The sequence below is a fragment of the Dasypus novemcinctus genome, chromosome 19 (assembly GCF_030445035.2).
Source record: "Dasypus novemcinctus isolate mDasNov1 chromosome 19, mDasNov1.1.hap2, whole genome shotgun sequence".
Taxonomy (NCBI): domain Eukaryota; kingdom Metazoa; phylum Chordata; class Mammalia; order Cingulata; family Dasypodidae; genus Dasypus; species Dasypus novemcinctus.
The window spans coordinates 84,633,753-84,705,841 of NC_080691.1; the positions used below are offsets into that span (position 1 = coordinate 84,633,753).

Genomic DNA, 72,089 nt, shown 5'->3' on the forward strand with positions numbered 1-72,089 from the left:
AACTTCTCTAATTTAAAAATTATCATCATTTTTAAAAACCCATTATGCTAAGCAAAAGAAACCAGAAAAAAAGACCCTTAGTCCCAATTTTTCAATAGAAATCCAGCAGAATCACTATATTTATTTTTTTTAATTAATTAATTAATTTCTCTCCCCTTTCCCCCCACCCCGGTTGTCTGTTCTCTGTGTCTATTTGCTGTGTCTTCTTTGTCTGCTTCTGTTGTTATCAGCAGCACGGGAATCTGTGTTTCTCTTTGTTGCGTCATCTTGTTGTGTCAGCTCTCCGTGTGTGCGGCGCCATTCCTGGGCAGGCTGCGCTTTCTTTCAAGCTGGGCGGCTCTCCTTATGGGTGCACTCCTTGTGCGTGGGGCTCCCCTATGCGGGGGACACCCGTGTGGCAGGGCACTCCTTGCACGCATCAGCACTGTGCATGGGCCAGCTCCACACGGGTCAAGGAGGCCCGGGGTTTGAACCGCGGACCTCCCATGTGGTAGGCGGACGCCCTAACCACTGGGCCAAGTCCGCTGCCCTACCATACGTTTATGTATAATGTAAAGGAGGGAAATTCCAAGATGTTTTATGGTTTTAAAACCAGGCAGGAAATTCTTGTAATTCTCAATCTAAAAGAATTTAATGCAGGGACACAAAAATAGATACTTATACACAAATGTTCATAGCAGTGTTATTCACAATAGCCAGAACATGGAAACAACCCAATTGTTCATCATCAAAATGTGGTTTATCCATACAAGGGAATATGATTCAGCCATAAAAAGGAATGGAATTCAAATACATGCTACCACGTGGACGAACCTAGACAACATTATGCTAAGTAAAATAAGCCACACAAAAGGACAGATGTGGTATGATCCCGCTTATACGAAATGCCTAGAATAAGCAAATTTGTGGACACAGAAAGTATATTACAGGTTATCAGGAGCTGGGGGAGGGGACGTTACTGCTTAATGGGCACAGAGTTTCCATTTGGGGTGATAAAAAGGTTTCAGTAATGTATGATGGTGACGGTAACACAATTTTGTGAATTTAATTAATGCCCCTATATTGTACACTTAAAATCGGTAAAAATGGCAAATTTTATGTTATTTATATATGTTCTCATGACAAAATTATTAAAGAATGGGGAAACACCCCATTCAGAAAGCTGATGTCAGCTATTATTTTGTCTGTAAATAAATTGTGTGGCATAACAACTAGTCAAAACTGAATATTTCTAGGGAAACAGATGTGGTTCAAGTGATAGAGCTTCAGCCTACCATAAGGGAGGACCTGGGCTTGATCCCTGGAGACTCCTGGTAAAAAAGAAGAGTAAGCGTGCCCGCACAGCAAGCCAGTGCCTGCGCAAGTGCCCGCGTGGGGAGCCAGTGCCTGCGCGAGTGAGTCACGCAGCAAGATGATGATGCATCAAAAGAGAGACAAGGGGAGAGTCAAGGTGAAGCACAGCAGAGACCAGGACCTGAGGTGGCGCAGCTGACAGGGAGCCTCTCTCCACATCAGAGGTTTCCAGGATGGAATCCCCGTGAATCCTAGAGAGAAATGAGAAGAGAAGACAACACAGACAGCAGGAACAGCAGAGTGGGAGGAGGGAAGGGGGGAAATAAATGAACACATAAATCTTAAAAAAACAAAAACAAAAAACCCAAACTGAATACTTCTAGATTTGAGTGGTCACATTTCATTTATCACTGCAATTTGCGATCAGGTTTTTTTTCCTCCCTCATTTTGCTTTCAATGCGAGTCCACAGAACCAGCAATGAGCTCCAAGGTTTTCCACCAGTGCTCTGGGCCCGTCCTCTGCCCCCCTTCACCCTCCCCTCCTGGCAATCACTCCGTCACAAAGGCCGCGGGACTCCCCTGTGAGAAACTCTCTGCCCCCGTAACTCCCATTTCTCTCGACTCCTTCCCCGCACGCTGGGCTCCACCTCTTTTGCTTCTTCATTTCGGATCAAAGCCTCTGGTTGCCTTTTTCGGGGTGTCCTCCCTGTACGATCTTTTCTTTGTCGTTTTCTCTATAGGACCTTTACTATCGGTGTCTCTGTTTTTTCACTGTCTCGTTTGGCACCTACATTCTTCCCACCGGAGTACAGCTTCCGTTGGCATTGGCCTCTGGCCTGCTTGGCACCCTGCGGGTCCTGGGACCGACGGCTTCGGCTGCAGACTTGTGAGAAATGCGGAACCGCTCCAGAGAGGCTGGATTAACGTGGATTTGGACGATATCCTGGGGTAACTCATCAGCCCTTGGACTCAGCCTGCCCCGCTCTAAACCCCTCAGCGGCTTCCCCCTGGCCCCAGAAGAGCCCAGAAGAATGGGACGCCTTGACGAGGCAGGGAGAGTCGAGGGTATTTCAGGGATTTAATGCCAGCTCTACGCCCAGCTAGACTAAAGGAATAAAAGCACTGCGTTGGAGGAACTGCTGTGCGGGAAGGTGGAATTTCAAACAAATTGTCCTGGACCGACTGACACTGACATAAAAAATACAAGTTGATTTTCTCCATAGGCAAAAATGACTTCCAGGTGGCGCTGCTTTCTCATTATCAAAGGGAAGGAGACTGTATGTCAGTGACCTTGGTTTAGCAAAGATTTCTCAAACAGGGCACAGGAAAAGGGAAGGCTATCCAACGACCACGTTGTAAATGATTTATGTACTTTGAGCCTGACTGTTACGTTACAAAGTGTCCTTCTTTCTACTCATTTCTTCCTCCCTGCCATATGGGAGGACCTGGGCTCATTAAAATGAAGTTTCTTGTTCTTCCCACCTGCAATAGTTACACACACTTTCCTCATTCAACCTTGGATGACCTTTAATTAGAAAAACATATTTTGTAGGCATTTCAAAAGCATTACACGCGATTGTTTCACCACTAAATCTAAGTTTTACTCCTTCCATGTTCAAAATCATTTCCCATCTATGGTGACTGCCTTGTGGTGGCACATTTCATAGCCTCAGGCCAGAACCCTTTCCAAAGTCACTGTTTTGATGGATGAGGCACTCCTCCAGGCAGGGAGTCTGCCGGGCTGAGCTGCCAGGCTCTGTTCAAGGAATCTGATTTGTCCCTTACCTCCGGCCTCCTCGTTTGCCCGTTTTCCGGGTTTGCTGCTCTGACCTTGGAAAATTCTTCAACTTTCTTGAAGACTTGGTTCACCTACTATGCCCCGTGGTTTAGTCGTTGGTCACGCATCACCCAGTCCCCTCCAGAACACCTGTCTAAGCCATCCACCAACACCCGGGTAAGAGCTCATCTAGCAATCCTCCTGCCCTCCTAGTGGAAACTAGGAGAGCCACGTCCCCTGCAGACCAGATGACCGAGGCTCGGACACATCACGACCGACACCACCAGCAGGAGTGCACGCATCTTACAGACCGGGAGATCCCCGAAACGTGCCTTCCACTGAACACTTCCTCTGAAATACAAGGAGATAATTTCAACGAATTCTGTTTCGTTCTTTAGCTACTGACATTTGCAGTGGGGAAAATCTTACTTTTGGTATGGACAGCAAAATAAATTACCAGAACTCCTGCCTTTGATAGGCAAAATGATTTTTTTCTAGAGTGAGAGATGTGTGTGAATTTAAAAAAAAAGAGGAGAACTTGAGCTTCTGGAGACATAGTGGATCAGGTCAGCTCAAGTGTCTTCCCACAGGAAAAAGAACCTAGATTCAACATACATCACCATTTCTCTTGTATTTCTGGGCCTACGTGGAGTAAGGAAAATGGTGCAGAGAAGCCCCACACTGTGCACGCCTGCAGAAGTCGGACGTTCCCTGAGAGCTGAACCAGTACCGCCTCTGAGACAGAAGACCAAACAGGGTGCCCCGCAGGACACGGGGAGGCCTGGATTCCAAAACCCACTGCAAACACTGTCTTCCCAGGTTGGCCCTCCCTCACTGGTTGGGAAGACTCAAACCAGGTTTTCTTTGTGGGGAAAGAAATTATCCTAAGTTTGGGCTCTGGTTTTCCCCTAATTATAACCCACCAAATACCAGCTCCCAATCAAGGTTTACCAAACACTTTAAGACCTGAGCTACCTGAATGCAGGTCCCCAGGACAGAAACAGGCAATAAGGACTTGAGGCCTTGCCACGGTCAAGGAATGAAAGTTAAATAGACCCTGAGAAGATTTTAAGGAAAAGGAATTCCAAATTTGAGCAGTCAAAACTAGCACGAGGCAACTACTGGCATGGCGGAAATAGTCTGTATTTTCATCGTGGTGGTGGCTACATGCATATATACATTTGTCAAAACTCAAACCAGAGTTTAAAATAGGGAAGGTCTATTGTATATAAATTATATCTCGATATACCTGACTTAAAAATGAGCAGTACAGAGAGAGAGAAGAGCAAAAGGATCCAACACAATTCACAAAGAGACACTGAGAACTTAAAAAAGCAAACAAACATATAACTGTGGAGAAAATCACTGACACAACTCAGATGAAGAGGGAATTAATGAACTGAGGGTTCGATATGAGTGAAAGAGACAGGATGGATGAGATTTTAAAACAAAGATAAGGGAAGCAGTTGTGGCTCAACTGATAGAGCTCCCGCCTATCACATAGGAGGTCCAGGGTTCAAACCCCAGGCCTCCTTGATCCGTGTGGAGCTGGCCCATGTGCAGTGCTGATGTGCGCAAGGAGTGCCCTGCCACGCAGGGGTGTCCCCCATGTAGGGGAGCCCCATGTGCAAGGAGTGTGCCTGTTGGAAACTGAGGCATAGTGGTCTCGCAAAGGGAGCTGTGCTGTTTCCATGGCTATGCTTTTAACATAGGAATGCAGCAATTAAACCTTTCGAGTCAACAGGATAGAGCTGTCCAGGGCAGGGAGAAATATGAGCCAACACACTTTGTAGTTTGAAAGGAATACTGAATCTTTGTAGTCTGAGATAAGTTATTTAATTTACGAGTCTTGTTAATGTGTAGTTACATTGCTTGTTATCTCATAGTTTGAGTATATATAATGCCACATGTAGAAAACAAAGTTGTCTGAGGAGTCATTACTCGCAGACCCCCTGATCCCAGCTCGTTAGTTCTTTCTCTTTGTTTCCTCCCCTCTTTTCTCTTTCTTTCATTCCCGATACCCTTCGGGTCCAAATCTCCAACATCTGGTGCGCAACGTGGGGCCCGAAGAAGTCAGTGAGTCTTCCAAATCAGCATCAGGAACCGCGGAAAAGACCTCGTCGAGGGTCGTGTGACGTCCAAAGCAGTGTGACTCGAGTCTTCAAGATTAAGTAAGTAACATTTTTGCAAAGTCATCAGGGTAACGGGTAATCGAATTGGACGTGTGGAAGAACATTCGCAAGTGTTAAGAACCTTGTTGAAAGCTAGTGGGGTGCCTGTGAAAAGTTGTGAGTTAATAGAACTGTTTGCTTTAATACAAAAGCATTGTAGCTGGTTTCAGCCTCAGGGGTGTAATGTCTTGAATTCAAAACAGTGGAAAGTGTAAAGAAAGCTTTAGAAGAGCATATCAGAAAGGGGAATCCATTCCTTTATCTGCGAGGGCTTTGTGCCAGCAAATTGCTGCCGCCTTAGATCCTTTACAATCAGAGGAAGATGAGGAAGAAGAAATTATTACATTTTCAAAACCCATAGACAGAAAATGGAGGGCCATTTGAAAGAACTAAATTCTGAGCCAAAAGGCAGAGGAGAATCTCCTGGCTTTATGCCTAATCCTAGTACTAATCCTTTTATAGATAAGAAGACAACTGTCTGCTCTAATGAAATATCCAATCTCCATATATCTCTCCAGGCGCTTATCCTAGTTTATATCCAGTTCAACCTACTGCGCCTGATGAGCCGCCGCTTGTGGTTGCCCCAACCTTAGCATCTGAATTTTTTTCAGATATGGCAGATGCTTTACCCTGTGTTAAAAAGATAAGTTGTGGGAAGCGGACTTGGCCCAGTGGTTAGGGCGTCTGTCTACCACATGGGAGGTCCGCGGTTCAAACCCCAGGCCTCCTTGACCCATGTGGAGCTGGCCCATGTGCAGCGCTGATGCGCGCAAGGAGTGCCCTGCCACGCAGGGGTGTCCCTGCATAGGGGAGCCCCACACGCAAGGAGTGTGCCCCGTAAGGAGAGCCACACAGCGCGAAAGAAAGTGCAGCCTACCCAGGAATGGTGCTGCACCCACGGAGAGCTGACACAGCAAGATGATGCAACCAAAAGAAACACAGATTCCCGTGCCACTGATAAGGACAGAAGTGGTCACAGAAGAACACACAGCAAATGGGCACAGAGAGCAGACAACTGGGGGGGTGGGGGGTGAAGGGGAGAGAAATAAATTTTAAAATAAATAAATAAATCTTTTTAAAAAATGCACGGTAAAGTATCACAGGTAGCAAGTACATTCAGAAAATAGAATAATTGACTTTCATACCAATAGAGGGAGCTAGCAAAAGAAAGCTATATCCAAAAAGAGACAAGAAAACAGAAAATAGTCACCTCAGTATCCGCTGCACACGATCAAAGCAGCATTTTCCCTCACTTACCAATGACAGTTATATTTTCATGCTTCCAAGGGATAGCTGAGCATCCAGTTAGAATGATCTCTAGGGCACTTTGCCAAGGTGTAAAGTCTTGAATCACAAGAGATTCCCTGTCCAGCGAACATTTCCTCACCCATCCCTACTGCAGCACCAACAAAGCCATACCTCAGCCATGCTCTCCTGTGCTTGCTCACATCTACCAGATACTGGCGCTCCACTGTACGATCTGTTTTCTCCATTAGCTGGCCAACCAGTTCCAGGCCTGTCCTGCTGAGGCGGGTCCCTTTGCAGTGATGGTCAGCAAGGGTGTGAGGACAGATCTCCATCAGGAAAAGCATTGCCTTGTAGAGCACCTGCCTTAGCAGGGGACTTCAGTCAGGGGATGCTGTCCTCTCCTGTGGAGGGTGTATCAGTCAGCCAAAGGGGTGCTGATGCAAAACACCAGAAATCGGTTGGTTTTTATCAAGGGTATTTATTTAGGGTAGGAGCTTACAGATACCAGGCCATAAAGCATAAGTTCCTTCCCTCACCGAAGTCTACTTGGAGCAAGATGACTGCCAATGTTGGTGATGGTTCAGGCTTCCTGGGTTCCTCCATTCCTGGGGCTTTCTTTCCTCTGGCTTCAAGGTTCCTTCCTTCCTGGGGCTGGCTTCTCTCTCCTCTGCATGCTGACTTCCCAGGGCTCCAGTTTAAGTCTTCAGCATCAAACTCCAAAATCAAAACTCCAACATTAAAAGTCCTCAACTCTGTTCTTTGCTATGCCCTTCATCTGTGACTCCCACCCACCAAGGAGCGCAGATGCAACGCCCTAATCATAAGTCAATCATGGCCAGGTACAGATCAGATCACAAGCATAATCCAATATTTCTTCCTAGAATTCATCAATTCTATCAAACTGCTACAGAGGGTGAGCCATTTCTTCCTGCTCAGAGACCTTGTGAGCATCTGCCAAAATATCCCCATCCCAACGCTCAGGCTCCCGTCTTCCCTGGGTGACCCCTCACGTTACACAGGAGACCTCCAAATTGAGCTTTCTCTTTAGTCCTGTGCCTCACGCAGTCAAGTCCTCGGCCTGATTTTTCCCCAGCTGCAGAAGGGGGGCTCTTTAAACACTGCTGAGGAACCCACCTGACATCACACTAGGTCACCTGTTGGCAAGTGGCTGACATGAGGGTCTCCTGTCACCGATTCATCAAAAGAGCAAAGCAGTAAGCGCCCACTTCCAGACTTCTTATAATTACTCTAACCTCCATATTTCTCAAAGTCCTGGGACATTTCAGGAGTTGGTTTCACTCTTTCCCCCTCTTATCATGCCACCACACATGCCAGGTTAAAAATATTTGTAAGGTTACAACGTTTGGGGAGTGACGACACTCCACTTGGACTCACTGCCAGGATTCTGGTTACCCCCTAGCTGGTGAGTCATCAACATCCAGAAGCTCATCTGTAGTGTCTGCCCCCCGAGACCACATTTGCTTCCATCTCTGTGAGATCAAGTTCCCCCAGAAGTGGATCCTAAGGAGGAATTCTGGGCAGGCAGTTGACGAAGGAACTTCTCCCAAATGACTTGGTGAGGGACAAGCGTGACACAGATGTAGAAGTCAAGCAATTGTGTGATTTTAGGCAAAGGCCCACCAGGGAACTCTGGATGATAAATTAAGTGCCAAAGATTTTCCCACCCCAAGCAAGGCAAGTGATCTGGATTTCAGAACACTACAGCAAATAGCTACTGGCCAAGAGCCTCTTTGGAGGGCAGGTAAATGAGCAGGCACTTCTGGATCCTTCCACATGTGAGTGAAGGGCTCCACTAGGCTTCAGAGTCCACTAAAGAAGAGGTGTATGTGCAGGCTGTGGGAAACATCCCACGCTCCTGAGCAAGGGGTGCACGTGGATCGAGAAAGGATCCGGGGTCTCAGCAGAGCAGCAGCAGGGAGCTCTACCTCCCACTTTTGGGAAGTGCACGAGGAAGCAGTGAGAAGCCGGCTATTCTTGGCTGGCTTCACGACCCCACCTATCTACACCCATGAGGAGGGGCAGTTGAGGCACAGGTTTGCACACATGGAGTCCAGTCTACATCCTACCTATGGAAATCACTGAGGACGGAAAGGAGAGCTATGCTGGCTTGGAGCCAACAGGCGTGTGTGGGGCCTCCCCGGGGGTATACCAGATGCCTCACCTCTTTCTCTGATGCTATGTGTATAAAATTGGGTACTAAATCTGACTTCCACGAGTTTTCTTAGTTTTAGAATTTTCTACATAGTGCCTACTGCAAGTCTGCCAAATAAACTTCAGAAGTGACAGCTTCTACTATTATTAAAATGTCTGTGGATATAAGCAAAACTCTATTTCCCTGTGCTTAATTTTCTGCATCTGTAGGATACCAAAGATGGTAGGGAAGGGAGTGTGTGAGACGATGGGTGTGAAGTCTCACTGAAATGTCTGCAATACTAGAAAGATATAAGTTAACACTGGGAAACGTTTGGCTTCCTTTGGGCTTTAAGAAAAATATTTTGCTTTTTTTTTTTTTACTTCCCTAAAAGGCGTTGAAGTCAAGCCCTTTGCAAATGAAACCGATCAAACCCAAAATGGCTATATACGCTGTTTTTGTCCACAGAGTGTATTTGCTCTGGAAACAAGGGATAGATATAGATCTCCATCTCTCTGCACTAAGATCCCCATTTAACAGCGGAAGAAACCAAGGCGCAAGTAGGTGATGGAAGAACACACCGATTCCAACGGAGGCACCTCTAACTACATTCCTCAGTCCTCTCCACAGAGCCAAGAGCTGCGTGTTTTTATTTTGGGCAGCCCTGAAAGTAATTCAGAAAAATGTAGTGCAGACCAGGTGCTCCGACAGAACCTTTCTCAGCACCACGTGTACAGTGACACTCCTAACACCAGACACTCAAGATTAGATCGTAAGTCTGTGAGCCTCTGCAGCAACAACCACCTTTTTTATGTTGACAGGTGGCTGATTAAGGAGGGGAAACAGGTTTTTTCTTTCTACTTTTTATTATGAAATATGAACTTACCAAACATTTACAATAAAAAGAACTGCAACATACCCTCCCGCACCCTCAGATACCCAGATTTACTTTTTTTTGCCACATTTTCAGAACCATCCTATCTAGTCATATATTTATCAATCCATTTTCTGAACACTTGTAAGTAGACTGTGTACATAATGCTCCTTGAACACTTAACACTGCCATCTACACTTCTTAAGAACAAGGGTATTCACTTATGTAACTGCCTTAAGTACAGTTATGAAGTTTAAGCAATATTATTATTGAATTAATGAAAACGCTTTAATAATGGTTGGTGTGATGAATGCACAACTATGTGATTATACCAAATACCACTGATTGTACACTTTGGATAAATTGTATGCTTTATTAACAGGTAACAATAAAATTGATGTTAAAAAAATAGGGTGGGTTTGGGGAAAAATACACCAAATGTAAGATGTGGACTATAGTTAGTAATATTTTGAAGATGCTTTTGCATAGTTTGTAATAAATGTATCACAACAATGCAAGATGTTGGTGGAGGGGTGATGTATGGGACCCCTGTGTGATGTTATGCATGTTTATTTCATAAGTTGACAACTTTTACTATACATTGTTTATGTATATTCATGTACGATGTACTTCAATAAAATATATTTTAAAAAGCTACCTTGGGAAGCAGACTTGGCCCAGTGGATAGGGCGTCTGTCTACCACATGGGAGGTCCGTGGTTCAAACCCCGGGCCTACTTGACCCGTGTGCAGCTGGCCCATGCGCAGTGCCGATGCATGCAAGGAGTGCCCTGCCACGCAGGGGTGTCCCCACGTAGGGGAGCCCCACGCGCAAGGAGTGCGCCCTGTAAGGAGAGCCACCCAGTGCAAAAGTAAGTTCAGCCTGCCCAAGAATGGCACCGCACACACGGAGAGCTGACACAACAAGATGATGCAACAAAAAGAAACACAGATTCCCGTGCCGCTGACAACAACAGAGGCAGACAAAGAAGAACACACAGCCAATAGACATAGAGAACAGACAACGGGGGGCGGGGGAAGGGGGAGAAATAAAAAATAAATCTTTAAAAAAAAAAGCTACCTCAAATAAATGAAAGAAATCAGACACCAAGTATTACATATTATTTGATTCCATTTAAACAAATTGTAAATATAAATCAATTTATAAAGATGGAGTTAGATTAGTGGATATGTAAGCTCGGGAAGGCTAGAAGGATTGAGAAGTGACTGCTAAGGGGAGTGGAGTTTGTCTTTTTGGAGTAATTAAATTGTCCTAAGATTTGTTGTGGTAATGAATACACAACAGTGATTATAATAAAAGCCATAGATTGTAATCATTGGATCGTATGGTATGTGAATATATCTCAATAAACCTGCTTTTAAAAAAGTTTAAGCAATATAACATTGATATAAAGCTCAGAGTCTATATTCCAAATTTTTCATGTCCCAATTATGTCCCTTTGAGCCTTTTCTCCTTCCCTGCTAGATCCCATCCAGGATCATGTATTGCATTTAATTCCCATTATCTCTTTAGTTGCTCTTTTTTTTAAATGTAGGAACTTATCTACAATATAAACTTTCTAACTCTCAAGCATACCATTCACTGGGATTAATCATATTCACAATATTGTGGTACCCTCACCATCTTCCATTAGTAAAACTTTACCATCTGTCCAAACAGAAACCCTACACCACTATGCATTATCTCCCCACTCCCCATGCCCTGCCCCCCACCCCCGGCAACTTGTACTTTTTTTAAGATTTCTCCCCCCACCCCACCCTTACTGTCTACTCTCTGTGTCCATTCGCTGTGTGTTCTTCTGTGTCTGCTTGTCTTCTCTTTAGGTTGTCTGGTGAGCTAAGCTTAGCACCTTCCAGTGTGGGAAAAGAGGTGCTCAATCTCTTGCACCACCTCAGCCCACCCCTAGCACCTTCTGGCATGGGAAAAGAGGTGCTCAATTGCTTGCGCCACCTGAGCCCACTGGTCTGCTTCGTCTCTTATTGTTTCTCCTCTGACTCTTTTTGTTGCGTCATCTTGCTGCACCAGCTCTCCATTCAGGCCAGCAATCCCGCATGGACCAGAATCTGTGTGGGCCACCTCACTGTGCAGGCCAGCTTCCTTCACCAGGAAGCCCCGGGAATCGAACCCTAGACCTCCCATATGGTAGGCGGGAGCCCAAACACTTGAGCCACATCCACTTCGCAAACTGTACTCTTAATTTGTTTCAATGAACTTGCATATTCTTCCATATTTTTTTGTCATTACCATGAGCTTAAATTTAACATCCCAAATCTATAACAATACCCTTTGCTCTAATACTAACAACTTCAATAGTATACAAAAACTATGTAACTATATCCCCCAGTCCCCACACCTTTAGGTAGTTCTTCTACCTACGGAAAGGTGTAAACAAATTACACATTATACGTTGAGTCCAAAACCACTTGAGTTTTTATATTTTATGCATTGCCTTATAGATCTGGTAAGAAGTAAAAAGTGGCTTTACAAACCAAAAATATACTACTACTGGCATTTATATTTACCCATGTCATTACCCTCAGCAGACATCTTTATTTCTTATGTGGCTTTCATCTTGTCTGGAGTCCCTTCCATTCAACCTGTAGAAATCTCCTTAGCATCTCTTGCAGGGCCCATCTATTGGTGATGAAGTCACTCAGATTTTGTTTATCAGGGAATGTCTTAACCTCGCTCTCATTTTTATAGACAGTTTTGCCAGATATAGAATTCTTGGTTGGTAACTTTTTTGCTTCCAGCATTTGAAATATGTCATCCCATTGCCTTCTTACCTTCACAGTTTCCATGAGAAATTTGTACTTAATCTTACTGAGACTTCCTTGTACATGGCAAGTTGCTTCTCTCTTTTGGCTTTCAGAATTCTTTATCTTTGGCATGTGACAGTCTCATTATAATATGTCATGGTGTGGGTTTAGGTTTATCCCGTCTGGAATTGGTTGTTTCTTGGATATGCATATTCATGTGTTTCATTAAATTTGGGAAGTTTTCAGGCATTATTTCTTGAATACTTTTTCCACCTCCTTCTATTTCTTTCTGGGACTTCCACAATGTGTATATTGGTACACTTGGTGCCCCACACTTTCCTTGGGCTCTGTTCATTTTTATTCATTCTTTCTTTTTTTTTTTTTTTTAAAGATTTATTTATTTATTTAATTCCTCCCCCTCCCCTGGTTGTCTGTTCTTGGTGTCTATTTGCTGCGTCTTGTTTCTTTGTCCGCTTCTGTTGTCGTCAGCGGCACGGGAAGTGTGGGCGGCGCCATTCCTGGGCAGGCTGCACTTTCTTTTCACGCTGGGCGGCTTCCTCACGGGCGCACTCCTTGCATGTGGGGCTCCCCCACGCGGGGGACACCCTTGCGTGGCAAGGCACTCCTTGCGCGCATCAGCACTGCGCATGGCCAGCTCCACACGGGTCAAGGAGGCCCGGGGTTTGAACCGCGGACCTCCCATATGGTAGACGGACGCCCTAACCACTGGGCCAAAGTCCGTTTCCCTCTTTCTTCTTTCTCCTCCTCAGACAGGTTTCATTTTCTCATCTTCACTGGTGCTTTTTTCTGTGGCCTCCAATCTGCTGTTGAGCCCCTCTAGAAAATTCTAAATTTCTACTATTGTGGCCTTCAGCTGTTTGGTTCCTTTTCATAATTTCCATCTCTCTATAGTGATGATTCTCCTCATTGATGATTTCCAGTGCTTTAATCTTCTCCTTTGCCTGGACCATCACTTCCTGTTTCTTTATTTAGTAAACTTTTGTTGAAACCTGGACACTCTGACATCTAATTTGTTATTGCTGGAATTTGGACACTGCAGCATCTATTCCTTAAGCTGATGTCCAGCTAGTGTCATAACCAAATTATAATGGAATGCCAAGAGCTAAGGAAAAAGTATCTTCCCCGGTCTTTGCAGATGAACCTGTGAACTCTGCTGAGTGCTCTCTCCTCAGGGCTTACCCATACAGTAGTTTGTGAGACCATAGGTCCAGGCCAAAGCCCGAGGGCCCCTCTAGTCCTTTCTGTGCATGCATCTTGTCTTGGGCATGCATGTCCTAGGAATTACCCCGTTTACAGGGTTCTAAATGTCCCCTCTTGCCTAGAAAAGTTGCCTCATGGTTCTGGGCACTCTACCTTAGGCCCCTCCAGCCGTCAATCCCCTTTCCCAGGCAGCACCTCCTGGCTGCTCTCCAACATCATTCTTAGGAGAGTTCTGTACACTGCCTTCTACACACAGGACAAGTTCTGGGATGGCAAGTCCTCAGTCCACACGAGACTGGGCCAGACATACATACTCACACTATGTGCATGAGGATTACTCTGCTCCCTTTGGAACTGGGGCCAGTGACTCACACTGGGAGCATGGGTGGCTCTGCAAGCCTGTGAGGAGTGGGGCAGGGGCCAGCGAAGACCCCACTGAGATCGTACTGCTTTTACGTGGCCTTCTTTTTCAGCACTCGCCCTGTTACTACAGTCCTGTAACTGTTTTCTGGAGCTCCTAGAAAGGTATTTCTGTATTTGCTGGTTGTTCAAAGCTTCCAGGGGGAAGCAGAGCCATGATGCATACCACTCCATCTTATTTTATTCAGGGTGGGGTCCCAGGAATGTATTCTTTGCTACCATAATATATGTATGCCACCCTGAAAGAAAAAAAGTCCTTCTGGTCCTTTGGGGATCATTGAAAACAATAGTTTCCTTTAGCAGAGCATAAAATTTTCTTTTGGTGGATGTCAAATCCCTTTCTCCACTGGACTGGGATGTAACTCAAATGGCACTCTCTGGTGTTCAGCTCTATTGTTTTCTGGACAATCCCATCTCATTATCTAGATCGCTTCTTGCTTTTACCCGGAGATCTCATTGGGGTCCACAGCTGTCACCAAAGTCATGGGGAAAGACACATGATGGAGTAGAACTGAGTGGACGACAATCCTTCCCCAAACCAGGGGAAACTGTCCGTACTTCTGGGGCACAAACTTGGGAGACTGCATATGCACCAAAATCATGTCAAGTACATGTGAAATTTACAATTCTCTCAGAAAATCTCTAAATACAAATGCACTGGGACACAAAGCAATAGTGGGGTCTCTGGTCCCTGAAATTCAGGTCGAAACTCCTAAGTGCACATCATGTGCCCTCCTGACCAGGGCTGGAACAGTAACACTGCGTAAAGGCACCATCTTTATTTTTTTCTGGGGGAAACATCATCATCTAAATACGAATGCCAGACCCTGTCTGACTGCCTCCTCACAAATCACAATCACCCTGCGGCAGTTTGAGATTTAGGAATCCCCAAAAGAGAGATTATGTTTATAAACGAATCCATTCCTCTAGGTGTGTGATACCCTTTGAAGGCATTAGATTCAGCTGACATGTTTTGATTAAATTACCCATTAAGATCAGGGCTTTGAGGGAAGCGGATCTGGCTCAAGTGATAGGGTTTCCACCTAACATATGGGAGAACCCTAGTTCAATCCCTGGGGCCTCCTGGTGAAAAGAAGAGAAAGAGAGTCTGCACGGCGAGCCAGTGCCTGTGCAAGTGAGTCACACAGCAAGATGATGACGCAAAAAAAGAGAGATGAGGGAAGAGTCAAGGTGAAGTGCAGCAGAAAGCAGGGCCTGAGGTGGCACAGCTAACAGGGAACTTCTCTCCACATCAGAGGCCCCCAGGATCGAATCCCAGTGTATCCTAGAAGAGAAAAAATGAGAAGACAAAAAGAGAAAGATCACATAGCAAATGGATACAAACAGCAAAAACAGCAGGGCAGGGGGAGGGAGAGGAGGAGGGGGGAAATAAAATAAATCTTGAAAAAAAACACTAGGGCTTTGATTTGGCCTCATCAGTAGAGGTGGCTCAGGGCTGGGTCCCCACCCCTTGGTGGTCTGATGTAAAAGGGCACTCACGCAAGAAGACAAGGGAAGAGGGAGAGCTCCACAGACACAGAAGAGGAGAGAAGTTGGTCATTTCAGTTCTGCCACATGACAGAAAGGAGAAGGCTCAAACAGCTGAAGCCCTAGAAAGAGACGAGCCCTATGCCAGCCTACAGCTGAGAACGGAAGAAGCTGGGCCCATGGAGCCCTAAGGGGAAGAAGGAGACCCAGCAGAGCTCGCCCGCCATCCTGCTTCAACTCGTGGCAACAGACTGTGGTGAGAAAGCAGCCTTGAGTCGGGCTCTTTAGGGCCTTGTAACTGAAAGCTCCTACCCCCAAATAAATACCCTTTACAAAAGCCAATGGATTTCTGGTACTTGCATCAGCACCCCTTTGACAAATACACACCCTTAAGCAATTCTAAATAAAGTGTTTCCTTAAGATCTATTTGATGGTGGAGGTACAAAGGAATAATTACATGATCTTTTCTCACTGGGGCTCCTACCCCCACCCTATCAAGAAAATACTCCCACCTTATCAAGAAAATATCAACCACACTTCTGCCTTCCTGAGATCCTGTGTCATGCTGGCTTCCTTCATAAGTAGTTTTTCTTATAAACCATATTTTGCCTACCTCTCTTTTCCATAAATATGAGTACCCAAAGGAAGCCTCCCGTCCCCCCGTCCCCCCCCCCCCCCGGCCTCTACACTGAACTGAGAAGAGTTCTGAGTTTTGATCAATTTTGAGCCTTGACTCCTTGGCATGTGGAGATGCTCAAAGATTTGCACTGAGCTGAGAGCACATTTGAATCCTAATCTTTTTTTTTTTTAATTAAGTGCATTCAAATGTTCACAGTTTTTTTTTTAAAGATTTATTTATTTCTCTCCTCATCCCCGCTCTCCCCACCAGTTGTCTGCTCTGTGTCCATTCACTGCGTGTTCTTCTGTGTCCGCTGGGATTCCTGTCCGTGGCAACCGGAATCTGAATCTCTTTTTGTTGTGTCATCTTTCCAGGTCAGCTCTCCATGTGTGCCTCCTAGGCAGGCTTTCCTTTTCTCGCGCTGGGCGGCTCTCCTTACGGGACGCACTTCTTGCGCGTGGGGCTCCCCTGTGCGGGGGACACCCCTGCGTGGCAGGGCACTCCTTGCACGCATCAGCACTGCGCATGGGCCAGCTCCACACGGGTCAAGGAGGCCCGGGGTTTGAACCGCGGACCTCCCGTGTGGTAGACGGACACCCTAACCACTGGGCCAAGTCTGCTTCCCTGAATCCTAATCTTAACTTTGTCACTTTCTAACCTTGGAACTTGGGCAACCAGCCTAACTATAACTCTGTTCTCTAACAATAAAAGTACCTACCATAGAAAGTTTGTTGAGGATTGACTAAACTAATGTACACTGAGTTAATTCATGTAAAACATTAAACAAAGACCAATCCACAGGAAGCAATATTTAAGTTTGTACATAGTAAGAAAGAGAAAAGCAGCTGGATTGAGAAAACCAGAAGATGAGTGGGCACTAAAAGCTACATAATTCACAGAACTCCACAGTCAGAGATGCCACTCTGGGACTGTGACGAATCAGGACAAACATAAGACCGCTCCCTAATCATGTCTGATCAGACTAACAAGAATACTGTCTAATCCAGAAAATGATCTGATCAAACATGAATAAATGCCATTTACAATTACATGAATAACACACAAAAGGAGTAAAGTTGGATTCTGGTTCTTTTTTCTGGCAAATAACTGCTACCTTCTACCCAGATGGGTAGACTGGGCAGAAAACAGCTTCCTGTCATCAAGGTATTTTGTTAAAAATGTGTATTTTACACATAGTTCAAACCTTATAGGAAGTCTTTTCATAGTGTGAAGTTTCCACCCCTGCAGTGAATCAGAAAACACTTCATTTGACTGAAGGTAAATTCTGGGTAATCTGTGCCTTTAGGGAATTTAAATAAGTAATATTTCCATTTTTATTATTTTGCTTAAATTATCTTAACAGTGGGGATAGGCTGGGTATATAATGATAGAAAAATTCACCTGAAACTGCTTAACTGTTTATAAACCTATTAATACTGCCTCAGAATATATAAAGAAATGTAGATAAAAATGAAAGGATTATTTAACAGCCCATAACCACAATGGGATAATTTAACAAAAATGCTCATTAACTGAAAGATAAAGAAATTAATATTTCTAAACACAAAATGTGAAAACATAGTTAATAGGCTTTTCTAAAAAATATGTACAAACCACGTTTAATAACAAAAAAAGACATCTTTTGAACCACAAGGAAGTATAATAAAAGAAAACATGCTGGGGTTTATCATTACAGATGGCATTGGCTATAATAAAAAACTCCCCAATCATCCCCCAAATAGACGCAAAGTGCTTATTTACGTCATGGAAGAATTAAAGGCTCAGCGCAGCCCTTAACAGTGCACCCAGGAAACAACTTCTCCTGTTTCTGGCTGATACTGTATTTCTCGAGGTGGAGTCACAAAACAGAGCTACTGTAAGAGGAGCATGCTACTCACTATAGAAATTTACACACATGGGAAGAGCAAGAAATAGAGGAAGCCAGAGGCTCCAAAAGGGATAGAGGTACGTGCGCCTGAAGGACTGGCCTGGTTGGACAGCAATAAGCGGGCAGGAAAATCTACAAAGCTGAGCGAGTCTCACCACCAGAGAGGGCCCAGGAGGGGAGCGGTAAGAGAGCTGTCGGCGGGCACTTCACCTCTGACGAACCTGGATGTTTACTTTGGGGCAAATGTTAACTGATGGCTCCAGGAGCCGGGAAATTAAGCAGAAAGCTGGAGCCACCAAGCCCTCCGCATCGGTCTCCCTTACTGCCTACTAAATTAAGAGCATTGCCTTCTTCACTTCCAGCCAGTTGTGACAGGAAACCATGCAAGGGTAAAGGTTCTGAAAAACAGTCCTCACCTCGACCCAAGTTGACTTAACACAACCTAACTGAACCACCTTCACCTCAAACTTTTATCTTTATGTTACAGAAATTTGTAACAAAAGTTATGCCAAATTTCCTAAGAATTAATGCAAAGAACAAAGTGCAAAACATAAAAATAACAAGATACAAGTGTCTGCTTTCAAGATTTTTGCACGATTACTAATTTCTGCCAGAAAAAAGTGGGATACAGTCTCAAATACTAATATGGGGCAAAGACAGCATTCAATAATAAAGACTAAAAATTTCAAAAGATCTAGATTCCCCTGGTAAGAAAGAATTGAAAGGTAGATATTGGGTCAACAAACTATCAGTATCTGCCAGAAAAGAAAACTCTACTGCCTCCAAAGTGCATTATCATCGTGACCATAACTTACTGAAAACAGAAATCAATTTAAAAATTATCTAATATTACACCGGTTGCATACTAAAAAAAATATTATTCAAACAGCAGAGTTCAAAAGTAGCTTTTAATGTCCATGAGGCATTTATTACATAAATGCGTAACAACTGAAACACTAAGCAGCACAACTTTTGTGGGCTAAAGGTGCACTAAGAGGAATAACTGTCATCGTAAATGGGGGCAACAGAAAGAACTGGAACTTAATGAGCTGGGGAGTCCCTTAGAGGATGATGCACTTGAAATACTCCACACCTTTCATAAGACTTCTCTCCTGGCGTGGATTTTCTTGTGTTCAGTAAGGGAGGTATTCCGTGTGAAGGCTTTCCCGCACTGCTCACACTCGTAGGGCTTCTCTCCAGTGTGAGTTCTCATGTGGGTCCTAACAGAGGAGGCACAGCTGAAGACTTTCTCACACTGCTTACACACATAGTGCTTTTCACCAGTGTGCGCTCCCACGTGCCCTCGGAAGTACGAGGAGCAGCTGAAGGCCTTCCCACATTCCTTGCATTTGTACGGCTTCTCTCCAGTGTGAGTCCTCACGTGTCTCCGAAAGGCTGAGGAACAGCTGAAGGCTCTCCCGCACTCCTTGCACTCGTAGGGCTTCTCCCCGGTGTGAGTCCTCATGTGCAGCTTGAGGACCGAGGACCAGTTGAAAGCCTTCCCACAATTCCTACATTCGTAAGGCTTCTCTCCAGTGTGAGTCCTCATGTGTGCTTTAATGTGTGAAGAGCATCTGTAGGCTTTCCCACATTCCACACATTTATAGGGTTTCTCTCCGGTGTGTGTTCTTGCGTGTTTAATAAGAGATGAAGAATAAAGGAAGGCTTTCCCGCATTCCTTACATTCATAGGATTTCTCTGCACTGTGAATCTTCATATGTCTTCTCAGGGATGCAGAAAGAGAGTAGGGTTTCCCACATTCCTTACACTCGAAGAGTTTCTCTCCACTGTGAGTTTCCCCATGTGTATGAAGGTCTGAGTGAGGACTGAAGGCTTTCACACGTTCATTGCCTTCATGAACCTTCTCTCCAGTGTGTATCCTTACATGAATTCTAAGCTGGTAGGAATTAGTGCAGGCTTTACCACATTCATCACATGTGTAAGGTTTCTCTCCAGCGTGAGCTTTCGCATGTGCCGCAAAGGATGGGGAACAACTGCAGGCCTTCCCACATTCCCTGCAGTGGTGGGATGCGTGCACAGGCTGCCATCCAGCGTGAGTGGTAAGGGCTGAATGATCCATGCAGGCTTCTCCACACCGGCCGCTGTCAGAGGATTTTACTTCAGCAGGATTTCTCTTATGCACAGGAAGGTCTTCAATCTGGCTCAAAGCTTCTCCACATTCAATACTATCATTATCTTCATAGAGGCTCTCCACCAAATGACCTCTGTTAAAAATTTAAAAAAAGTAACTGCATTATAATGATAAGTAATTTCTATCTTAATAACATTGATATTTATAAAGACTATTATTAAATTTTCATCCTTTTCAATGAATGTGCATGTATTCTCCCCAACAGAATTGTTTCACAGTAGAATGCTGATTGCTCTGGCAAAGGACCCTATCATAGGCATCATTTTCAAAGCATTCTTACCTACATACGGGCTTTCTTAACAACTTTCTAATTATACTTCAGATACAACAGCTACACAACATTTATGGAAATACTGTCTTGTGTATGTTCTCTAGAAATACACAATTTAGTAGTTCATATACATGTATTTGTATAAATATACAGATATACATTTATACACACACACAGTGACAGCTCCTAAGACTCTCATAGAAATAACACTTTCTCTCATGGAGATGCCACTCACCTCGAATGCCCCTCCTGGTTCTTGTGACAATCTCTGCTGTAATGTGATTCCCAGTGTTCTCCTAAAATGCAGAAGCAGGAAGAATTCTTTGTGATTCTGACTATTTACTGTTCACTGGGTATTTCTGCCCAAATATATACAGTGTAGAATCAATCCATTGGTTTTAAGTTGAATGCAACAATCTGAATCAGCTGGTAAGAAAATTTAACTTTTCTGGAAAGGAAATGATGCAATGAAGGAAAGGAAATATGTAGGAAATACGGATTTCTTTACAAGCTGTCAAATTTGTTAACAATTTTTATAAAGAAGGCACTAGTGAGCAAAGAAAGACCTTGGGGAGGGTCAAGTTGGTAGGCAATACTCCCATGAAAACTGAGACAGAGGGTGACATAAAAAGAGTGCTATCAGGGAAAAGACTCTATGGTAGATTGAATCACAACCTCCTCTTCCCAAAAGCCGCACTGAAATTTTAATCTGCATTCCTGTGGGTGTGAACCTATTTGTCAATAAAACCTTTTTAGATGTTATTAGAAGGTGTGGCCAAATTGAATCAGGGTGGGCCTTAATCCCTATGACTGGAAGCCTTTTACAAAGTGAGGAAATTCAGACAAAATCAGTTAAAAATCAGAAACCAAGGAGAGAGGCGGCCACATGAAGACAGAGGCAGAGACGGGAATAATGCATCTCCAAGGAGCCCCAAGGAGTGCCAGCAGCCAGCACCCAAATGTGAAAGTCCCTGGGAGAAAGCAAGCCTTGCTGGCATCTTGGTTTGAGACTACTTCTAGCCTCAAAATCACGAGCCAATAAATTAATGTTCGCCCCAAATCAGTCTATGGTGTTTGGGTCAGTGCAGCTTGGCAAATTAAGACATTGCACAAGGCCAAAATACTAGTGCTGTAAGAGGAAGACTGGGAGATATTTCTCTGAGGACAAGACAACTGTGGGAGGATGAATGGAAAGTAATAAAAATAAAAGAAGCTAAGAAAAGAGACAAAATTCATCCTCCTCAGATGAAAAGATGAATTTGTTCTTCTAACTGATATTTTGAAATGTAATGCCCCAAAACGAAATGTGTCTGTTCCAATGACATGCAATAACTTAAGGAAACCAAAAGTCTTAATCAAGAGGAAAATGAAAGTTCTGTTTCATACATACACAGAAACTGTGAGAATATAAGCTCCATGAAGAAGGTGACAGTACCTGTTTTCTCTAGCAATGAAGTCCCATTCTTCACCCAAATTCTGGAACAAGGTCAGCGAAGGAATGAGTGAAGCCACCCTTACCTACTGAAGTCAGGTGCCGGAAGGTTTCCAGCATCACGTCTCTGTAGAGGCTCCTCTGGGCACAACTCAGCAGAGCCCACTCCTCCACGGTGAAGTCCACAGCCACATCCTCAAAAGTCACAGAGTCCTGAAATGCCCAACAGATTCTGGTTCAGTGAGTTTCCATCGCACCCTGTGTGTTCAGAGGGAGGGCAAGGCTGGCAACACTTAGGAACTGAGACTCAACTGAGCAAGTTCATACATAGTTTTGTGATCTCAAACATGCAGCGGGGAAAATGTCTCACTGGAAAACAAAAATCTACAACCTCCTACAGCCAATATCCAATTTAAGAACGTGAAAAGGTAAGACTGTCCCCACTGACATCCAGAAGAAAAATTTACAGTACACCCTATCTTACACTGGACTGGAGAAATGCAAATGAGATATAATGGTTTGGCAGGGGGGCGAAAAAATGAAATGCCCTCATATATAAGGCTTTGTACATACAAATTCAGACTCAACAACTAAATTATTAAAAGTTTTAAAAAAATCAATTCATTTTTATTGTAACTTACAAAAACTGTATTTCAATAGACACCATTTTAAGTAGCATTGACGATCGAATGCAGGGCCGGGCCTCGCTGGTGGCAGAGGCAGGGGCTGGGGTGGTGGCTGCTGTGGCAGTCACCAGGCAGCCAGACCAGGGGCAGTCGCTGCGGCCTGGAGGCCCGAGGTGTGGAGCTACGATGAGGCCGCAGGGAGAGCCCGAGTCCCGGGTTGTGCGCCCTGCCAAGGCGCAGGCCGGCCCGCCGTGGGGCCCCTGCTCTGGAGTGGGACCTTGTGCCTGGCACAGCTCCTCCCCGGGCCAGCAGAGCCTACGAGCCCTCGGCACTCTGGACGGGAAGGGCCTGGTCCAGTTCCAAGGTCGCAACCACAGCCTAAGTTCTTTCCAAAGAAAATCTGTTGGTGAGGGGGAGAGGTGTGAACAGCTAGAACAATACAGACATCTCTAGTCCAGGCAGTCAATAAAGCCGATAGCCCCCTTCCTGAGGGAGAGACGCGCCCCTGCGCTACCTCGTAAACCGCCTTTAGGAACGCAGGAACAGCTGCGGAAACTCAAGGCTGAAGTGAGCAGGGAGCAAGGAGAAGCTGAGGAGAAACTTGCTGGAACTGACTGAATAACACATATGCTCGGAGTGACAAAAACGTACGTTAAATGCAACGATGAGTATAAACCCACATATAAAGAATTCCCTTAGAGAATGATACTTTGTTGGACTACAGCAGTATGCAGAAGCTGGGAGCAAGGCTGAGACTTGTGTCTGGCCTACTTAACCAAGGAAAAGTCGAAGCATTTGAAAACACGTGGAGGGTCTGCAAAGGATGCACTATTCTGACCTACGCAGAACTGGACGACCCCCTCGAAGATCCTGCAACAGCTGAGGTCATAAAATGGGATGTGTTTTTAAAACCCTTTGGGGGAGAGCACACTGGCCACAAGGGTAAGAAGATAAGTGATTGTGTGGCACATTTGTTGCAGTTGATGAGCACGCATTGAAGCACTGCTACTGACCACGGACTATAGTTTACATTACAGTTTGCACTTTGCACTTCAGTTTTATAGGTTTTGACAAGGTGTATGCAGCCTGTGTCCATACAGGACAATTCCAATGTCCCCAAAGTACCCCGTTGTACCTGTTCTTCCCTCTCCTCCCCCCCGCCAGGGCCTCTAGGGACCACTGCCTTTGTATCAGCGATACAAGTTCTTCCGCTGCTAGAATAATCATTAGGTCTACTTACGCCCTGTGATGGTGAGGCTAATGTGTCAACTTGGCCAGGTAATGGTGCCCAGCTGTTTGGTCTAGCAAGTACTGGGCTAACTGTAACACAAAGACATTCCATGGACTTTAATCATCAGTGAGTTGATTGCATAGATGGCTGGTTACATCGATGGAAACTGCCATCAACAATAAGTGACGTCTTATCCAATCAACTGAAGGCTTTAAAAGGGAAAGAGATTTCAGTGGAGAATTTCCAGCTCTACTTTAGACAGCCAATGTCTCCTGGGAACTCATCAAGGACCTTCATTAGAGCCCCTGGTTTGCAGCCTGCCTGTGGAATTTGGACTTATAAATACCCATGGTCACATGAGAATTTTATAAAATCTCATATTCTTTACAGGTATCTCCTCTTGGCTGTTTCCCTAGAGAACCCTAATACAAGTCCCTGGCTGCATTCACCCCTTGTGTTTGTTCATTCCTCAGTCTTGAGGATTTTGGGATGGTGGTTCCCACTCTTTCTGTTGGGGGGGTGGGGGGTGGCTTGGGTCCCAAGGGGCAGACGGATGGAACTGTCTTGCTTGTGCTTGTAGATACTCTCTGATTTTGGGGATGGGCATTGTTCATCATCATATTTTTGCTGGTTGTCCTGGGCGAGTCCAGTGAATTGGGGAGTAGGTGTTGTGGCTCTGCTGAGATTCAGGGCTCAACTGGCATGTGAGCAGACCAAAGAGTTAAGTCTCTGGGACATGTATTTGGCAAATATAGGGTTAACTGAAGGTTGGGGGGGAGCAGGAGTCCTGTGCCGGGAAAGCGTGAATGAGTCTGGCTCTGCTGCGTTGGGGAACATATATTCCTAAACGGGGACCACTGACAGGGTGCTGAATTCCGGAGACTGTCTGCCCTGCCTGCAGTGACTAGACGTCGCTAGAGCCCTCAGGAGCTTGTTTGAGGCACTGTTTACCATGGCAGTCAATGAGATCCTGCTGGGACGAGTGTGAGCATAACCTCTGGAATGACCTCCCAACTCACTTTGGGGTCTCTCAGCCTTTTTAAACTCATCAATTGTTTCCCCCTTTTGGTCGAGGTCTTTTTACATATGCACTGCTGGTTGGTGCCTGGTGATGGTCCCTCGGTGCCTGGGAGGATCATCTCTGGTGTTGTGTCCCGCACCAGGGGGAAGGTAGTGCATTAAATGCTGAGTTTGGCTTAGAGAGAGACCACATTTGAGCAACATGGAGGCTTTCAGGAGGTAACTCTTAGGCACTGTATAATACTAGGCTAAGTTTCCATTTTTCGAAAAAAGATTCATTAGTGCAATCATCAATGTCAAGGGCCTGGTGTAAGGTCTGTTCTTTGCCAGGCACTGCCCATGTACTCAGGGGATTCTTGCTGCTCTGAGAATGTAGTAGGACTCAGCAGGGGGATTCAGTATTCTTTGGTTATTGTGTGGGTCTCTACCCATCAGACAATGCTCCATGACCATGTGAACGTATTCACATGCCAAAGGCATGCCCCAGGGGCACCCCTTCCCACAAATCCCCTCATCACCAACGCCCTGCTCCAGAGATTCTCCTCTGCCACAGTTGTGACCCTTCTGCAATCCAAAACCTCCCCAGAAACAGAGCTAAAAATATGAGAAAATAGCAAATAAAACACACACACACAAATAAAAGTAAAAAGGATAAAAATTCAAAAAGTATAATAGACCAAATGTACAGTAATGTATCTAACAAGGGTTGTACAAAATACCTATGAAAGAAAGTGAAGTGTAATTGAAAGAAATTAAGAAAGATCTAAATTAATGGAGAAGTGGGGAATGGGTGTAGTGCAGTAGTTGAGTGCCTGTTTCCCATGTAAAAATAAAAGATCCTGGGTTCAATCCCCAGTACCTTCTTAAAAAAACAATAATAGTACATGAAGAGGGAGATGGCTGTGGCTCAGGTCACTGGGCTCCCGTCTACCATATGGGAGGCCCCAGGTTTAATTTCTGGGGCCTCCTGGTGGAGACGAGCTGGCTTGTACCACTGCAGAGCTGACGGCAGGCAGCGAGTGCAAACAACAAGGGGAGGGGATGAAATAAGAGTAAATAAATCTTTAAAATGAGAATAGTGCATGAAGGAAATCAGTGGAGACACACGCTAAATAAGTTCATGGACTGGAAGGCTCAGTGCTGTAAGGGTGTAAATTCAACCTCAAACTCATCTACAGATTCAATGTAGCCCCAAATAATTAATTTTGGAGCTTGACTTGCTGATTCTAGTATGGGTTTTACATAAAGGAAATTCAAATCCATGAACCATGGGATCAAAGTGTTTACAGGATGCATCAGGGATGCAAGAAGGTGACAGACTTGGCCCAGTGGTCAGGGCGTCCGCCTACCACATGGGAGGTCCAGGGTTCAAGCCCCGGGCCTCCCTGACCCGTATGGAGCTGGCCCACGCGCAGTGCTGATGCGCGCAAGGAGTGCCGTGCCACATGTCCCCGCATAGGGGAGCCCCACGCACAAGGAGTGCACCCCGTAAGGAGAGCCCCCCATTGCAAAAGAAAGTTCAGCCTGCCCAGGAATGGCGCCACACACACAGAGAGCTGACACAACAAGATGATGCAACAAAAAGAAACACAGATTCCCGTGCCGCTAACAACAACAGAAACGGACAAAGAAGAACACGCAGCAAATAGACACAGAGAACAGACAACTGAGGTGGAGGGGGGGAAGGGGAGAGAAATAAATAAATAAAATAAATCTTAAAAAAAAAAGGGGGGGGTGCAAGAAGCTCTTCTACATGACTGTGATATAGCAGCAAGAAATAAAAGGATTTCTTCAAGGGAATTTAGGAGCCAGGAATGGTACCCATCCCCCAGCTCCAGCCTGGATAAAACCTGGATAAAACCCATGGCTCCCTGTGGCCAACTGGGAGGGGAACGGACATCCTCCTTCCTGGGAGGAGGAAGGGTGCAGTGGATAGCAGGGAGTTGTTTCTCCTCAGTGAGTTTGGCCAGTAGAGCCCATTGTGAATCTCAGCTCTGGCCAGACCAGAATCAGCACCAGCAAGTGAAGACTGAGAAACCTCAGTGGAAAGATCTGCTGAAGAGCACCATCTGCTGGCAGGCTGGGAAACTACAAGAAGTAAAAAACCTTTGGAGTCTCTCATGTCCAAGTACTTCTGGATCTGGTCTGTACCCCATTAGTGGGTTGCTGGCCCTGTTTTGATAACTTAAGCTGGGCAATCTTAAAAACTTAGAATAAGGTGAACCAAAAATTAAGTAAGAGCCATGAAATAAAATCACTAGGCAAAAGAGAAACTGACCATCAAAGTAAATTTGCCAACATAGATGCTTAAACATCAGCAAAAAATTACAAGTCATACTAAGAAACAGGAAGATATGGCCCAGCCAAAAGATCAAATAAAAAACCCTTAAAAGACACAGGATTTAAGACAACTAACTAATCAATGATGTTCACACAAATCTCCTAAATCAGTTCAAGGAGTTGAAGGAAAATACGGCTAAAGAGGTAAAGAATATTAATAAGACACTGGATGAGCATTAAGAACAAAATGAAAGCCTGCAAAGAAATGTAACAGTTTATGGGAATGAAAGACAAAATGGATGAGATTAAAAATATATTAGGGAGGGGAGCAGATGTAGCTCAAGCGGTTGAGTGAAAAAGCATTTCTCATTGGGGAGTAGATGTAGCTCAGTTGTTGAGCACCCACTTCCCATGTATGAAGTCCTGGGTTCAATCTCCCGTATCTCCTCAAAAAAAATAAATTAGAGGCATATAACAGCTGATATGAATTGTTGGAGGACAGAATTAGTAAACTGGAGGAGAGAGCATCTCAAACTGCAAAGACAGGAGAAGAGAAAGAGAAATGAATAGGAAAAAATGGAACAGGGTCTCAGGTAATTAAATGAGAATGAGAAACACACAAACATACGTGTTATAGGTGTCCCAGAAGGAGAAGAGAATGGAAAGGAGGCAGAAAAAATTTTGAGGAAATAAAGATGAGAAACTTCCCAGCCCTTATGAAAGACAAATATCAATATTCAAGAAGGATAATGCACCCTAAACAGAATAAATCTAAATAGACTTACTCCAAGACACCTACAATTCAGAATATAAAATGCCAAAGATAGAGGATCCTGAAAACAGCGAGAGAGAAGAAATGCATCACATGCAAGGGAAGTTCAATAAGACTAAGTACATATCTCTCATCAGAAACCATGGAGGCAAGAAGGCAGTGGTATGATATATTTAAGATACTCAAAGAGAAAAACTGCCAGTCAAGAATTCTTTATCTGGCAAAACTGTCCTTCAGAAGTAAGGGTGAATATAAAGTCTTCATAGACAAACAAAAGAGACTTGGAGAAGAGTGTAGAAATGAAGACTTAGTGAGGGTAACTTAAAATAGTAAGATATGACAATGGAAAGTCAAAGCATAAAACAGACAAAAAAAGTAATAGTTTTACAGTAACAGCACTGAATATCAATGGATTGAACTCCCCAATCAAAAGACATAGACTGATAGAATGGATATAAAATATGAGCCATTTATATGCTGTCTACAAGACACTCACCTTAAATGCAAGGATAAGATCAGGCTGAAAGTGAAAGGTTGAAAAAAGATATTCCATGCAAATAGTACCCAAAAATGATCTAGAGCAGAAATACTAATATCAGACAAATGCAAAACTGTTATAAGAGATGAAGAAAGATTATATATTAAAGAGGCAATTCATCAAGAAGAAATGACAATCATAAATATTTGTGGACCTAACCTGGGTGCCCCAAAATACATGAGACACACACTAGCAAAACTGAAGGGAGAAATAGACATCTCTATGATAATAGTTAGAGACTTCAATACACCACTGCCAGCACGGACAGAACATCTGGACAAAGGATAAATATGGAAACAGAGCACTTGAATAATATAATAAATGAACTAGACCAGCATTATACCCCAAAACAGCAGGATATACATTTTTCTCAAGTGCTCATGGATCTTTCTCCACAATAGACCATATGATGAGTCACAAGACAGAACTCAATAAATTGAAAATGAATGAAATTATACAATGCAATTTTTCTGATCACAGTGGAATGAAACTAGAAACCAGTAACAGGCAGAAAAAGGGAAAATTCACAAAACAACACACTCTTAAATAATCAGTGGGTCGAAGAAGAAATTGCAAGATTAAATCAATAAATATCTTGAGACAAAAATGAAAACACAACATACAAAACTTATGGGATGCAGTGAAGGTAGTACTGAGAGGGAAATTTATAGCCCTCAATGCCTATATTAAAAAGATCAAAGATCTAACTGAACCCCTAGAAGAATTAGAAAAAGAAGAGCAAACTAATCCCAAAGCAAGCAGAATAACAAAGATCAAACAAAATTTGATCAAGTACTATATTATATAAGTCTAATGAAGAATACAGAATAACCATAATGTAAAACTTTTTTAAACTTTATTGGAAGAAATCTGTGTCATCAAACTCTCAGCTCTCCCAAAATAGACATATAGTTTTATAAATTTCCATTCAATCATCAACCATATTTTTCAGGACTTTTGTAGAAAATTTACCTCTACTAACCTCAAAGGAAGAACAAAGGATCAAAAGAAGCCAAAGAACAAGGTGGGGTCTTACCTAACAACCTCAGGGCCTTGAACATTAGAAAAACTGAGGAAGCCTGTTATCAGTAGAGGGGTAAAGAGAGCCCTGGGGAGGCCGCCAGGCCTGGAGCAGCCCAGTGTGAAGGAGATGTGACTAACGACACGGAGGCAGCGCAGAGTAGTGGCAAAGCCGACGAGCACCCCAACACATGGGACAAGGACAAACCGTCATTGCGGAGGGAAAAACTGGTTGTTTCCCATCTATTTCATGAACAAGAATCAATTTAGTGTAGATTTAAATGTTAAAAGCCAATCCAAAACCACTAGAATGGGTAGCATTGAAGAAATGGGAAATAACTGTTGGAGAGGATGTGGAGAAATAGGAACCCTGGTACACTGCTGATGGGACTGTAAAATGGTGGCGCTTCTGTGAAAAACAGTTTGGAGGTTCCTCACAAAGTTCAATATAAAATTACCACATGGTCTGACAATCCCAGTTCTAGGTATAGACCCCAAAGAACTAAAAGCCGGGACTCAGACAGATATTGCATACTGATGTTCATCGTGGCATTTTTTGCCAAAAGGTGGAAGCAACTCAAGTGTCCCTCAATGAATGAATGCAAAAACAAAATGTGGTCCATTCATACAACAGAGCATTATTCAACCATAAAAAGAAATGAAGTTCTGATACACACTGTGGCAGTTTGGTACTATTTATGAATTCAGAAAGAGATATTATGTTTATAAACTGGTCTCCTCCTCTGGGTGTGATACCTTTTGATTGTATTAAATTCAGAGATTTCACTTTTACTTGATTAAATTAAGATCAGGGAGAAGTAGATGTAGCTTAGGCAGCTGAGCTCCCGCCTACCACACGGGAGGTCTGGGCTCGGTTCCCACCGCCTCCTGAAGAAGATGGGCTGGCACACTGGCCTGACACGGCGAGCTGACGCAACAAGATGACACAGTGAGATAGGTTCCTGGTGCTTCCTAAAAAGAGAAAACAAGCACACAACAAACAGACAGAGCAAATGCAAACGACAAAGGGGTGGGAGAAATAAATAAATCCTTTTAAAAAAATTAAGATTAGGGCCTTGATTCAACCACATCAGGACGACATTGTGTCACTGCCCCCTTGGTGGACAGACACACACAGAAAAAGGCAAGGCAAGGGAAGAGGCAGCTCCTGAGACACAGCAGAGGACCCAGGAAGAGATGAGCTTGACAGTCTACAGCTGCAGCTGAGCCTGGAGAGAAAGAGCCCCAGGGAGAGTGAGGAGCCTTATGCCAGCCCACAGCTGAGACTGAAGAAGCTGGGACCACGGAGCCTTAAGACGAAGGGTGAACTCTCAGAGACCAGCAGCCATCTTGCTCCAACACACGGCAACAGACTTCGGTGAGGGAAGTAACTTACTTTTCATGGCCTTGTGACTGTAAGCTTCCACCCCAAATAAATGCTCTTTATAAAAGCCAACAGATATCTGGTACCTCTGGCTGACTAATATACGCATTAAAATACAGAATGACCTTGAAGGTATCATATTGAGTGAAATAAGCCAGATAAAAAAGGACAAGTTTTGTATGATCTCACTTGTATTAAATAATGAGAATATGAAAATTCAGAGTCCGAAAGTAGAGCACCAGTTACCAGGGGCAGAGGGGGAGGGAAAGAGTGGGAGTCAGCAGGGGCAGGTGGAATGGGGAATTAATGTTTAACTGGTACAGACTTTCTGTTTGGGGTAATAGAACTTCTGGTATTAAAGGGGTGTTGGTAACACAACACTGTAAATGTTTTTAACACCAGTGAATTGTATATTTGAAAGTGGTTAAAATGGGAAATTTTAGGTTGTATATAAGTTACTAGAATAAAAATTTTTAAATCTCATAAAACTGTACAACGCAGAAGTGAACCCTAATGTAAACTACAGACTATAGTTAACAGTATAATTATAATAACATTGTTTATTATGTAACAAAGGCGCCACACTAATGCAAGGTATTAAAAATAGGGAAAAAAAGGGATGGGGCATATGGGCATTCTGTACTTTCTGCATGAATTTTCTGTATACCTACAACCTCTCCAATTTAAAAAAAAAAAACACAGCTTTAGAAGTTATAGGTAAATGTGTTCATGGCATAAAAACAGTGAGAATTTTATTATGTAAGAAAAAAGATGCATAAAGGAAGAGATTAACAAATTCAATTATGTTAAAAATCAAGGGAGTGAAAAGGTAAAAACAACAAACTGAGAGAAAAAAACCTCCAATACATACAAATATAAAAGAATTTTAGTGTGCAGAGAAAAAAATGAAGAGACAAATGAAGGAAAAAACTGGGAAAATGACTGTAGCAGTTTGATATAGTTATGAATTCCAAAAACTGATCCTGGATTATGTTAGTAAACTGGTCTGTACCTGGGCGTGATTAAGTTATGATTAGGGCTTGATTGGGCCACATCAGTAGGGCATTGAGCCCCCGCCCCTGGTGGGTGGGGACTCACAGATAAAAGGCGTGGCACAGGACAGAGCTGGAGCTTTTCTTCTGTTTGTTTGTTTTTTAAAGATTTTTTTATTTATTTAGCCCCCCCACCCCCAGTTGTCTGCTCTCTGTGTCCATTTCCTCTGTGTTCTTCTGTGACTGCTTCTATCCTTATCAGAGGCACCCGGAATCTGTGTTTCTTTTTGTTGTGTCATCTTGCTGTGTTACTCTCCTTGTGTGCGGCGCCATTCTTGGGCAGGCTGTGCTTTCTTTTGCGCTGGGCAGCTCTCCTTACGGGGCGCACTCCTTGCATGTGGTGCTCCCCTACGCAGGGGACACCCCTGCATGACATGGCACTTCTTGTGCACATCAGCACTGCGCATGGGCCAGCTCCACACGGGTCAAGAAGGCCTGGGGTTTGAACCGCGGACATCCCATGTGGTAGGCAGACGCCCTATCCATTGGGTCAAGTCTGCTTCCCATGAGTTGGAGCTTTCTGATGTTGGAGTTTTAATGTTGGAGTTTGATGCTGAAGTCTTAAACTGGAGATCCAAGAAGTAAGCACACACAGCAAAGAGAAGCCAGCCCCGGGAAGAGAGCAACCCTCACAGATGTCGGCAGCCACCTTGCTCCACAACGTGAAAAGAGACTTTGGTGAGGTAAGTAACTTGCACTTTATCTGTATGCTCCTACCCCAAATAAATACCCTTATGAGAGCCTATGGACTTCTGGTATTTTGCACAGCACCCCTTTGGCTGAGTAATACAATGACCAAAACATATTTCACAATAGATAGAAGACCGCATTATGAAAAGCCAGTCAACCTCATCGGTAATGACCAAATAGCAAAAAAAAATCTCAAGCAGAACCACTTCACATCCATCAGAAGAACAAAAATCAGTAAATTCAATTATCCCAAATGCTGAAGTCATCAAACAGTTATACACAGGTGTTGGGAGGGTTAATACTCTCCACTGGCATTTTCATAGTACTCTCAGCTTGGTCAGAACCTACAACCCAGCAATTTTTATCCAGTGTGCATTGAATTATGGTAGATTTTCACTTGGAGATTAAAATAAGAATGATAACTAGACAACCTCGATGAAATGGACAAATTCCTAGAAATGCACAATCAACCTACACGGAGGCTTCAAGAACAAACCAATCGCATTTAAGGAGATTGAATCAGTCATCAGAAATTTCCCAGTAAAGTCCAGGACCAGATGGCTTCACAGGTAAACTCTACCAAGCATTCTGAAAAGAATTAACACCAATCCTGTTTAAACTCTTCCAAAAAACTGAAGAGAAGAGAAAATTACCCAACACATTTTAGGAAGCCAACATTACCCTAATACCAAAACCAGATAAATACACTACAAGAAAAGAAAACTACAGATCTCGCGAATGAACATAGATGCAAAAATTTCCAAGAAAATACTTGCAAATCAAATCCAACAGCATATCAAAAGACTTACATATCAGGACCAAGTGGGATTTATTCCTGGTATGCAAGGCTGGTTCAGAATAAGAAAATCAATCAACGTAATACACCACATTAACAAACTGAAGGAAAAAAAACAGATGATCATCTCAATCAACGCGGAAAAGGCATTTGACAAAACCCAGCATTCTTTTTTTATAAAAACACTTCAAAAGATAGAAATAGAAGGGAAATTCTTCAAGATGATGAAAGGCATGTATGAAAAACCCAGAGCCAACATCTCATTCAATGGGGAAAGGTTGAAAGCTTTCCCACTAAGACTGGGAACAAGACAACAATGTCTACCGCCACCACTGTTATTCAACATTGTACTATAAGTTATAGCTGGGGCAAACAGACAAGAAAAAAAATTAAATACTACTGAACAGGAAAAAAGGAAGTAAAACTCTCACTGCTTGAGGATGACATGATCCTGTACTTAAAAAAATCCTGAAATATCGATGACAAAGCTACTTCAGCTAATAAATGAGTTCAGCAAAGTGGCAGGATACACGATCAACACACAAAAATCAGTAACATTTTTGTACACTAGTACTGAACAATCTGAGGAGGAAAATGGGGAATATTCCATGGTCAATAGCAACAAAAAAAAACCCAAATACCTAGGAATTCATTTAACCAAAGACCTATATGCAGAAAACTACAAAACACTGCTAAGAGAAATTTACAAAGACCTAAACAAATGGAAAGACATTCAGTGTTCATGGAATGGAAGAAAAAATATCATGAATATGTCAATCTTACCCAAACTGATTTATAGATTCAATACAATATTAATCAAAATCCCAAGAGCTCACTTTACAGAATTAGAAAAGGCAATTACCAAATTCATTTGGAAGGGAAAGTGCACCGGAATAGCCAAAAGCATTCTAAAAAAGACAAAGGACATAGGAGGAATTTCACTGCCTGACCTTTAAACATTACAAAGTTAGAGAGGTCAAAACAGCATGGTACTGGCATAAAGAGACACATAAATCAGTGGAACAGAAGTAAGAACCCAGAAATAAACCTTCATCTATACAGTCAACTAGTTTTTGACAAGCCTACCAAGTCAATGTTAACTGGACAAAACAGTCTTTTCAACAAATGGTGCTTGTACAACTCGATAACAATAACCAAAAGAATGAAAGAGGGAGGGTAAAGGGAAGACAAATAAATGAAATAAATCTTAAAAAAAAAAAAAAAAAAAGAATGCAAGAGGACCTCTATCTCACTCCTTATACAAGAATCAACTCAAAATGGATCAAAGATCTAAATATAAAAGCCAGGACCATAAAACTAGTAGAAGAAAATGTAGGGAAACATCTTCAAGACCTTGTAGTAGGTGGTGGTTTATTGGACCTTGTGTACCCAAAGCACACAAAACAAAAGAAAATAGAGATAAATGGAACCTCCTCAAAATTAAACACTTACTCACCTCCCAGGAATTTGTCAAAAGGGTAAAAAGGCAGCCCACACAACAGGAGAAAATATTTGGAAATCCCATGTCAGATAAGGGTTTAATAACCAGGATATTAAAGAGATGTTACAACTCAACAATAAAAAGACAAAACGACCCAATTTAAAAATTGGCAAAAGACTCAAGCAGACATTTGTCCAAAGAAGAAATACAAATGGCAAAAGAACACACGAAGAAATGCTCAACATCACTAACCATTAGGGAAATGCCAATCAAAACTACAATGAGATGTCATTTCACAACCAGCAGAATGGCCACTATTAAAAAAGAGAACTACAAGCATTGGACAGGATGTGAAGAGATAGGAACACTTATTCACTATTGGTGGGACTGTAGAATGGTACAGCCACTGTGGAGGACTGTCTGGCAATTCCTAAAGAAGTCAAATATAGAGTTGACACGTGACCCTGCGATACCACTACTGGGTATGTACCCAGAAGAATTGAGAGCAGTGACACGACCGGACATCTGCACACCAATGTTCATAGTGACATTACTCATAATTGTCAAAATTTGGAAACAAACCAAATGTCCATCAACAGATGAATGGATAAACAAACTGTAGTCTAGTCACATGATGGAGTATTATTCAGCTGTAAGAAGAAATGAAATCATAAAGCATATGACAACATGGATGAACCTGGAAGGCATTATATTGAACAAAGCAAGCCAAACACAAAAGGACAAATACTGTATGACTGTGTTACTATGAACCAAATATATTGTGCAACATATTGTATGATTGGGGGGGGGGGGAAGTATATATATCCAGTACATTTAAAAGAGAAATGTATCTTTTTATTAAAAAAAAAAAAGAAAAGAATGATAGAGTTTTTCATAAGAGCAAAATAAACTTTAAACAACCCAACATATTAAGAACTGGAAGGGGGAAGCGGACTTAGCCCTGTGGTTAAGGTGTCCGTCTACCACATGGGAGGTCCATGGTTCAAACCCCGGGCCTCTTTGACCCATGTGGAGCTGGCCCACACGCAGTGCTGATGCGCGCAAGGAGTGCCTTGCCACACAGGGGTGACCCCCTGTAGGGGAGCCCCACATGCAAGGAGTGCGCCCCGTAAGGAGAGCCGCCCAGCACGAAAGAAAGTGCAGCCTGCCCAGGAATGGCACCACACACACGGAGAGCTGACACAACAAGATGATACAACAAAAAGAAACACAGATTCCCAAGCCGCTGACAACAGAAGCGGACAAAGAAGAAGACGCAGCAAATAGACACAGAGAACAGATAATTGGGGCGGGGGACAGGAAGGGGAGAGAAATAAATAAATCTTTAAAAAAAAAAAAAGAACTGGAAGGGATGAAAACACTGGATGGCCTGCAGCCTTACACAGGAGCAAGTGTTAAAACATACAGGGGCAAAGAAACCACAGAAAAGCCATTCTGGCGTAATCCCATTAACATTCATTTTGAAAGTTCATAAGAGTCAAAACTAAACAGGACAAGGCTTAGGGATAAAGAACAGTGGGCAGGGAGTGGGTGTAGCTCAGTGGTTGAGTACCTGCTTCCCAAGTATCTCCTTTGGAAAAAAAAAAAGTATAGTAGATAAAAGTAGAAAGAATAACAAAGAATCAGAATAATGGTCACCCCTAAGGCAAGACAAAGACAGGTTCAGGGTGGGGAAATCAGGAGACTCTAGTGACAATGGTTCAAGGCCCATTTATCAATCTTCATGGTGATTTGACATGATTATATTGTTACTATCCATAAAACAAGAAAATATTTTATGCATTCTTTAGTGAATATATTTCACAATGAAAAATTTAAAGTACAATAAAAATTTAAATCTGTAAAGGAACATTTTGCTCTAGTTATTTTACCATTCAACCAGAAGATCTCAGTTTTGATTCAGTCTTAGTTTAGAAAAGCCTTTCAAGCTTTTATACATCTGGACTACTGAAATTGTCTTTACATTCCATGGAGCAAGAATGGAGACAAGCCTAGTATTTAAAGAGAATCAGACACATCGATTATATCATCCTGTGCATCTTTATTAAAACTGAGGATGCTATGTATTATTAATATGTAAAGACCTGTAGTACTTATCAATAGAACAAATTAGCAAAGTGTATTACACCATTTTATCTTTTCTATAGCAAAGACGGGGAAGAAAAATATGTATTTGTCATCTCTTATTATTATATAAAGGAAACACTGTCAGAATGCACAAGGAGTTATTAAAACTGTTTGCCTGAAGGTAGCTTGGGCAAGAGGATTGGAAGAGACTAGAATATGCTGACTTATTCTTTCAAAGTCATGCAAAATATTTTTTTTAGACTGTAAATGAATTATTTACTTAAAACAAATTTATATAGCATACTTTATTTTTATAAATCTTTATTTAAAATTAGAAATCACTTTTCAATGCAAGAGGCCATTCCAAGATTTAATCTGATAAACATGAGTGTTTATGAAAGTACAAACCATAATAAAGAGAAAATTTTCAAGTCTCTGGAAACAAAACGACAAGTGTTCAGTTTACACTTCCACTCTATTTCAAAGCGGAGAGTACTTTCAGGAATAAGCAGCACATTTAATGCATTAGGGCTGGGGCCCACTTTGTTCAATGTATTAGCATTTTCAAGGATTCACAGAACCTTTTAGTAGTTTCCATTTTATCAGTTAAAACAGAAATCCAACTGCGTTAGGAATAGTAGGGGCTTTCAAGTTTCAAAATTCTCCAGGGAGACACACATCCCAAAACTGATCTTAAAAATGTAAAACCTGAGAACTGTGTACACCCACTCAAATCTTGAATTCTCTCACCAAAAGGACCCAAACTTTTTGATTCCAGAATCCTCTAGTCTTAGATCTTGTCTCTTAATTAACTTAGATTTTCACCCCAGATGATAAAAATCTTACATACTCAGACAATGGAATAAAATTACCAAATGCTTGGGGAAACTGGGTTATATGGCCGCAAAAAAGGAATCAAAATGAAAGAAAAGCAAATATCTGAATCGGCTCAGTCAGCCTCCTTCACGTCCAGCTGGCAAGGAAAACCGGAACACTGAGCGGTGAACACATCCTCAGCCTCGTCCAGCCTCACCACTGAGCCGCCACACAGAGGGCGGGTCAGCCTTGTAATGCGCAGCGGGGAACGCCGACAGCCACCAGCATGAACTGCAGGAGCTCCACACATCTTCCTGTCCCCCCAGCGCACGGAAAGGAGTCGATTCACATGCATGCGGAAACTCACCAAAGGCCAGCTCAGGGTTCTGACCCAAATGAACTCTTAAACCAGAAACCTTTTCTCAGGAGACAGAACCCAAAGGAGGATCTCAAGCCCTGACCTTCAGGCTTTCTCAGTTAGCATGAATTACAACTTCTGACTCTGGATGCAAAATCCAAAACCCCCTGTTCCAGAAACAGCCCTAAGACACTGGCAACCTCAGAGAGGACATCACCCCAACACATCCGGGCAGGACCACCAGTGCTCCCAGGCTCCGTGGTTTCTCTAAGGATACGGGCACCTTCTGCCGCTAGTAGGAGCTGAGTGGAGCCCCAAGAACCAGCCCGCCTCCATTTACCTCCATCTGCAGGCTCAAAGCTTGAGGTCACTGAACTCCGGCCTCTGCTCCCCAGCTAAGGTTATTCCCTTGCTTTGAATTAACACTGACATTTTAAGTAAGACAAACCCAGTGGCTGAAAAACCCTGTAAAATCACTCAAATTCAGTGTTTACGTAGAAAGGAGGGAAGAAAAATCACTCAACAAGAAAAGCACAACTATCTATCCCTCTCAGGCAATAAAGATGTGAGTTATTATTTCCAAAGTTAAATTTTTGGAAACGATCGTATTAGAACACTTCTAAGCCTTGCAGTCTCACGGCACAGGATTGGGCATTCCTCTCCAACGTCTGTCTGGATGAAGAAACAGAACAGAATAATCCATTGACACAAATTCTCCACCCTGCAAAGGAGAATAACTGATATTTGGGTGAATCTTCGAAATGCACATTTTAGACTCTTTTTATGGAGTTGTAGTCATTTTTTTGCAGTCATAATGGAAGAGAGATCTTCTCCTATTTCCCTGGGATGCTTTTCCCCAGTAGAATTCTCAAGGTCAGACTCTGGAATTCTATGTTAACAGCCAGAAGAAAACTGATCAGAGAACTAACTACACATGCTCCAGGGAAGAAAAAGATAAAGAATTTTTAACAAGTGCTATTTAAAGCTGGAGCATTTTAATACTTTTAATGAAATTTACCTCTTTCTTGCCCCTTTGGAAATACTTGGTCTTATCCTTCAAACACTATTAATTAAATGTATTTTATGTTTGCTGAAAAACAGGTCAGATAAGTGAATCTTTCCAAGGTGACACTCCCAGGAGGGGCAGGCTGAACTGGACGATGGGCAGATGTGACCCAAGTATGGGGTCCAGGTCAGCTCATCCTACCCGGGGGACGTTTCCTGCCTCCACCTGTTCACCGAGTGCTCGCTGACCAGCTTCCCAGCTGACACTGCATTGTGCTCTCCGACGTAGGCCTGAGGGCATTTTGCTTGTCAGGTTTGGTGCCACCTCGCTCAGGTGGGTTTTCCTTGTCCTTTGAGTTAGTTTTTTCCCCGTCCCGTGTCTGTGAAAACCCAGAGGGCAGGAGGCATTTCTGACCTCTCCCCTCAAAACCAGTATCTGGGTAGTGAGAAAAGGCTGACCACCCAAGTGTCTCCAAGGAAACAAAACTGAGATTAGTTTCCTGTGAATGTCCTAATGAAGTGTTGTGGAATAAAAAGCACTACCTTGCAAAATATCTAACAAATCACTCCTGCCCCTGCTTCTCTGGATCGGCCTGTGAGGGCATGGTCTTGCAGGAGAATATCAAAGAAATAACCCCTGCCCCTGTTTCTGTAAATCAGCCTGGGAAAACATGGCCTAGTAGAAAGATATCAAACGAGTGACTTCACCCCTGCTTCTGTAAATCAGCCTGCAACCTTGCAGCTGCATTCTGCCTCTGTAACACCCCTGCCTGCAAAATTTCACCTAGCAACGCGTTAGCCAATGAGCAAAAGTTACGCTGATCCACCTGAACTCCTATATAAACCTATGAAAACTGAAAAACAGGGCTCAGAATTTGGAAATTGACTCTCCTCTGGGCCCGCGCGTAATAAAACTGTTCATCCTCCTTTCTGGAGTGCCAGCTCGGAGTTTCTATGGTTCAGAACTCCTGGCTTTGCTGTAACAGAAGTACTACAGACAGAAATTACTGCCTCACAGATCTGGGGGCTAGAAGACTGAAGCCAAGGTGTCAGCACAGCCACGTCCCCCAGGAGCCCGCGGGGAGGAGCCTTCTTTCCCTCCTCCAGTTGCTGGTGGTTGCTTGGCGCTCCCTGGCATCCTTGGCTCGTAGGTGCTTCACTCCAGTCCCTGCTCTGTCACCACAAGGCCCTCTCCCTTGTTTTGTTTCCTCTTCTTAGGAAGACCCAGGCAGACTGGATTAGGCCCCCTGAATTCAGTGTGACCTCATCCTGAAAACATCTGCAAAGACCCTCTTCCCAAATAAGATCACACTCATAGGTACAGGTGCTGGGACTTCAACATATCTTTGGGGGGGGGAGTGATACAATTCAATCCATAACACTGGGGAGGAAAAACCCTCCGCAGAGACCCAAAATGTTGCTTTTTTAGATAACAGAACATATAGGTAAATCCTCCCAGCCCTAGGACAGCCAAGCAGCTTTCTCCAAGTTCCCAACCCTACGGGACTGACATCCTCTTGAATTTCCACAAAAGATGGCAGCTGTAGGGCAGCCTGGGTCATCCCCAAGAAGTTCTGAGATCCAGAACAGGAAGAGGTAGGAGGGCAGGATAAGGATACTGATCAACCAATAAGTTTTCAAAGAGGACCCTCAACCCAAAGAGGTTTCACTAGGATGTGTGTGCCTATGGAAGATACTGAGGAAACATCTAAGGATTTTATACAGCAGGGCTTCGGGTGGTATTCTCTGCTTTCCTCTCACGTACAATGTTCACAGAAAACAAGCCTTAAAAACAGTCACCCATGACGCTGGGCAAAATGGTAATTCAAACACTGCAGTCTGTGAAATGCCCAGTACGGGGGGTACAAAGAGTTGATGGTAAGAATGTGCTCTGGAGTATAGTTGGCGTTTGGGGATGTGGGAAGGGAACTGGGATTATAGGAAATTTAACGCCAGCCCTAAGCTGAGCTAAAACGGGGAGGGCAGGGTCGTGGCGTTTGGACCTGCTCCCCAAACATCTGACAAAGTCGGGAAAACCGGGTCAGAGGGGAGGACCTGGGGTCCACAGCCCTCCCTGCCGGGTTCGCCCAGCCGGCTCCGCGGGGAGGTCCTCGGCGCATCTCCACCCTGCACCCCGCAGCCCTAGCCGGGGTCCCCCCGGGAGCCCCGGCCTCACCCCGCTGCGTGGGCGGGCCCCGCACAGGACTCCCGGGGCCGCCGCGGCCCACCCAGCGCGCCCGGGGGCTGAGCCCGAGCCTCGGGGCCGGAGACCCGGAGACGAGCGCGGAGGAGGCCCGGGGACGGCCGCACGGCTGGCTTCAGCCGCCCCCGGCCTTCTCCGGGCGGCCCCCACCGCGTCTGGGGCCCCGGCCCGCGTACTCACCATCTCCGACCTCCCGGGGACTCCCTGCCGTCCTCCCGCGGCCCCCGAGGCCGGCCCAGGTGCTAGAGCGACGGGGGCGGGTCACCTGGGGCCGCGCGGGGCGGGGGAGATGCGCGCGCAGCGCGGCCGGAAGCAGCGGAACGTCCGTGCGTAGCTGATTGGACTTACTTCCGGCACCGCCCCCGGCTCCACTGAATGGCTAGCGTTCCCGGCACCGCCCCTGGCGATCCTGATTGGACATCACTCCCCGTGCCCCCTGACATGAGTGACAGGTGGGACGGGCGCCTTCTGGTCTACCCCAGGACCGACGCGTTGGGCCAGAAGTCGCCCAGAGACCGGCGGTGCCCACCGTTCTCATCCTGGACGCGGCCCTAGGGGTGCGCAGGGAATTCCAGACTTGGCGTCCTGATCTTAGAGGGGCGCCCGGGCCTGGCGGAACTGGAGGCCTGAAGTCCTCCAGGGGGCTTCAAAAATAAATGAGCACCAGTGGAAATGGAAGAGAATGCTTTTACGGATTACTGGCATGGTAGAAGGTCTAAGTTTAGAAATTTCTTCATAGTAGAAGCTACAGCTTGGGCATTTTTCTTTCCCCGGACCTTGCAAGAGATGCTCATTGACTATTGACAGTAAATTGAGCACAGCCAGACCCCGATGCCAAGTCAGTTGATTAGAATTCAACATTTCTCAATTGCCAGAAATAGCACCTGTGTACAGCAGGGGACACATATGGAGAGGTGAAGAATTTTCTGTTTGTCTGGTTTTTGTTTGTGATATAATGAAAATGCTCTAATGATGGGGGGGGGCGGAATTCAACATTTATAAAAGTTTAGTCTGAGAACTGAACATTCTACTTCAGCTGAAGCATAGCGTGCCCATATAATTTACCGTCCAAACTGGGGTACCCATGAGGAGATGGGGTGCTATGGAACTTAATGGTGGGACAACAGGCTTAAACAAGAACTGTCCGCAGAAAGCCAGGAAATATGGTCAAACTGAAGGGAAGCCACTTTTTACTTCGTAGGAGGGCCTGTTTGGGGACCAGGTGCTTCTCAAGCAATTGCCATCAACAGGAGCCTCCCTTGATACCATTCCATGGTTGTCTCTTTACTCTAAGTTTTACTTTCAGTGGGCTCCTGGTAGTATTTTTCTTACAGTGGTGCTTTAGAAGACCACTGACTCTGACTTAATTCTTTAGTTATTATTGTGCTGTTCGAAAGACTTTTTTGTTGTTGATTCCCTTGTCTCTTTGCTTGTTTATTTTTGCTTGTTGCCCCTTTTTTGTTTTTGCTCATTGTCTGCTCTTTGTTTGTTCCTTTTCTTTAGGAGGCCGTGGGAACTGAACCCGGGACTTCCCATGTGTGGGAGGAAGGCGCTCAACTGCTTGAGCCACATCCACTCCCCTCAAAAGATTTTTAAATTACCTTTTTTCTACTATTTTTGATCATGGTCTTACCTGTACATTGTGGTAAAGATTCAAAATACCCCAAGCTCCTGCCTTGTGATGTCAGTATATTGTATATTTATCCTCTTATAAACCAAATCTTTACCATTTATTGTCTCTTTTTGCACTCTATAATCATGTCTGTAAAAAGGCTAAGGGGACGGGAAGCGGACTTGGACCAGTGGTTAGGGCATCTGTCTACCACATGGGAGGTCCTCAGTTCAAACCCCGGGCCTCCCTGACCCCTGTGGAGCTGGCCCATGCACAGTGCTGATGCATGCAAGGAGTGCCCTGCCATGCAGGGGTGTCCCCTGCATAGGGGAGCCCCACGCACAAGGAGTGCGCCCCATAAGGAGAGCCGCCCAGCGCAAAAGAAAGTGCAGCCTGCCTAAGAATGGTGCCGCCCACACGGAGAGCTGACACAAGATGATGCAATAAAAAGAAACACGGATTCCCGTGCCGCTGACGACAACAGAAGCGGACAAAGAAGAAGACGCAGCAAATAGACACAGAGAACAGACAACTGGGGCAGAGGGGTGGAGGGGAAGGGGAAATAAATAAATCTTTAAAAAAAAAGGCTAAGGGGAGCAGATGTAGCTAAGTGGTTGTGTGCCTGCTTGTCATATACAAGGTTCAATCCTTAGTACTTCCTAAAAACAACAAAAACAAACAAATGAAAAAACCAACTCTCATTGGGGAGCAGATGTAGCTCAATGGTTGAGCATCTGCTGCCCATGTGTGAGGTCCTGGGTTCAATCCCTGGTACAAGCTGAAAAAAAAATGTTAAAAGGAAAATTGCACAAACATGACCAGACATTCTTGTCTTCTCCCTAATATGAATGACTACTGCGTCACTGCTTAGTGGTTTTAGCTCCACACCATTCTTCTGCCTTCTAGAGAAAAACTAGTAAGATTCCCAATAACTGACTCGAGAAAAACTAGTAAGATTCCCAATAACTGAATTATGTTCAGATTCTGAGAGCATCCAGTCCAGAAGAGAGTTCTTGAATGTTTTTTGAAATCACTTAACCAATCTGATGAGTCCTATTGAACACCTTCTCACTGATGCATCCTACATTCACTCATGGTATTTGTTTGTTTGTTTTTTAATTGGATGTTTGCTCTTTTATTGTTAAGTTGTATGATCTATATTTTTATTTTTTCATTTTTTTAAAAATGTTACATTCAAAAAATATGAGGTCCCCATATACTCCCCAACCCCCTCACCCCACTCCTCCCACATTAACAACCTCTTTCATCATCGCGGCACATTCATTGCATTGGATGAATACATTTTGGAGCACGGCTACACCACATGGATAGTGGTTTACATTGTAGTTTACACTCTCCCCCTGTCCACCCAGTGAGCCATGGCAGGACATAAAATGTCCAGCATCTGTCCCTGCAGCACCACCCAGGACAACTCCAAGTCCTGAAAATGCCCCTGTCATATCTCTTCTTCCCTCTCCCTACTGTCAGCAGCTACTGTGGCCACTTTCTCCACATCAATGCTACAATTTTTTCCATTACTAATCACAATATTTCCATAGTAGAATTATCAGTAAGTCCACTCTTATTGATACTCCATTCCTCCAGCCTGTGGACCCTGGGATAGTTATGTCCACTCCCCCTCTATATCAAGAGGGGGCTTAGATTCCACATGGATGATGGATGCAATTCTCCTGCTTGCAGTTGTAAGCACTCTTGGCTCCCTGGTGTGGTAGTTAACCTTCCTCACTTCCCTGTTAGCTGGCCAGGGTAAGTCCAATGAACCAGAGGGTGGGAGTTGCAAGTATGCTGAGGCTCAGGACCTGGCTGTCACATGGACAGTCCAGAGATTCAGGTCTCCTGAGTATACACCAACCCCAGTGCCAACCACAGGTCCAGGGAAAGTAGCAGAAGAGGCATGTGTAGAAAGGTCATATCTTCCAACTCCATCACACTCAGGAACACAAACTCCAAAGTAGGGCCATCTGACATGGCACTGAACTCCAGAGCCATCTGCCATGACTGTAGAACCTGTAGGTCTCTGTAGCCCTCAGGGGAACCAGTATCTGGGCTTCTATCCACTTTGGCTGTCTCTGGGACCCTGCTGAGACATGTGTAAGCATTAACCCTCTAATGACCTCCTGACTCTTCTTCGGAGACTCATAGCCATATAAACTCATTTGTCCTTTCCATTTCCCCCTTTTATCCAAAGTCATAAAGCAGTTTTTAACACCTGATATCAAATGTAGGCTGAGATATTCTGCTGGTCTGAGTTGACCCTTTTATTCACGGTCTATTTCTAGTTACATCATCAGCTGGTGCTTGGTAGTAAACTCTAGGTGTCAGGTAAGCTTATCCCTGGGAGTCATATCCCATGCTGGGGGAAAGGCAATGCTTTTACATGCTGAGTTTGGCTTAGAGAATGGCCACATTTGAGCAACATGGAGGTCTCAGGAGGTAACTCTTAGGCACTCTGCAGCTCTAGTCCTAGTTCATGGTATTTGGATAACCACATTGATAGAACTCAATTACCCAACTCTCTTCCACTAGGTGTGATTCTGGTGGTCTTTGGATAGAGGGCATTGACAAAACCATTATTTAAGGTTTTACTACTATGAATGAATAGTAATTTATTTTTCTAACAGAAAATTAACTATAAAAGAAAAAAAAAGGATATTTATCAGAAATAAAAATGTGTAAACTTGCATGCATCTGGTGATATTTGACTCAGAATAATTGACAAAATTATAAAGTTTATTTAACAACTCATAAGGAAAAAGAAAATAATACTTTTTATCATACAACCTATTAGTAAGCAAGGTTAATAGGATATTTCCCAGATCTACTGAAGCATTTGTTTGACAAAAAATGCACATTGCTTTTGTTTTTTTGTTGTTGTTTTTCACTAGAGCAGTTGTAGGTTTACAAAGTCATGCAGAAATTAGAAAATTCCCATATACCCCCACCCCCACACAGAACTTTCCCCATTATTAATACTTTGCATTGGTATTGTACCTTTGTTACTATTGATGAACCAGTATGATGATTATATTATTCATTGTAGTTTACATTAGCTTTCATACTCAGTGTTGTACAGTCCTATGTATTTTTATCCTGGTAACATACATACATGTAAAATTTCCCTTTTTAATTTTAAATTTCCCATTTTAACCCCTTCCAAGTATACATTTCAGTGATGTTTATTATAGTCAAAGTGTATGCTACCATCACCACCATCCATTACAAAAATTTCCAACACCCCAAACAGAAATTCTGTGTATATTAAGCAATAACTTCCCATTCTCCACCCCCATCTCTAGTAACCTATATTCTAATTTCTGACTCTATCAATTTGCATATTTTAATTTCATATTAGTGAGATCATGCAATGTTTGTCTTTTCATGTCTGGCTTACTTCACTCAACATGATGTCCTCAAGATTCATCCACATTGTAGCACACATCAGAACTGCATTCCTTTTTATGGCTGAACAATACCCACTGTGTGTATTTTTTTATCCATTCATACCTTGATGAATGGTGGGTTGCTTCCACCTTTTGACAATTGTGAATAATGCCATTATGAACATCAGTGTACAATATCTGTTCAGGTCCCTGCTTTCAATATTTTTTACTATATATTTAGAAATGGGATTGTCAGGTCATATGGTAATCCTATACTTACGTTTCTGAGGAATACCCAAACTGTTTTCCACAGCATCTGTACCATATTCATTTCCACCAACAACGCACAAGTGTTGATATTTCTCCACATCCTTTCCAACATTTGTCATTTTCCATTTTTTAAATAATATCCACTCTACTGGATGCGAAGTGGTTTCTCATTGTGGTTTTGACTTGTATTTCTCTAATAGCTAATGATGCTGAGCATTTTTCATGTGCTTACTAGCCATTTGAATGTCATCTTTGGAGAAATGTCAAGTCCTTGGCCCATTTTTTAATTGAGCTTCTTTCTTTTTGTTGTTGAGCTGTAGAAGCTCTTTATATATTCTGAATATTAAATCCTTTTTATATATATTATATATAAATATATATTAATATAATAATATATATTAAATATAAATATTTCCAAATATTTTCTCCCATTCTGTAGGTTGTCTTTTTTACTTTCATGATCAAGTCCTTTGATGCAAAACTTTGATAAGGTCCCATTTATCTATTGTTTCTTTTGTTACTTGTGCTTTTGGTTTAAAATCTAAGAGACCACTGCCTAATACAAGATCCCAAAGATGTTGCCCTATGTTTTTGTCCAAGAGTTTTACAGTCCTACTTACAATGGGTCCACACCCACAGAAATGGATTGACTTTAAGAATATGATTTTCTGGGATACATACAGCTCTTAACAACCACACTCCATGCTGGACCCCCAAAAGATATGTTCTTACTATTTGAAAAATACATTTATTCATGCAAAATACATTTATTCCTTCATAGTGACCCTCCAAAATTAATTTCAGTAGTAATACTAAGTACAAAGTTTCATCAGAATCGATTAAAGATGTGGTCTGTCCTGGAGCACAATTCCTGTCTGTTTGTGGACCTGTGAAACCTAGAGAACAACTTATTTGCTTCTGATATACAATGGAGGAGCAGGCATAGGATAATCATTTCTACACACATAGGGAGAAATTGGAAGAAAATCATGGGGCCCCAAATAATTCTGAAGCCCAGCAGGGCATACTCTGTGTTAGTCTGCCAAAAAGGTGCTGTTGCAAAATACCAGAAAGATTTTGGCTTTTATAAGGGGGATTTATTTGGGGGTAAGAGTTTATAGTCCCTAGGAGAAACCAAGGCATCAGCAGAGAAGCTTTCTCACCAAAGTCAGCTCCTGTTGATCCTGGCGTGTTGCCGCGTGGTGAAGCAAGACGGCTACTGATCTCTGCGAGGTTTCAGCCTTCCCCTCTGGCATTTCTCTCTCCGGCTCAGCTGCAAGCTGGCATGGGGCATGTCTCTTAGGGCTTCCTGTCTTTCCTGACACAGGGCTTGTTTCTTTCCAGGGCTTCTATATCAGTCTCAGCAAATCTGTTCTCTTCCTGATTTCAGCTGTCAGCTATCAGGCAAAATGGCTCATCTCTCCCTGCGGCCTCAACTGTTTAAGCCTTCTCCTTTCCATCACACGGCAGGATCAAAAATGACATAAAACGATATAAATGGTTTCCACGTGTGAGTCTGTTTATGTTAGCCACAGCGAGGGGACACTCAAACTGAGTCATGCCTTACTGATGTAGTTGAATCAAAAGGTCCTAATCTTAACAGGTAATCTAATCAAATGTCCCTCACCTGAATTTAATGCAATCAAAGGGTATCACACCCAGAGAAATAGGCTTATTTACGAACATAATCTTTCTCTTTTTGGGATTCATAAAATATTCTCAACACACCATATACTCCATTAGACTTCAAGGTCTGAGAGTCATCTAGGGAATGATGTTTTGTCCCCTGGACCTGAAGGAGCAGCAGCCCCACCCCTTCAAAGTGCTTGCAAAGGGAGAGCAGGTGCAGCTCAGTGGTTGAGCACCTGCTTCCCACGTACGAGGTCCCGGGTTCAATCCCCTGTGCCTCCTAAAAAAAAGGTTGTACAGCGACAACCTCTCCCGTGTTCTCCCCAAACACTGGGGTGAAGGCCCCATATTCTTCAAGCATTGGGAGTGATGGCCAAGTTCTCTGCAATCCCCAGGGACTAGGCTTCACCCTCTGAGGAAACTGGGGTGGCAGCCAGACTCCCCCAAATCCCCAGGGCATATGCTGCTTGCATTCTGAAGACAGGGGCAGCAGCACTCTTCCTGAACAACGGGGCAGAAGCCCCCAAGCTCTAGGGCAGACTCCCCTTTCCACCCACATGGGTGGACCTCTTCTCTTGACCTGAGAAGATGTCTTTGGTCCAGACTTCAGCTTCCATGCTTCTGCCCTTGAGGTGATTTTTTCCCTTCATTCTCTCCCTTTTCTGTACTTTTTACCCCTGGATGGCAGTGGTTCTAGACATACAGATCTTGCAAATAAACTTGTCAGTTTCGCAAGTAGTACACAGGGGTCCAAACCAGCAGCAGCAGGACTTTCACAGATCCTTCCTGGATAACCGCAGCTCCGGTCCTACCTTGCACTGAAATGGCTTCCCGGTTCCACGTTCAGTTGTACCCTCACATGGAGCACTATTCTCTGGAAACTCAGAATTTTCCAAAGCATCAATTTCTGGTTTCATTGGGTCCAGGTGTTCAGTTCTCAGCTTATCCCTTTCCTCTCACATTTTGCTATAAGCTGCAAGGAGAGGCCAGGCTGCACTTTCACACTTAGCTTGGAAATCTCAGCTAAATATCCAAGTTCATCGCTTTCAATTTCTACCTTCCATCTGCCATCAGAACACAATTTTGCCAAGTTCTCTGCCACTTTAAAACAAGGATCACCTTTCTTTCAGGTTCCAACATTCATCTTTTCCTTTTAAGGCCTCATTGCAAGTCCCTTTACCCTCCATATGTCTACCAAACAGCCTCTTCAAATAAATCTAGGCCTTTTTTATCAAGCACCTCACAGTTCTTCCAGCCTCTTTCATTACCCAATTCCAAAGCCATTTCCACATTTTTTGTATTTGCAGTAGCAGCACCCCACTCTCCTGGTACCAAAATCTGCTTTACAGTTTCCTAGGCTGCTCCAAGCAGGTACCACGAAGTGGGGTCACTTAAACAATGGGAATTTATTAGCTTACAGTTTGAGGCCAGGAAGATGTCCAAGCCTGGCTGCTGGTGATCCGGAGCTCCAAGGTGCATGGGGGTGCCTCCTGCTCTCTCCCTTCTGTTCTGGGTTATTTTTCAGCTTCTGGCTTCCTGTGGCATACTCTCTCCACCACCCTCTCTCTCTTTCATTCATTCATAAAGGACTCCAGTTACAGGATTAAGACCCATCCTGGGGAAGTGGGTTTGGCTCAACTGATAGAGCATCCACCTCCCACACGGGAGGTCCAGGGTGTGGAGCTGGCTCACGTGCAGCGCTGATGCGCGCAAGGAGTGCCCTGCCACGCAGGGGTGTCCCCCGCGTAGGGGAGCCCCACGCGCAAGGAGTGCGCCCTGCAAGGAGAGCCACCCCCTGTGAAAAAAGCGCAGCCATCCCAGGAGTGGCGCTGCACACAGAGAGAGCTGACACAGCCAGATGACGCAACAATGAGACGAAGATTCCTGGTGCCGCTAAAAAGAATACCAGCAGACACAGAAGAACACACAGCGAGTGGACACAGAGAACAGGCAATGGGGCAGGCGGAGGGGAAGTAGAGAGAAATAAATCTTAAAAAAAAAAGAACCCATCCTGAACGAGGTGGGCCACACCTTAACTGAAGTAACCTCATCACAGGGTCCTACTTACAATGAGGTTTGGAGCTGTATGTATTCCAGAAAAGAAAACAAAACACGTTCTTAAAGATAATCTGTTCCTGTGGGTGTAAACTTATTGTAAGCAGAAACTTAAAAAAAAAAATTATTTATTTTTCCTCCTTCCCCTCCTCCCACCCTGCTGTTTTCGCTGTCTGTGTTGTCTTCTCATTTCCTCTCCTCTAGGATTCACCAGGATTCGATCCTGGAAACCTCCGATGGGGAGAGAAGTTCCCTATCAATTGTGCCACCTCAGTTCCTGGTTTCTGCTGCGCTTCACCTTGACTCTCCCCTTGTCTCTCTTTTGATGCGTCATCGTCTTGCTGCACCACTCACTCGTGCGGGCACTGGCTCACCATGAGGACACTTGCACTTGCACTGGCACTGGCTTGCCGCGCGGGCACTCTCACTGCGTGGGTGCTCAGCTCGCCACGTGGGCACTGGCTCACCACACAGCTGCTGGCTCACCGCGCGGGCACGCTTTCTCTTCTTTATCACCCGGAGGTCCCAGGGGATGTGATGGATGTAGGATGACTGAATACCTGAAAGTAACTTGTTTCTCTCCCTGTTGCTAGGATACAAAGAAAAGAATTGTATGTAAATCAGAAGGTAATGAAATGCAACCATCTCTTTGGGCCAAATTCCCTTTTGGTGGTCAAAAATATCCTGTTGAAGCAATGAAGTATGAAAACCAGCTTCAACCAGTTGGCTGGACCTGCGCAGAAGCAGCCCCTTGCTGTCCTCACTTCAACTTGCTTAATTAACATAGTAAAATTCCCACCCGGGGGTGCAGTTATCCGCCCCTTTCTTGATCATGCAATGTATGTGTGTGATTTCCTGAACAGACTCATCATACAATTATATAACCAACAATGTGTGTTCATCCAGATGGGGGAACACTAATGCATAACCAAAGCAAATGCTAAGGAGTAACTTGGGTACTTATTTATTTATTTTTAAAATTTTTATCTTATTTCTTTCTCTCCCCTTCCCCCGCCCCTGCCCCAGTTGTCTGTTCTCTGTGTCCATTTGCTGCGTGTTCTTTTTGTCCACTTCTGTTGTTGTCAGCAGCACAGGAATCTGTTTTTGTTGTGTCATCTTGCTGCATCAGCTCTCCATGTGTGCAGCGCCACTGCTGGGCAGCTCTCCTTACGGGGTGCACTCCTTGCGTGTGGGGCTCCCCTATACAGGGGACACCCCTGCGTGGCAGGGCACTCCTTGCACACATCAGCACTGCGCATGGGCCAGCTGCACACAGGCCAAGGAGGCCCGGGGTTTGAACCACGGAACTCCCACGTGGTAGGTGGACGCCCTAACCGCTGGGCCAAGTCTGCTTCCCCTAACTTGGGTATTTAAACAAGAGTGGAACTGCAGCACGGGGAGTCGGGTCTGAGTCACTTTGGACTGGCCTTGGCTCCTCACCTCTGCAGACGTAATAAATGTGAGTTTGCCTAACTCTGGTGCTGAAGTTTTCTCCATGCCATCTCTGGTTATCCGTGAAGGCCCTGCCCCGAGGCCTAACAGACGGAACCCGGGTCCTCCCATATGGTAGGCGGAGGCCCTATCCCTTGAGCCACATGCGCTTCCCTCTTAAGGATCTTGAGATGGGGTGATCATCCTGGATTATCTTGGTGGACCCTAAAACAAAATCCCAGGGCTCCTTGTAAGACAGAGGCAGAAAGAGATGCAGCACAGGAGATGACATTATGACCACTGAAACAGGTGCTGCATTGCTGGCTTTGAAGAGGGGGCGCAGGGGCCAAGAGCCCAGAGGGGCGGGTGGCCTCTAGAAGCTGGAAAAGGCAGGGAAATGGATTTCCCCCAGGGCCTCTTGAGGTAGCACTGCCCTACGGCACCTTGATTTTGACCCAAGGAAACTTGGACTTCTGACCTCCAGAGCAGAAAGAGAATAGATGCTTGTTGTTTCCAGGCACCAAGTTTGTGGGAACTTGTTACAGCAGTGGTAGGAAACTTATACAGGCTCCATGAGTCTGCTTCTGCAGCCCATTGCCGGACACTTGCCCCATCTCTGGTCCTAGCAGGGCAAGCGGTTTTCCCTTCCACCACGGGGCCGAGAAGACTCAGAAGGTGAGGCGTTCTGCCACACACACAGGGAATAGTATTCCATATGGCTGAGGTGAGGAACAGTAGCAAGATTGGCTCGTGTGCCCACCACCCTCCCAGACGTCAGAGCTCTCAGAGTCCCCAGGAAGAAGGGGGAAAGAGAAGGACGTGGTGAAGCCAGATTGGATTTAGGAAAAGGCACAGCAGCAGCTCTCTTCTCCAAGTACTCAGAGAAAGACCCTGGGGTGGGGAGAACGGGGAACGAGCTACCTTGATACCTAGGACACTTCCAGGGGATTAGGTTCCATCTCTCTGGAGGCTGGGAACAGGCTGCTTAACAGCATCATCTCAGACCGGGCCGAGGCTCAGCCCTGTGCCAGCCGTCCTTACCAGAGCCCTGGAGCTGAACCCTGCCCCAGACGTTGCTATAGCAGTTTGACATGGTTAAGGATTCCAAAAATAGATACTGGATTATGTTGGTCATCCGGTCTGTGCCTGGGCATGATTAAGTTGTGATGAGGGCTTTGATTGGGCCACGTCATTAGGGCGCTGAGTCCCCACTGGGTGAGGACTCACAGATAAAAGGCACAGGACAGAGGGGAGGGTTTCTCATGTTGGAGTTTTGATGTTGGAGTTTGATGCTGAAGCCTTAAGCTGGAGCCCTGGGAAGTCAGCTCACAGGGGAAAGAGAAGCCAGCCCCAGGGAGAGAGGAACCCTGAGCCCAGAGAGAAGCAAGACCCTGGAAGGGAGGCGCCCAGGAAGCCTGAGCCCTCGCAGATGTCGGCAGCCGTCCTGCTCCAACACATGCAAATAGACTTTGGTGAGGGAAGTAATTTATGCTTTATGGCCTGGTATCTGTAGCCTCCTACCCCAAATAAATGCCCTTTATAACGCTCAGCAGATTTCTAGTATTTTGCACCAGCACCCCCTTGGCTGGCTAACACGGTTGCCAACCTTAAGAGTGGGATCCTACGCCCGGGATAGCCTGCTACTGAGTGGAAAAGGAGTCCACGACCTTGAGCTCAGAAAGGGGGTGGGGTGGGCAGAGGCAGGTGGATCTCATTTCCTCTGTCCCTATCTGGGTAAAGAATGGAGGGAATATCATTCAGCCAATAAAAGGAATGAACCAGTGATACATGTGACAACACGGGGGACCGTAAAAAGATGCGCAGTGAAAGAAACCAGACACGAAGTATTCCATTTTATATGAAACATCCAAAATAGGCAAATCTGCAGAGATTAAAAGATTAGTTGTTGCCAGGGGCTGGAGGAGGGGGATGGGGGCTGACTGCTGATGGGAATGGGGCTTCTCTATAGAATGATGAAGGCGTTCCAAAATTGATTGTGGTACGGCTGCACAACTATGAGTATACTAAAAACCACTAAATTGTACACTCCGAATGGATGAATTGTACAGTGTTAATTACACCTCAGTAAAGCCGTGCTAAGAAAAATCATGGGGAAGCGGCTGTGGCTCAAGTGCTAGAGCTTCCACCTACCATATGGGCAGACCCAGGTTCGATCCCTGGGGCCTCCTGGTGAAAAAGAAGAGAAAATGTGCCCTTGTAGCAAGCCAGTGCCCACACGGTGAGCTGAGTGCCCCCGTGAGAGCCTGCGTGGTGAGCCCGTGCCCACGCAAGTGAGTCATGCAGCAGGATGATGACGCAACAAGAGAAAGACGAAGGGGAGAGTCAAGGCGAAGTGCAGCAGAAACCAGGAGCTGAGGTGGTGCAATTGACAGGGAACCTCTCTCCACATCAGAGGTCTCCAGGATCAAATCCCGGTGAATCCTAGAGGAGAAAGTTGAGAAGAGAAGACAAAAAAAGAAATACATACAGAAGACCACACAGTGAATGGACACAGACACAAAAACAGCAGGGCAGGGGAGAGAAAAAAATCCTAAAAAAAAAAAAATTAAAAAAAGAAAGAAAGAAAAAGCATGGATGAATGGATTCTCTCACAATGCACTGTGTTAAGTATCCTGGGACAGAATGTCCCAGGGTGAGCAAGGGACGTGATGGCTACTTGTTTATTTCCACGGGTCAGCCCTTGCACCCACTAGACTGTAAGTGCCAGGAAGGATGAGATTGTTTTGGCCCCCACTGTCCTTTCCAGCAGGAGGATGCTGTATTCAGCGCATGGAAAGGCACTGTTAGTGGAAAATATTATCACCACGGAAGGAGAAAAAGAATAAGCCACCATAAAGATGCAAAGAGAAAGGCCACCCGGCCCTCATCTAAAATCCCTAAGCCACGTGAGTCTTAAATTTGGGATTGTTTTGACAGGTAATAAAATACCGATGGCAGTTATTGTGCAACCTACCTCACCCTCTCTCAGCGGGGGCCGAGGCAAGAAGCCATAACCAAACTTACTAATAATACTTCTGCAGTGAAACTTAGACATAGTTATTCAATACATATAAAGCTGCAGAGAAGTTCAGGTAAGGTTCACCCCTGAATAAATGCAGAAATGGTCTTGGGTTACTGCAAAAGAAGTAAGCAAATTGTACTTCCAAAGACTTTGGGATTTTGGAATTGCAGGCTAGAGACTGTGGATCTATATAACGGCTCCAAATCTGTATGCACCTAATAACTTGGCCTCAGAGTATTGTAAGGAAAAAAAAAACAACCAAAGTAGACTATTCAAAATTCAATCAAGAAAGGAAATTTGGGCACAACTCTCTGAGAAACTGAGAGTTCCAGCTGCCAAAGATTAGTTACCACAGCTTTCAAGTTTTCTCTTCACTTTTCTAATGGGTGGATATGAAAACTCTTCAACCAACATAAGTTTAAACCCATTCATGTCAAAACCACCTGGAGAATTTGCTTTATTTTTAATTTTTTTCCCTACGAGGTACCTGATATTGAACCCAGGACCTCGTACCTGGAAAGCAGGTGCTCAACCTCTTGAGCTACATCTGCTCCCTAAGAATTTATGTAAAAGAAACCATACAGGGAAGCAGATGTGTCTCAAGTGATTGGGCTCCTGTCTAACATATAAGAGGTCCAGGGTTCAATTCCCAGGGCCTCCTGGTGAGGGCGAGCCGGCCTGAGCAGAGTGCTGGCACAGCAAGGTGACACAAAACAACACAGAGGAGAGACAATAAGAGACACAGCAGACCAGGGAGCTGAGGTGGCGCAAGAGATCGAGCGCCTCTCTCCCACTCCAGAAGGTCCCAGGATCAGTTCCTGGTGCCACCTAAAGAGAAGACAAGCAGACACAGAAGAACACACAGCAAATGGATACAGAGAGCAGACAGTGGGAGCAAAACAATGAGGGGGGAGGAAATAAATCATTTAAAAAAATAATAAAGTAACCATCTATCGGGAGTGCCAGGCGTGCATGTGGCTGCTAGCAACAAAAGCCCCCTTAAACCTGGGGCTCAGCGAGGGAACTTCGTGTGTAGGGGTCCCCGAAGTAAAGTGCGGGGCTCGAGCCACGCTGCTGGGGAGAGTCAAGGTGTGCAGAATGGGTGTGCTCAGCTGTGTCTGTGCCTGCAAGTCAGCAGAGAGGAGCGCATGTCCTGGTAAGAGGAGCTCTAAGGAAGCCCTCCTCCAAGAGCGTCATGCCTGAGCCCCTGCCCGGGAACAGTGACCCAGTGAACTGCTTTCCACAGAGCTCGCGGTGCCAGCTCGGGGCCTCGGCTTTGCCCCCAGCTGGCCCTGGCCCCCCAGCCCCCTCTAGCTTGTCGTTGTCTCTGTGTCTTTCTTCGGCTCCCGTGGCCTCCCCTCGGGTGCTCAGCTCACCGCGCAGGTCACGGCATCGTGGGGATGCACCAGTGCTGTGTTCTGATTTTGGCAGGGGTTTGCGCAAATCTACGCGGGATTGCACGACACCGACGTGGACACACAGACACAGACGTGCGCGTAAAACCCTTGAAATATAAGAAGCTGTCTGGATTGTAACGAGCAGTTTCCTAGTTCTGATATTGTGTCACTGTTACAGAAAACGCTGAGGGAAGCTAGAGGAGGGGCACACGGGCCTCTCCGTACCGTTTTCCCAACTTGCTGTGAGTCTGTAATCAGGTCAAAATTAAGAGGTAAACAGAACGAGCACCAGGGCTAAAACCAGCAGGGTGTAGGTTTATTGTTCTCACGTGAAGATGCTCGCAGGCGAGGGGTGCGACAGGTTCAAACACGCCCCGGGCTCCTGGGACTTTCTCTTGTGCCACGTCCAGGCTGTGGCTGTGACCCTCGTGGCTACAAGACAGCCCCTGTAGTCTGAGGATGGGGAGTGGATTCCAGGCAGGGATAAAAGGGAGAGTGAAGGGCAGAGGGTGAGGGGGACTTGTGGCCATTTCCGTCTCTCGTGACTTCTCTGGACCTCTCGCTGGCCAGGCATGTGGGACACGGCATCCCTCGGGGGCCGGCAAGGGTAGGAGGCTTACCACATACAGGGTACCGGGTTCAATCCCTGGCCCCCGCTAGGAAAAAAAAAGACAGAGGGAAGCGGGTGTAGCTCAGTGGTTTGAGTGCAGCTCAGTGGTTTGAGCACCTGCTTCCCATGTACGAGGTTCCAGGCTCAATCCCCGGGACCTCCTAAAAAAAATGAAAGATAGATAATAACAAGGGTTGGTGAGGATGTGGATAAACTGGAACATATAAATTGCTGGTAGAAAGGTCAAAATACTATAGCCACTTTAGATAACTATTTGGCAGTTCCTCAAAAGGTTAAAGAAGGAGTTACTCTATGACCCAGAAATCCCACTCCTAGGTATATACCCAAGAATGTCCAACAGAAATGTCACATGCTCACAGCAGCATTATTCATTATATTCAAAAAGTAGAGACAACTTAAATAGCTATCAACACACGAATAAATAAAATGTGGAGTTTCAGTCATAAAAGGAAGCAAAGCACGACACACACTGTGTTAGTCAGTCAGAGGGGTGCTGATGCAAAATACCAGAAATGGGTTGGTTTTTATAAAGGGTATTTGGGGTAGGAGCTTACAGATACCAGGCCATAAAGCATCAGTTACTTCCCTCACCAAAGTCTATGTCCACGTGTTGGAGCAAGAGGGCTGCTGACATCTGCCAGGGCTCAGGCTTCCTGGGCTCCTCGGGGCTCAGCTCCTCTGTTTCCCCTGCAAGGGCAGCTGTAGATTATGAGGCTCTCTAGGCTTTGCCTCTCTCCACACGGTCAGCTGTAGACTCGCAGGCGAATGGCTCCGCTCTTTCCCCGGGGCTCCTGAGTAAGGCTTCAGCATCAAACTCCAACATCAAGAACCCCCAATTTGCCGTGCCTTTGATCTGTGAGTGCCCACCCACCCAGGGGTGGAGACTCAGTGCCCTAATCATAACTCAATCATGCCCAGGGACAGAGCAGATTACAGATATAATCCAATATCTATTTTGGAATTCAAAACCATATCAAACTGCTACACACACTGCAACATGGATAAACCTTGAAAACGTGCTGCTCAGTCAAAGACAGTCACGAAAGGCTACATATTGCATGACTCCATTTATGTGAAATTTCCAGAACGGGTTAATCCATAGAGACTGCAAGTAGATCAGGTGTTCTCAGGAGCTGTGGGAGGAGGGGGTGGGGAGGGGCTGCTAATAAGTCCGGGGTTTCTGTTCAGGTGATCAAAAGGTCCTAAAACTGACTGTGGTGATGAATATACTGAATATATTCAATATATTATATATAATTGTGAATATATTAAAAACCACTGAACTGTCATGACAAAAGGGTGAATTTCATGGTATGTGGATTACATCTTAATAAGAAAAAGTATTAAAAAAAAAAAAAAAAAAAAGAAATTATAGGATGAAGCTGGCAAGTCCACAGAGATTTTTTAAAATATGGGCTCTAAGCATGAGGGGGAAATGTGGAGCAGGGAAACGCATCACTTCGTAACACCGCCATGGCCCCCGAGGAGGCGGCTAATTCAGCAACAAGGGGTAGAAATGATCCAACACTTTAGAAAGCAATAAACTTACGAAAATCGCGGCTGATACTGAAAAGGAGATTGCGTGATCCAAACAGGGAGGCGAGGCACAAAGAGCACGCCTGAAAAGCCCAGTTAAAGGGAAAGTACATCTCAGGAGCTTCCTCCTTGAAGGGCCCAGATGCACCCATAGCCCCCCCACAACTGGAGCTTTCTTGACGAGGACGTGCCTTCTCTGCCAGAAGCTGCATGCCTGCACAAGTCCCACGTCCAGGTCTTCTTGCCAGTGGCCCTGAGGCTTCCAGGCCCCTCTGGGAGAACCCGGGAGGTCTGTGTGGCTGATACCCTGGTCCTGTGGAAAGAGACAGTGAGGGTCGGCTGGGCAGGGGCCAAAGTGGGAGCCTTTGGGGGCGATGAACATTGACAAATCTGCCTCGACAAGCATCCGAGGAAGATGCCAGACTTTTGTGAGCACAGTCGTTCTCCCCAGGGCCGGCACCGCCAGCAGCACCCTCACTCTGAGCCCCAGAAGACCTAAGAAGCAGAGTCACCACCAAGAGGACGCCCCTGCTCTGAGCCCCGCTGAGGGCAGGGACTCTACCCCAGTTCACCTAATCCCAGGACAGTCCATGGAAGGTGAAACAAACATGTGCTGCTTTAGGGCTGCGGTTCTCAACCAAGAGCAATTCTGCCCACAGGGACCACTGGGCAGTGTCTGGAGATATTTTTGATCATCACAAAGCGGGGGGGGGGAGTGGGGGTCACTGCTCCTGGTGGAGGCCAGGGAAGCTGCTCAGCACAGCACCGTGCACAAGACAGCCCCTCACGTCACAGAACTATCCGGCCAAATGTCAGTTGTGCCAAGGTGGAGAAACTCTAGCAAACATGAAGGGATGGTGGCAGTCTTTACCAAGTGATGCCAGGTTCCAGCATCACATCCCAGTACAGATTCCTTTGATAAGGGTCCACCAATACCCACTCCTTTGGGGTAAAGTCTACAGCCATGTCCTCAAAGGCCACTGATTCCTAAAACATCCCACACATTCTGGCTCAGTCAGGAATCATCCCCAACCATCATTCAGAGGAGGAGGGGTGAGAGGGAGAGCACAGGGGAAGGGAACCCAGCACATTTAGAAGGTCCTGAGTTCACCTTCCTGTCAGCCCAGTGCTTTGGCTTTAGAGGCATCTGGGCTTGTGGCCTTAAGAGCTCCTCTAAGTGCACACCAAGAGACTAACTGTAGCCACCTGCAATTGACTGGGGCTCTTCCAACCTTACTCGGACATGGAGGGCATGGAGGAACTACTCAGGGAACAAATGAATCATTCTCCCCAGGACAGTGAGTTTTTAAGAAAACAACCATCTCACATACCCCCTTTGTTTCCCTCAGAGAACCCAACAGAACTTGAAGCAGAAAGCCAGCCTGGAAGAGGGTCTGAGTGAGACCCTAAATGCTGGGGCAGTGGGTGTAGCCTCTCAATTTCCTACAAGGCCCAGGACTTAAAGGAAAATGGAGACCAGCCCAGGCCAGGGGAAGGAGAGGGGTCTACCCTTATGGAAAAAGGAAAGTCCTTTTGAAGAATGGGGACTTTTCTACTCACCTGCGGCCATGTCATCAGAAACCTGATGACCATCCCTTTCTCCTCTGTGTTCCCCTCATGGGGATGTGCAAAGTCCTGGGCAGGCAGAGCTGAGAGGAGGCAGGGAAGGAAGGAGCCAGGTAACTGATCCCAGGCCCCCTAGATCCTCAGAATCACCAGCCTAGAAGCCACCTTGCCCTGAGCCCCAAACAACTGTGGCCTTCTGGTGCCCAGAGCCTGCTTGAGTGCTGATGGGTCTTGCAGCCCTTGAGAAAGGCAGTGATAACCCCATTTTATAGAAGAAGGTCCCATAACTCAGAGAGGTTTGGCTGTTTATTGGCACAAGGTCATGAAACTCCTGAATGGGATTTTGTAGTTACTCCCTCAGAAAACTCCCTCCCAAATATCAGGTCATGCCATCTCAGACATCAGCAGACTGGGGCTTCTGGGCCTCCCTTCCAGCACTGTTTACTTCACTCCTCCTGGCCAACCTCTGCTATGGTTATTTTAGGACTCCTTTGTCTACAGGGACCTCTTAAAACCTTGTTCCTGTGAGTGGCAACTGACTAAGAACTCACCACCTTGAGGGAACCAGTCCATGGCTGCCATCCTGTGACACTGTCAGCAGGACTTGCTGGCTGGGCTGAGCTGCAGCAATGTCAGAATTTTGCTCCACACTTTCCCACAGCCCCTCAGGGTCTCCATGCTTCCTGGTGCCACAATCTCTGGGGTCCTGTCTCAACCATCAAAAGTAATCAGCAGCCACCAGTTACAGGCAGCAACCTCAGAGAAGGGCATTATGGGGCGGCAACTCAGTACCATCTGCACAGGTGCAACCTTCCTTGTAATGAAAGTCGCTACCACTGAGCACCCTTGGCATGGCAGAGACAGGTTGCGGATGCGACACACACAAGTCATTTGATTTTCACAATAGTCCTGCAGAGGAGTTGTTGTGATTCTGAGTCAGCACCTGAGGAAACGGAGGTGCTGGGAGGATGAGTAGCTTGCCCAGCTCAGCTGGAAAAGCTGGGCCCGGGATCTGATTCCCAGCCTGTCTGCCTGAGGCCCAGGCTGCTAACCTGGCCCTGCCAACGGAGTCATGTCAGGTGCTGCTGGGGCTGGCAGGCAGCAGGTGGGCTTTCCCCATTGGAGAACAGGATACCACAGCTGGGTATAAATATACAAGCAGCAGAGCTTTGAGTGGCCAGAATACCACAACAAAGGGCCGGAAAGGACTGGGGCATGCTGCAATCGTGCACCATGGCACGCTATACAGCCCTTAACCCGGTGAGGGGCCATATGGATTTGGGGGTGTAGCCAGATGGCAGTGTCTCCCAGAACTACAAGGTGTGCCCACCCAGCCCTACCCTGTCCCTCCTCCTGGGAACACCCCTGTTGTAGGAAACTGGCTTACCCATTTGTTGCTTCCTGTTATTGTAGAAGATGTTGCAGGTTGCTTCCTGTTATTGTAAATTACCTTATTGTAGATGTTGCAAGTTGCTTCCTACTATTGTAGAGAATGTTGCAAGTTGCTTCCTGTAGCAAACGGCTGCTTGTCAGCTTTCAAATAAATATGATGTGGAAACTGGGGTTGACACTTTCAGTTCCAGAAGCTGTTGAGTCCCCTGGTCCCATCTTTACCTCCTCTCTTGTGTGTCTCTCTCTGTCTTTTATTTCATAAAGTTCTGCATTGCCTTCCCTTTGAGGCAAGTGATAGCTGACTTAATGCAGCAACTGGTGGCTGAACAGGGACCCGAAGGGAAGAAGTCTCGCTTGGAGTGAAACTAAAAGGTGGTGTAATGGCATAAAGCCCCAAGTGGTACAGAAAACTTTCCAAGTCCTCAGTAAGTAAGGACATTCTTGGGTATTTTTGCAGGGTTAGGATGAGAAACAGAGACAGTTCACCAAAATATCACCTGTGTGTATGTCTCTTGAAACAACTTCTCAAAGCAAAAGGAGCTAAGGTCACTGAGCCTTGTATTTTGGAACTCTTACAGGTTACAGAACAATATTGCTCATGGTTCTCAGCAACAGGAAGTTTAGACTTAAGAGACTGGGAAAAAGTGGGGAAAGAATTAGAAACGTTACTTGTACAAGGTGTTCTGCTCCCTATTACTATTTGGCCCACTTTGATGATAATAAAATCTGTTTTGGAACCTTTGCAAACAGAAGATGAGGAAGAGAAGAAAGAAAATAGAGAAAGTGAGGAAGTTCCTCCCTCTTGATTTTTATATACTAAATCTAAAGTTATTTTGCCTTCAGCTTTGCCATTAACTGACTTCACAAAGTCACTTTCCTCCCCGCCAACACCTCGACCCCCTCCTGTGCCTGGAGACGCTCAGCCAAAGTTGTCAGCTTTTCAACCAGGCTTTTAGAGGCTAGAAGGGAGGGTGATTTGGAGGTTCTTCAAATGGCCTTTCTGGTCACTGTACAAGAAAGAACAGCTCCTGGAGTGGATCCCCAAAATCCAAATGGGGTTTATGAGTTCACTCATGAACCCTTCCCATTTAAAATTTTGAAAGAGTTAAAAGCAGCCATGCAATAATATGGCCCAAATTCTCCTTTTGCCTGTGATACAATGCAGGGGGTGGCTGAAGGCTCTAGACCAGCTGACTGGTCCACATTAGCACGCATCACCCTAGGGTCTGGAGAGTTTTTACAATTCAAATCTTGGTGAACTGGTCGTGCAGAGACTCAGGCTGCTCACAAGAGAGCCCATAATATCCCCATTTCCTTGGATCAGTTAGTTGGGGTGGGGAATTCGGCAAGAGTAGATCAGCAATTAGTGATGAATGACCAAGCCATTGCACAGGTGTGGCACTGTTGCTTAAGAGCCTGGGAAAAGATTGAGGCTAAAGCCCAGCCTCCAGTGTCATTCCAAAAAATATTACAGGGACCTAAAGAACCCTACCCTGACTTCATTGCTTGGTTACAAGAGACTATCAAAAACCAGGTCACGGGAAGCATATTTTGGCCCAATGGATAGGGTGTTTGCCTACCATGTGGGAGGTCCAAGGTTCAGACCTAGGGCATCCTGACCCGTGTGCAGCTGGCCCATGCGCAGTGCTGATGTGTGCAAGGAGTGCCGTGCCACGCAGGGGTGTCCCCCATGTAGGAGAGCCCCATGCGCAAGGAGTGTGCCCTGTAAGGAGAGCTGCCCAGGGTGAAAAAAGGTCCTTCATGGGAGTAGGAGGGCCTCCAGCAGGCTGCGATTAAAAAAATACAAAAAACTAAAATAAAAGAGGGAGAAGGTGGATATTGACTTAGCCTGTGAATTGGATGGGCCAGCACCGATACTGGCTTTGGGTGGGGTTTGTGACAAAGGCAACACACTAATTAGAACCTCAGGTTTTGGTCACAATTGTGGGAAGAGACAATAAGTACAATATAAAAAAGGAATTGTGTGCAGCACAGGAAGCGCTGCCTAAGTGAGAGGCTTAACCCAGTAGTGTCTGCTCACTCCGAAGACTGCCATCCCCATCCAGGGGTGGACTGCAAATACTAAAAGCAAGACAGAAATGATGGGCTGTTGTGAATCACCCTCTATCAGGGAGAGATCTGTGGAAGAACATCTGGGACAGCTGTGGGGAGCCACCTGCTGTGAGGTCTGTTTACAGCCTCCAACAACATGGCGGAGTTCACAACCCTGCCCCGCCACTTCCTTCTTCTTCTTCTTCTTTGTTTCTTTGTTCTCCCCTTCCCACCACAACTCTGGTAAACACAGCAGCACGCATGCGCAAGGCGCGAAACTCTGCAGACCCGGCGCGAACTTTCAGCCAATCCCCTCCTTGGACGCCTGTCACCTGCGAGACCAGCCTATCACCTGTGGACACGTTCCCTTCCCTCAGTATATATTCCCGTGTTCTACCCCCAATAAACGAGGCTTGATCAGAATCCTGTCTTGCCTCCATTCTTCGTGTCTCTTGTCCCCGTCACTGTGTCCTTTGCTTTGTTTCTAGATCCCCGAGCTTGGTCGGACGGGAGACGTCCTGTCGTATTGGCCTGGCCCGCGGGCGGGTCCGGGTCAACACCTGCCAGCAGTGACAGTAGCTGTCTGTCTTGCCCCTGCCCACTCCTCTAACATCCCTCTCAGGACTGCTGAGGCAGATGCCTCAGGAAGATCCAGAGCCGTACACATGAGACCTGAGCAGCAGCAGAGGCTCCGCCGGAAGGCGAACGTCGTGAGTGCCAGACCTTGTGGCGCCCAGCCCAGCGGCTCCAGCTGCCTGTTGGTCACCAGCAGCTCGTGGACATCACCCATGGGTGTCCTTCACGCTCACTTCAGTGACTGTGACATCGGTCCCCCTCCTGCTGTTGGGAAGGGCAGGCTGTGCTCTCACTGCTGCAGACACGACATCAGGACTCATACCAAGCCAGCTATTGTTTTCTGCCTGGAAAATGGGTCCTCACAGCGATGGACTGAGCTAATTCAACACTGAGTTGTGGCCCCAGGTCCAGTGAAGATGCCAAGAGCAGGACCAAGGAAGGCAGTGAAATTGTGTATAAACTTCAGCTGCCCCACGGCCCCAAATGGGGAAGTAGCAATAATTCCTCATTGCCTGTGCCTCAAAACTATACAAACTGGGGAAAATGAGGTCATTTTTAATTGAGTATTGGTCTATATAGCCTTGCTGGTAAGAAATCTCAAGCCCATGAGAAATAAATCATCTGTTAGTTGCAGGTTTGTATAAATCTGCTGTAATTATGAATTATGTATAAAATGTTGCTCACTGCTTTTGTGGAGAAGTAGGAGCCCATGATCACCCCCACCCGAGAGGAAAATTCCACAGCCCCCTAACCACACATATCTGGCTTCTGTAACAAGTAATCCCCCCCGGCTCCTGTCGCAGTGCTCCTCTCCAGCTCTTGTCACAGACCCCCGCACCCCCATTGCAGCATCCCCAGGACCACCTCTCCTTGCCCACCCTCTTAGCTCCACTTCTCTCTGACCCCAACTCCTTTTTCTATTCTCCAGCAGGGGAACTGCCCCATCCGGGGCCCAAGGCCCCCAAGGGTGCCCCACCCAGCCCCTGGCCCTTCACTCATGGACTCCTCATTGTCAGACCCCCCCAGCACCTACCCAGACCTCGTCTTCACCTGTGACCCCTCCACCCCAGACCGGTAGTTCAGAGACGCCCCCGCTCGCTGCCAGCGCACGCCCACCTGCTTCCTTCCGTGCCTGCGTCCCAGCCTCCCAGGAGCCCACCCCACCCATGCTCCTTCTTTCTTCATGCCCACTCTTTCGTCTTCCCTTTTATCTGTTCATCCGCTTTTCGTTCATTCCTTTGTCAAGAACCCAAACTCCTGGCTGCTCTGTCGCACCTCCAGCCCTGCCTGCCACGGGCTGCACCTGGGGGGCCCCTGGCACGCACCTGTCGCCCTGCTGCCTCCAAATCTGTCACCGCCCCCAGAGGGGCCCTCAGCAAGTCAGTCCTCTCCTCTCTCCAAAGACCATCTTCTCTGGCCCTTCCGAGCGCCCCACCTTATCCCTTCACTCCTCACTTTTAATACATGGCCCTGCATCCTTCACAGAGAAAATGAGTCCCGAAAAAAGCCAGTCCTGGGAAGCAGACGTGGCTCCACTGGTAGAGCACCCGCCTACCATACGGAGGGTCCAGGGTTCGATCCCCAGGGCCTCCTGACCCGTGTGGAGCTGGCCCACGCGCAGTGCTGATGCGCGCAAGGAGTGCCAGGTGACGCAGGGGTGCCCCCGCGTGGGGGTGACCCACGCGTAAGGAGCGTGCCCTGCAAGAGAGCCGTCCTGCGCGAAAAAAGCGCAGCCTGCCCAGGAGTGGCTCTGCACACGCGGAGAGCTGACACAGCAAGGTGACACAACAAAAAGAGACGCAGTTTCCTGGTGCCACCAAGGGTGCAAGCAGACCCAGAACACACAGCGAAAGGACACAGCGAGCAGACAAGGGCGGGAAGGGTAGATAAATAAATAAATTATTTAATTTTGAAAAGCCAGTCCCTCCACCTTCGTCTCCCCGGCGGCGCTTGCTCCTGCCCGCTCTTCTCTTCTCCACCCTTCCTCTCTCCCATCTAAAGCCACTCTCCTCCGAGACGCGTCTCCTCGCCGGCACCGCAGGAACTTGACGCTGCCCTCTCCCTCGGTCTCTCTCACGCCGACCGCCCTCCTTCCAGGGCCTCACGCTCGCCCGTCCCAGGGCCCCTTCCGCCCGGCGCTGACCCGTGCTCCTGCATTCGCATCTGGAACCAAAGCCCCCGAGGACGCGCCTTTCCCTCCAGCTCCTGCCCCGTGTCTCCTGCCACCGGCCACACACCTGCACGTGGGGGACGAGCCTCCCAGGCACAATCCAGACCCCCCCCCCCCCCCCCCGTCCACCCGGGACTCCCTTGCGGTTCCAATGACCTGACCCAAAGCGCCCCGCTTCCCTCGCCCCCGTGTCCTGCTCCTCTTCCTGCAGCCCTTCCCCGGGGGGACCCTCCCGGGACAGCCGTGCTCCGGTGGACGCTGGGTGGTGCCTGGAGACACTTTTGGCTGAAGCGGAGCTCGCCAGTCCTAACCTCAGCTAGGGAGACCCCAGACTCTCAGCTGCTCAAACCATCAACGTCGGAGTCTCCCCGGAACACCCTTCTCCTTGCCCAAGACGTCACCCACCAGTCTCCCAAAGGCTCCCTCTGCGGGGAGCGCTTCTCCCCTCTCTCCCACACCCTTCCTGACCCTGGCTTTTGATTCTCCAGTAAAACTTCACTCCTCCAAGGAGCCCCCTCACCCACCCCTCGGAATGTACAGGCCGCCTCGCCTCCGTCTCTGTCTTTGGTGACTCGTCTCTGCTCCCACAGCTCGCCAGTCCATGAGGACGCACGCACTTGCACAGGCAGCTGGTGTCACCCCCACAGGCTGAAGACTCACGTGGACAGCCACGTGTGTCTTCTCCGCTCCCCCATTTCCATGGTTCCAAGCACAAAGTAACGGCCGCAGTGCCAGGGCCAGGGTCTCTCCAATCCTTTGCTTCCTTCGTTTTCCAGAACCACCATCCAACTCTCGCCCACCACTGTTTCATTCCTCAGTTTACCTATCATCAGCCCCTGTCTGGACCTCATGCACTCACGCGTCCTTTCGGATGTCCATTCTCAGCACAGGATCTAGAACTTTCTGTTTGTGTCACAACTCTGAACCCATCCTTCCCTGTTTAAAACATTCCAGTGGCTGCCCTCTGGTGTTAGGAAACACCCAGAGCATTTTCCAGGGCCTTCCCAGCCCTCCTTCTCTAGTCTTGCTGCCATCGATTCCCCTTTGACTTCTCTGCTCCAGCCAGCTCTCTGCTCAGTTCATGGAACACACAGGCCCGGTGCTGCCTCGAGCATCTGCTCATGCAGCTCCCTCCACCTGCAATTAACTCTCCACTGCGAACCCAGCCCCAGCCCCAGCCCACCGCTCTACGCATCTTGTTATTTTTTCTTAAAGATTTATTTTATTATTTATTTCTCCCTGCCTCCCCCAGTTGTCTGCTCTCTGTGTCCACTCGCTGTGTGTTCTTCTGTGTCCACTTGCATTCTTGTCGGCAGCACCAGGAATCTGTACATCATCTTGCTGCATCAGCTCTCCACGTGGGCGGTGCCACTCCTGGGTGGGCTGTGCTTTTTTTCACATGGGGTGGCTCTCCTTACGGGGCGCACTCCTTGCGCGTGGGGCTCCCCTACGCGGGGGACACCCCTGTGTGGCAGGGCACTCCTTGCGCGCATCAGCACTGCGCATGGGCCAGCTGCACACGGGTCAAGGGGGCCCGGGGTTTGAACCCTGGACCCTCCACATGGTAGGCGGGTGCTCTAGCAGTTGAGCCACGTCCGCTTCCCAGCTCTAAGCATTCTTTAGGTTTCAACTTCAACGTTATCCCTCCGAGGGGCCTCTGTTTCCTCAGACTAACGTTTCCTGTTTCCTGTCCCCATGGCACCTCACACCATTTGTCTAAACTCTGTCTTCCCAGTTGGGGAAGTCCCAGAGACCATGCCTGCTTCTTTTCCCCTGGACAAGTCCAGTGACAGGGTCCTCATGAACATCAAACAGACACGTGTTGCTTGACACTCAGCCTCTCCCCTCAAGAAGGTTATTCATTCCATGAAACTGAGAAGGCACAAATAAAAATAATACAGGGAGGGGGGCGGGGTGGAGTGTAACCACTGACCAAAGCAGATATTGTTATCGTAGCTATTATCTTGTGTTTGTTGAGTAACATTGATTCAAATAATAAATAAGATAATTTAGAGCAGCCCTGAAACTAAAACTTGGAGGGCTATGTGCAGTCTGACACCATTACATAAAGAATGAAACATAATAGAAAGCCCGGAAATAGCCCTACACAAATATAGTCTACCAATCTTTGACACAGAAGCAAAGACAATTCAACAGAGAAAGAAAAGGCTTTCTAGGAAGTGGACTTGATTCAATGGCTAGAGCGTCCACCTACCACATGGGAGGTTCAAACCCAGGGCTCCTGACCCGTGTGGAGCTGGCCCATGCACAGTGCTGATGCGCGCAAGGAGTGCCGTGCCACGCAGTGGCGTCTCCTGCATAGGGGAGCCCCACGCACAAGGAGTGCGCCCCGTAAGGAGAGCCGCCCAGCACGAAAGAAAGTGCAGCCTGCCCAGGAATGGTGCCACACACACGGAGAGCTGACCCAGCAAGATGACGCAACAAAAAGAAACACAGATTCCCGGTGCTACTGATAAGGATAGAAGCAGTCACAGAAGAACACACAGTGAATGGACACAGAGAACAGACAACTGGGGCAGGGGGGGGTGTAGGGGAGAGAAAAAAAAAAGATACTATTAAGATCATGGAGAGGCAAGTCACAGATGGGAAAAAGTATCTACACAAGATACATCTGATAAAGGACTTATATCCAAAATATACAAAGAACCCTTAAAACTCAATAATAAGAAAAAAAAAAATGGACAAAAATTCTGAACAGACACTTCACCAAAGAAGTATAAAGGCTAAACACCAAATGCGGGCATGTCTGGGGAGTAGTAGGAACTCTCAGTCATTACTGGTGGGAATGCAGGATGGTATGGCCACTTTGGAAGAGAGCGTGGCAGTTTCTTACGAAGCTAACAAAGTCTTAGCAACTGCATGCCTAGGTATTCACCAAGTGAGCTGAAAACGTATGACCACAGAAAAACCTGTGCATAAATGTTTATTGCAGCTTTACTCGTAGCCGCCAAAAGCAAACAAGATGTCCCTTTACAGGTGGATGGATAAGCAAACTGTGGTACAGCCACACAATGGAACGTTATTTGGCAATTTAAAAGGTGCTATCAAGCCATGAAAAGACATGGTGAAGTCTTAAATGCAATTATTGCTCAGTGAAAGAAACCGGTATGAAAAAATCTACATGCTGTATGATTCCAGCTCTATGACATTCTGGAAAGGCGAAACTCTAGAGATGGTGAAAGGATCAGTGGTTGGCAGGGGTTCAGGCAGAGGGGAGGGGTGAACAGGTGGGGTACAGGGCATTTTTAAGGCAGTGAGATTATTCTGCATGATACTGTGATGGTGGGTCCACGACCTTGTGCATCTGTCAAAACCCCCAGAGAGTTACACAAAGAGTAAACTCTCATGTGAACTCTGGACTTCAGTTAGTAATAATGCACCAATACCGGTTCATTTGTAACAAATGTACCCCACTAGCACAAGACGTTCATAATGAAGGAAAATGGCTGGGGGCGGGGGCATATATGGGAACTCTGAACTATCTGCTCAACTTTTCTATTAATTTTTTTAAAATTAAGATTCTACTACACATGCTGTTTTGTAATATTTTCATTTAACAATATATCTTCAGCATTCTTTATGCCATTAGGTAATCTGCTATAAAAATTTTTATAACTGGTTCATAATTTAAAAAACAAGATGGCTATGTGCAGTATGATAACATTATGTAAACCTCATCAAAACCCTTAAAAATTCCATATTGTTCAAAGATGCACACCCAGGCAGTAAAAATCAACAGGAACACGTGGTTAATAATATAAGTACAAGAATGTTCTTTTTACAAAGTGCTAACAATACGGTGCTACATGGGAAAATTACAAGTAATGTAGCTTATGGACGACAGTTAACAGGAATATTATAATAGTGTGCAGCAATGGCAAGAAGTTACTATTTCAATTCTAAGGGACAACAGTAGAGGGCAATAACGGGGTATGGGATTTCTCCTTCTGGAGTGATGAAAACATTCTAAAATTGACCATGGTGATGACAGCTCAATTCTGTGATGAAAATTAGGGCCACTGCGTGTGCACATGGAGCAGATTGTACAACGCTTGCGACTGTGTCACACAGGGCATCCCGGGGGGTGGGCTGCGGTTAACAGGACAAATATGTGTGTTTTCTCCCGAATAGTAACAAACATATAATACCACTGTAGGGTGTTAATAATCAGGTAGTTTGGAAGAAAAATAGACCAAATGTAAGATGGGCTGTAGTTAGTAGCAATATTTTGATGATGCTCTTTGATAGTTTATGACAAATGTTTTACAATAACGCAAGGTGTTGGAGGTGGGGGGATGTGTGGGAGCCTTGTATGATGATATTCGTGCTTATTTTGTAAATTCAAAACTTTCACTATACATTTATTGTGTATGTATGTTCATGCATGAATAATGTACTGCAATACATTTTATTAAAAAAAAACCTTAACACTTCTTACCTCTAGAGAGGGAGAGTCTCAAATATAGGTTTACACTTTCATGCAGCAAAAATGCCAAAATACTAGATTTTGTTAAATCTGGGTGGCAAATAAAAAAATAATAATCCTACTATTTTTTTAAAAAGTGTTAGAAAAGATTTGGACTTAGGTTGGGTAATATTGGGGATTCAGTGATTGGATGTCTCAATAAATCTTATCTACAGGAGGAAAGTCTAAGAGCAGCAGCAGTCACTCCCATTGGCCAGGAGCGAGTGAGCGAGTGTGTGTGTGTGGTCCTTTCTGTGATGGGGACAATGTTTTCGCTACCGTCTGCGTTATGCACTTGTTCTGAACCATTCAGGGTACAGAGTCCTTGACTGATGTTGACATTCTATGAAATTGTTTATGTTCAAAAGGTGAGCAGCTATGCCCAGAGCACCTTGGAATGTCAGGGGCTGCTTTGCTCCTTCTTACACATTTAATCATCACAACCTAAGATGTAGGTATCACGTACTATTATTATCAAGCCCATTTACAGACGCAAAGAGATTAAGCCACACAGTTATAAAGTGGCAGCGGCAGGGTCTGATTCCAGTCCAGTCAGTCTGGTTCCACAGGTTCCAAAGTCCCTATTTTTAGCCACCCTGCTAGAAAGAAAGCTGCACCTATAAGAAAACAAAAGCTCACCTGATTGTGGAGGAGAAAAGAATTTTATTAACGATCTTGCAAGAAAGGACGCTGGACCTGGACAAAATGGGCGGAGCACCAAACAACAACAAACAGTGATATTTATAACCTAAACCTAACACGCGGGTCCCTCCCCTGCTCCCCATTGATTGGGTACTTTAGGGGTTACAGCCTATCCAGAGATCTAGCTAACTTTCCCGGTTTCCGCTCTGATTCCCAGCTCTCCCGTTGCCTACACTCCACCCCGCGCCCCCAGCGCGGTTTTCAAATTTGGCGCTGCTTCACCCCTGGCCCCGCCCCCAGCACTCACCATTGGCTCTCCCCCTCTAGTCCCACCCCCAGCACTCATCATTGGCTCTCCCTGCTCTAGCCCCGCCCCCAGCACACACCATTGGCTCTCCCTGCTCTGTCCCTGCCCCCAGCACTCATCATTGGCTCTCCCTGCTCTATCCCCGCCCCCAGCATGCACCATTGGCTCTCCCTGCTCTAGCCCCGCCCCCAGCACGCACCATTGGCTCGCCCTCATTTCTGTGCCCCTTTTCCAATTCTTGGCGCGACAAAGCCGCTGGAACCCCTACCCTCCCTCCTCCAACAGCAGAGCCGGCTCCGGCTTCCCCTTGTGCAAATTAAACTTGACCCTTTCCCACAACCCCACCACTCTGACCATCATTTAGTGCTTTAAATAAACCCTTGGGTATATAATGATGACAGCAATTTATATATATATATATATATCAGTAAGGGCCAGCACGTCATAGCACTATCTGCCCTGATGAGATGTAGGGCTCCCATCTATTAATTCTCCAACTTATAAATACGCAATCCGAGAGACCCGGGAAGGTGGAGCAGCTAGCCCAGTATTACCAGTGGACCGGAGCCGGGAAGCCCGTGCGGGACCCCAAGACCAGCAGCGGCCGAGCGGACTCCGGTGGGACCGTCGCGGGACCAGCCTCTCTGGGGTGGAAACGTCAGGAGCCTCTAATCAAGGTCTCCGGGGCCGGCGCCCTCCAGAGCCACCTCCACGAGCGCGAGACGCGGGGTCTGCCATTAGGACAATTCCGCCCCCGTCCTTGTGGGCCACCGCTGGGCCACCGCTCCCCATCCCCGGGGACTGCCCT

At 45.9% G+C, this 72,089-nt stretch overlaps 1 protein-coding gene across 1 annotated transcript; it reads right to left on the bottom strand.

Moving 5' to 3' along the window:
• Nucleotides 1-13,044: 13,044 nt before the first annotated feature.
• On the bottom strand, nucleotides 13,045-41,452 carry LOC101423649 (zinc finger protein 709-like). The gene is made up of 4 exons (XM_004465633.3): nucleotides 41,287-41,452; nucleotides 21,873-21,999; nucleotides 20,590-20,650; nucleotides 13,045-20,156 (listed from the first exon to the last, which is right to left on the bottom strand). The coding sequence occupies exons 1-4, from the start codon at nucleotides 41,287-41,289 to the stop codon at nucleotides 19,028-19,030; spliced, it is 1,320 nt and encodes a 439-aa protein (XP_004465690.2). The 5' UTR covers nucleotides 41,290-41,452; the 3' UTR covers nucleotides 13,045-19,027.
• Between the last annotated feature and the right edge of the window lie 30,637 nt (nucleotides 41,453-72,089).

Coding starts and splice junctions, on each gene's coding strand:
- LOC101423649 (XM_004465633.3), bottom strand. Junction 20,651..21,872: donor CCGGCACCTGACTTCAGTAG/GTAAGGGTGGCT, acceptor TCTGCATTTTAG/GAGAACACTGGGAATCACAT. Junction 20,157..20,589: donor AACCAGGAGGGGCATTCGAG/GTGAGTGGCATC, acceptor AATTTTTAACAG/AGGTCATTTGGTGGAGAGCC.